The sequence below is a fragment of the Hevea brasiliensis genome, chromosome 8 (assembly GCF_030052815.1).
Source record: "Hevea brasiliensis isolate MT/VB/25A 57/8 chromosome 8, ASM3005281v1, whole genome shotgun sequence".
Lineage (NCBI taxonomy): Eukaryota > Viridiplantae > Streptophyta > Magnoliopsida > Malpighiales > Euphorbiaceae > Hevea > Hevea brasiliensis.
Window position 1 is genome coordinate 4,828,366 of NC_079500.1, and position 69,583 is coordinate 4,897,948.

General features: G+C 32.0%; 9 protein-coding genes, 1 non-coding gene and 1 pseudogene across 15 annotated transcripts; 3 read left to right on the plus strand and 8 right to left on the minus strand.

Moving 5' to 3' along the window:
• The first annotated feature begins 557 nt into the window (after window positions 1-557).
• On the plus strand, window positions 558-5,608 carry LOC110668014 (putative disease resistance protein At3g14460). Its single transcript, XM_058151020.1, has 2 exons — window positions 558-5,178; window positions 5,312-5,608. The coding sequence occupies exon 1, from the start codon at window positions 748-750 to the stop codon at window positions 5,155-5,157; it is 4,410 nt and encodes a 1,469-aa protein (XP_058007003.1). The 5' UTR covers window positions 558-747; the 3' UTR covers window positions 5,158-5,178; window positions 5,312-5,608.
• Window positions 5,609-8,334: 2,726 nt separating this feature from the next.
• LOC110668015 (WAT1-related protein At1g25270-like) lies at window positions 8,335-11,799 on the minus strand. Of its 4 annotated transcripts, XM_058152020.1 has the most exons (8): window positions 11,560-11,799; window positions 10,442-10,649; window positions 10,245-10,307; window positions 10,026-10,142; window positions 9,678-9,924; window positions 9,351-9,509; window positions 9,055-9,206; window positions 8,335-8,742 (listed from the first exon to the last, which is right to left on the minus strand). In XM_058152020.1, the coding sequence occupies exons 2-8, from the start codon at window positions 10,633-10,635 to the stop codon at window positions 8,520-8,522; spliced, it is 1,155 nt and encodes a 384-aa protein (XP_058008003.1). In that variant the 5' UTR covers window positions 10,636-10,649; window positions 11,560-11,799; the 3' UTR covers window positions 8,335-8,519. The 4 variants fall into 4 exon arrangements, with proteins under 4 accessions (XP_058008003.1, XP_058008002.1, XP_058008005.1 ...); XM_058152019.1 differs by lacking the exon at window positions 11,560-11,799 and having other exon boundaries at window positions 10,442-10,940; XM_058152021.1 differs by lacking the exon at window positions 11,560-11,799 and having other exon boundaries at window positions 8,518-8,749; window positions 10,442-10,940.
• Window positions 11,800-22,546: 10,747 nt separating this feature from the next.
• Window positions 22,547-25,588, minus strand: LOC110650752 (COP9 signalosome complex subunit 8). Its single transcript, XM_058151022.1, has 5 exons — window positions 25,431-25,588; window positions 25,187-25,266; window positions 24,731-24,912; window positions 23,705-23,812; window positions 22,547-22,824 (listed from the first exon to the last, which is right to left on the minus strand). Exons 1-5 carry the CDS (start codon window positions 25,512-25,514, stop codon window positions 22,685-22,687), a joined length of 594 nt encoding a protein of 197 aa, XP_058007005.1. The 5' UTR covers window positions 25,515-25,588; the 3' UTR covers window positions 22,547-22,684.
• Window positions 25,589-29,463: 3,875 nt separating this feature from the next.
• LOC131182218 (uncharacterized) lies at window positions 29,464-30,411 on the plus strand. The gene is made up of 2 exons (XM_058151023.1): window positions 29,464-29,708; window positions 29,783-30,411. The coding sequence occupies exon 2, from the start codon at window positions 29,839-29,841 to the stop codon at window positions 30,409-30,411; it is 573 nt and encodes a 190-aa protein (XP_058007006.1). The 5' UTR covers window positions 29,464-29,708; window positions 29,783-29,838.
• Window positions 30,412-30,644: 233 nt separating this feature from the next.
• Window positions 30,645-34,295, plus strand: LOC131181989 (uncharacterized; annotated as a pseudogene).
• Window positions 34,296-35,410: 1,115 nt separating this feature from the next.
• On the minus strand, window positions 35,411-40,005 carry LOC110650757 (uncharacterized). 2 transcript variants are annotated; one of them, XM_021805881.2, is made up of 8 exons: window positions 39,850-40,005; window positions 39,529-39,656; window positions 38,869-38,949; window positions 38,524-38,612; window positions 38,358-38,432; window positions 37,696-37,757; window positions 36,233-36,430; window positions 35,411-35,776 (listed from the first exon to the last, which is right to left on the minus strand). In XM_021805881.2, the coding sequence occupies exons 2-8, from the start codon at window positions 39,649-39,651 to the stop codon at window positions 35,697-35,699; spliced, it is 708 nt and encodes a 235-aa protein (XP_021661573.2). In that variant the 5' UTR covers window positions 39,652-39,656; window positions 39,850-40,005; the 3' UTR covers window positions 35,411-35,696. The 2 variants fall into 2 exon arrangements, with proteins under 2 accessions (XP_021661573.2, XP_021661574.2); XM_021805882.2 differs by having other exon boundaries at window positions 39,753-39,862.
• Window positions 40,006-40,665: 660 nt separating this feature from the next.
• LOC110650754 (uncharacterized) lies at window positions 40,666-44,548 on the minus strand. Its single transcript, XM_021805878.2, has 2 exons — window positions 43,666-44,548; window positions 40,666-41,143 (listed from the first exon to the last, which is right to left on the minus strand). The coding sequence occupies exons 1-2, from the start codon at window positions 44,323-44,325 to the stop codon at window positions 41,057-41,059; spliced, it is 747 nt and encodes a 248-aa protein (XP_021661570.2). The 5' UTR covers window positions 44,326-44,548; the 3' UTR covers window positions 40,666-41,056.
• LOC110650753 (uncharacterized) lies at window positions 40,666-49,370 on the minus strand. 2 transcript variants are annotated; one of them, XM_058151024.1, is made up of 11 exons: window positions 49,147-49,370; window positions 48,952-49,062; window positions 48,775-48,840; window positions 48,383-48,556; window positions 48,187-48,300; window positions 47,976-48,047; window positions 47,478-47,561; window positions 47,260-47,360; window positions 46,868-46,952; window positions 45,907-46,326; window positions 40,666-41,143 (listed from the first exon to the last, which is right to left on the minus strand). In XM_058151024.1, the coding sequence occupies exons 1-10, from the start codon at window positions 49,225-49,227 to the stop codon at window positions 45,940-45,942; spliced, it is 1,275 nt and encodes a 424-aa protein (XP_058007007.1). In that variant the 5' UTR covers window positions 49,228-49,370; the 3' UTR covers window positions 40,666-41,143; window positions 45,907-45,939. The 2 variants fall into 2 exon arrangements, with proteins under 2 accessions (XP_058007007.1, XP_021661569.2); XM_021805877.2 differs by lacking the exon at window positions 40,666-41,143 and having other exon boundaries at window positions 45,670-46,326.
• Window positions 46,543-46,696, minus strand: LOC131182756 (small nucleolar RNA snoR135). Its single transcript, XR_009151016.1, has one exon. It is a non-coding gene; the product is annotated as a small nucleolar RNA snoR135 (small nucleolar RNA).
• Window positions 49,371-51,172: 1,802 nt separating the features above from the next.
• On the minus strand, window positions 51,173-53,483 carry LOC110650756 (probable WRKY transcription factor 9). The gene is made up of 5 exons (XM_021805880.2): window positions 53,246-53,483; window positions 52,950-53,084; window positions 52,389-52,769; window positions 52,173-52,286; window positions 51,173-52,075 (listed from the first exon to the last, which is right to left on the minus strand). The coding sequence occupies exons 1-5, from the start codon at window positions 53,459-53,461 to the stop codon at window positions 51,368-51,370; spliced, it is 1,554 nt and encodes a 517-aa protein (XP_021661572.2). The 5' UTR covers window positions 53,462-53,483; the 3' UTR covers window positions 51,173-51,367.
• A 7,796-nt stretch (window positions 53,484-61,279) lies between these two features.
• On the minus strand, window positions 61,280-66,777 carry LOC110656731 (uncharacterized). Its single transcript, XM_021813640.2, has 5 exons — window positions 65,539-66,777; window positions 64,156-64,910; window positions 63,954-64,040; window positions 61,912-62,667; window positions 61,280-61,798 (listed from the first exon to the last, which is right to left on the minus strand). Exons 1-5 carry the CDS (start codon window positions 65,657-65,659, stop codon window positions 61,667-61,669), a joined length of 1,851 nt encoding a protein of 616 aa, XP_021669332.2. The 5' UTR covers window positions 65,660-66,777; the 3' UTR covers window positions 61,280-61,666.
• Window positions 66,778-69,583: the final 2,806 nt, after the last annotated feature.

Here is a 69,583-nt window from a genome sequence, read left to right on the forward strand (position 1 = left end):
TAATTTAGACTTGATTTTCAAGTTATTTAGTCTAATTTTGACTTTGGTTTGACCCTAATAACCATTAATCAATGAAATTAAACAATTAATATATATATAAGTAAATATAATTCATAAATTTCCCATAAAAATAAATCAATTTAAAAATCGATTCTGTTCGATTTGGTTCAATTTGAATAGATAAATTACTATTCGGTTCGGTTCGGTTTAACCGATTTTTTTCTCTTCAAAACCGAACTAAACCAAAATAATCGAAATTTTTATAATGTAAAATCAAACCAAATCGATTAAATTTTAAAACCGAATCGATTGAACCAAATTGACTCCGTTCGGTTCGATTTTTCAATTTGAACCGAATTCTGCTCAGCCCTAATATGAACTAATATGTGGATTTATTAAAATATTATTGATTAAATAGATGGAGTTTAAAAATGTATAAATTAATATATAAATTTCACTAGATTTTAAGGATAAACGTGTAATTTACACATATAATTTTATAAAGATCTTTTGGACTTGCTATATAATTTTATGAAGCTTTTTAGAATTAGGGAGTATTGTAGAAGATAAGTGTTTGTAACTAATTGCATCTAATTTCAGATTAGTTGAATGTATAAATTAATTTATACCTCATAAGAATTTTCCCCGTTTTATATCCCGTTGATTTCTTTCATACACTTTCCCCTGTCCTTGCCTTCTTGAAACTTCAATTTTAGTTACATCACCTTCGTTGGCGATACCTTCAACATGGCTTCACCCTTCAGCTCCATCGTGGATTGGGTAGCAGGAGAGAGATTTGCCTCTGCTTTCCTTCGACCCTTGTTGGACCGACTGGAAGAGGACTGTTGGAGATATGATCACGATGCTAGACTTGAGACGAACTTAACCGATTCATTGCGTTCAATCAAGGCTTTCCTTGAAGATGCAGACGATAAGCAATTTGCAAGTATTGAGTTCAAAAAGTGGCTTGAGAAACTCAATGATGCTGTGTACAATCTGGACGACCTCCTGGATAAGATTGCTACTGATGCTGCGCAACAAAATTCAGAAGCCAAATCCCAGAACCCAAGAAGCTGGAAACGCAAATTGTCCTTTACCAAAAAAATATCTCCCAAACCATATGGGAAGCGTATGGGGATAAAGGTAATTGCTAGAAGAATTAAAAGCCTTGAAAGAGAAGCAGAACGCCTTGGCCTGGTGGTGAGGGTGATTAAAAGGAACGAAAATGCTGGAAGTGAGCCAGTTAAAAGATTCCCTTCTACAGATTCCATTGTCTGCGGAAGACATGAGGATAAAGAAAAGATTGTAGTTAAATTGTTGCAGTCACATGATGCCAGCCATGATGGGATACCCGTAATCTTCATTGTGGGCACGGCCGGACTAGGCAAGACCACCCTTGCTCAGCTTGCATTCAACGACCAAAGATTGAAGACTCAATTCGACCTCAAAGTATGGGTCTACGTTGGAGATGACTTTGACGTTCGCAAGGTGATGAAAATAATTCTTGCCACCACAACTGGGCAATATCCTGGGGTTGACCATTTAGATCTGCTTAAGTTGAATGAGAGTTTGTTCGGGAAGAAACTTCTACTTGTCTTGGATGATATTTTGAAGTGGAATGATGATAGCTGGAATACCCTTCGGAAACTTTTAAGAGACGCAGCAAAAGGAAGTAGGATTGTCATAACCACAACTGAACCGCCGAGGGACATGGAATTTAAGACATCCATCATTTCTTCGTATAAGCTAAAGCCCTTATCCACGGACGAGTGCTTTTCGCTATTAGTAAAACAGGCATTCAGAGAAAAAAGCCCAAGTTCACATCAAGAGCTCGTGGAGATCGGCAAACAGATAGCCGCCAGGTGTGAAGGTTTGCCTTTAGCTGCAAAAGCGCTTGGCAGTATCTTGCGCTCCAAACGAGCTGTTGAAGATTGGAAGGCCATCTTGGAAAACAGCAAGGGAGGCATTCCTTCAGCTCTCAGACTCAGCTATTCTCACCTCCCTGCAAATCTGAAGCGATGCTTTGCCTACTGTTCAATATTTCCTAGGGGCTACGAATTTGAGAAAGAAAAACTAGTCCGCTTGTGGATGGCAGAAGGTTTCCTCCAGCAGCCCAAAAATAGAAGAGAGGAGGATGCAGGTGATGACTATTTCCTCGATCTATTATCGAGTTCATTTTTCCAATATTCATCCACTAATAAATCATGTTTTGTAATGCATGATCTTATTAGTGATTTTGCTCAATTGGTATCCAAAGAATTTTGCTTCAGATTAGAGGATGGTATTTCTCATATGCGTGAAAAAATTCTCCATGCCTCTTACACTAGAGGCAACAATGATCCATCCGACAAATTCAAGCTCATTCTTACAGCCAACCGCTTGAGGACATTTCTTATGATTGATTCGCCATTGGATCATAAATCTTGTCATCTAAGTAAAGAAAACTTGCACGATTTGTTTTCGGGGTTAACACACTTGCGAGTGTTCTCTTTGGCCTTCTATGGTTTCACTAAAGTGCCTGATTCGATAGGCAAGTTGAAACACCTACGCTACCTAGACCTCTCTCACACCGCACTAGAAATTTTACCTGAATCAGTAAGCTCCCTTTACAATTTGCAAACATTGGATTTGTCCTACTGCCATTCCCTCAGCAAATTGCCGCAAGGCATGGTGCAGCTTGTTAACTTGCGTCATCTTCTCATTACTAAAACTAATGTGCAGTGTATGCCATTAGGAATGAGTAGATTAACGAATCTTCAGACCCTGTCTAACTTTATTGTGGGCGAATGTGGCTCCAAAGTTAATGAGTTGTCAGGGCTTTCTGATATTCGCGGAACACTATCCATTTCTAAGTTGCACAATTTAGATCCTGATAGTGATCCTTTGGATGCCAAATTGACAGCAATGAGATATCTTGATGAGCTAGAATTGGAATGGAACTGGGAGAGTGGAGATCCAAAGAAAGACGAAAAAGTACTTGAAAACCTTGAGCCTCCCCAAAAGTTGAAAAGACTGGTCATTAAATCTTATGGTGGCACAGGATTTCCATGGTGGTTGGGAAATTCTTCTTTTGCAGACTTAGTGTTTCTATCTCTTAGCAACTGCAAAGATTGTTTGCAAATGCCCTCACTAGGGAATCTGCCATCTCTTGAAGTTCTCGAAATAGAAGGGCTTTCTAGAGTAACAAGATTGGGCGTGGAGTTCTATGGGACGCACTGTCTGAAGACTTTGAAATTTAACAGGATGCTTGCATGGGAGGAATGGGAAACTGACGAAATTGGAGATGGAAAATTTCCTTGTCTGGATGAGCTTCTAATAATCAACTGTCCTAATCTGAAGGGCCATGTACCAAAGAGCCTTCCTTCCCTGACAAAACTGGTGATTTCAAATTGTCCCAAACTTGTTGATTCACTTCGTCTGCAAAAGACTTCAGCAAAATGTGATATCTTCATAGATGATAAGAAGATACAACCTAGAAGTGAAGATGAAGATCCCTTACCAGTCTACCCTGAAAAAGGTGTGATTTCAAGCTGCGCACAAGAATTTCAGACTGCTTCAGAAAGCCCTACGCATGTTGCCTCACAATCCTCCTTACAAACGACAAGAGCCACAGACGTAGACGTTGCACATCAAGCTGATGATCAGGCCAAAGCATTCGACTCTTTCCTTTGGATTTCAAAATATTCAGATAATGGACAATTGGAGAAACAATCACATGTAACGGATATTTCAAGTCGCTCGGAAAAAGTTGGTTCTCAGACTGCCTTGGATAGTACTAAACAGACTGTTGACCTGCAATCTGCTGTCCATACTAGTGCAACTGCAACCATTACACACCAAGCTGATGATCAAGCCAAGGTATTCGACTCTTCCCCAGGGAGTTCAAAAGATGACACACGGTTAAAGAAATTGCCACAGACGACTGAGATTTCAAGCCTCCCAGAAAAATTTGCTTCTGAGACTACCCCAGGTTCTACGTCACATGATGTTGCTCTGCAGTTCTCTCCGCTAATGACTAAAATGACGGCTGACAGTAGTACATATCAAGCTGATATAGGGGTCAAGCCATTTCTCAGCCATGATGGAATGCAACACCAGTACTCTTCCCCTGGAATTTTGAAAGTTTCAGATATTGCGGAATTGAGCAAATTGCCAACTGACCTACACAGCCTCAGAATTGAAGGATGCGACACCTTGGAGTCCTTTCGTTCGGAAATTCTCAGCAGCAACCCTTTTCTTCAACATTTATATGTCATTGATTGTGGTTCTCTTATTTCCTTTGCTGAAGGTGCTCATCCTACCGCCTTGAAGACACTACATTTCCGAAACTGCAGGAAGTTAAACTTTCTTTTCACTTCAGAGATGTTGCATCAATTTGCAGATTTGGAACATTTGTGCATAGGGAGCAGCTGTGATTCTCTCGAGTCCTTCCCCTTAGACTTCTTTCCAAAGCTTAAAATTCTGTGTCTCTGGGACTGCATGAATCTCAACTCCCTTTCAATTCAGAAGGCAATCAGTCTAGAGTCACTTGACGCCTTGGAAATCAGGGATTGCCCGAATCTGGTATATTTCCCATCAGGAGGATTGCTCGCCCCCAACTTGACGTCAGCTTTCTTCTCTAATTGCAAGAATCTCAAGTCCCTACCCAGACAAATGTGCCGCCTGGAATCTCTTCAGTCGCTATTTATAAGTAATTGTCCAGAACTTGAATCACTTCCAAATGATGATTTGCCTGCCCGCCTAAATTTACTTTGCATTACATCTTGCGACAAAATCACTCTCAGGAAAGAATTGGAACTGAATAGACTTGATGCTCTAAGTCATTTAGAGATTGAAGGTGGATGTGTGAATATAGAGTCATTTCCGGAGAAGGGGCTGCTGCCTGCCAATCTTATTTCACTTCGCATCAGCAGGCTTCTGAATCTCAAATTTCTGGACCAAGAGGGGCTTCAACAACTCACTTTTCTTGAAAAGCTGGAAATTAGCTGCTGCAAAAGGCTCCGTTCCTTGCCAGAAAAGCTACCTAACTCTTTATCTTCTATAAGTATCAAAGAATGTCCTCTGCTGAAAGCAAGACTCCGGAATAAGAGGGGAACAGATTGGTCCAGAATTGCTCACATTCCTAGCATATTTATTGATGAGGAAGAATCTCATTAGCGTCTTAGAACATATGATATGGTAAGTGTATTTGCTCAAAGATTTCTTTGTTGAATTTTTGTAGAACACTCCTAACTTTAAATTATTGTTTGTTGAATTTGTGCGTTTAGGTTTGTTAAATCTAACTATGTTCTGTGCATTTCTATCATTGCAGCTGCAGTCATAAGGAGTGCAAGGGAAAGAAAATATTGCATTCAGAACATAATAGCAGCTTTCTTGTAGTTCTGTTTTTTCAATGAAGATTTCCAACTGCAAATTTCCTTTATGTAAAAGTTTTTAGATGGGTCTTGAGCATTAAAGCATGTGTTAGTACAAGGATGAGAGCTTTGTTGTACCTGTAAAAATATGTATATTTAGGCAAACTCCATAGGTGGATTAATCCACAAAAATCATCCTATTTGATTGTCCTGTTTATAATTTATCTTGAACTTCATCTTCCTTGTCTGATTTATTTTGGCCATACTGCACCTTTGCCAACGAGTCTTCTTCATGGGTAAAGGCATTAATGTTGGCTGATCACCATCAGGAAGAACCTCCACTAATCCAGATTCAAGAGATTTTTCGCTATGTAGTCATATATGAGAATTTTTATTTGATACAACCGATTTATATACAACGATTTCATTGTAATAATTGCCACAATAGTTATTGAAGATACTGTGTAAAAATTTCAAAGTTCAGATAGTTTTATATTATATTTTTAAGTTTAGAAACGATTTTGTTATAGTCCCAGAGTGATAGGTGCCAAATTAGTGCCGTCCTTAATTACCTTCAATTGTCTTATTTTTATAAAAATATAATAATAATTTATTAAATTACATTTTATTTCACCTAAAAATTTGTATAAATATTTATTATATTTAACAGAAATAAAAGATAAAATTTAAAACCTCAAAAATTATATAAATATTTATTATATTTAATAGAAATAAAAGATAAAATTTTAAAAAAAATAATTAATACTTCTTGATTTTCTAAATATGATAGATAATTTTAAATAAAAGAAAATTTTAAATGCGATAAATAAAAATAAACGGAGATAATAATTTTTAATGAAGTACCATGAATATATAAAATGTATATTAAAAAGAAAATTAAATAATATTTATTATTTTAATTTTTTAAATTATATAAAATTTATTTTTATGAGATTGATGAAATATATTATAGTGTTGATAATTTATAAAAAAAAAAATTAATGAAATTAATTTATTTTCCTTTTCTCTAAACAAATTATCTTGCATGTCTAAATAAGGACTTGATAACACGTGCTTTTCTTTTCTAGCATTTAAGAATTTTTAGACTTTAGATCATTTTGTTTCTAAGGTTCATATGGTCCTAAAATTTGATTTTCTTATAATGTTTTTTTTAAAGGAAATAAACGGGGTTTAATTTAATGGTATTCTCAAGATAAACTAAAAAAAATTAAGGTAAATTATTTATAAAATATAATAGTAATTATTTTGATTCAAAAGATCTTATCGTGTTGATAAAATAATTAATTTAGCCATTTGACGAGAAGTGCACTCCAGTTGGTAGTAATTTATTATTGTTCGACTCCATAATTTTTTTATGAGTTCGATCTAGAAATCATCAAATTTTGATATTCTCTTAAATGAAAAATTTATACTTCATATCATTACACTTCTACTCAAATTTGATTTTTTTATAATGCATTTAATTATCCCTTATCCAATTTATCAAGTTATAAATACTCTCTTCCACTTTTATTTTTTAAAAAAATAAAAAATTCGAATTCCTATAAAGATAAAATTGCATATAAATTAATGATCACTAACCTCATATCACAGACGAGGTCAAACTTATATTAAACTGGGAATTAAAGTGTTAGTTGTAACTGACCGAGTTTGCCCAAACCCGAGAAAAAACTCTTATGCATATGTCATTACAAATATTAATTCATAATAAATACAGATTAATTTGATCTGACAGCATTTTAAAATCAAGAATCCGAAGGCAAAATGCAATTTCCTGTGATCAACTTTGTTAAGGTGTTATCTTTCAAAACCTGTGCAGTAACTCTTGCAATCTGTACCACTATTTAATACGACCATCGTTTCTTTACAGCGAATGAGCTTTTATATGCAAGCCAACAGAAGATTTTACTTAGGTAGTTTCTAATTTACATATCCAGCAACTCACTCAAATCTATCTTAACATTGTTTTGTTTATATTAAAGACATATTATTCTGTTGGGAATATATAAGTGTGAAATTTTCATATTGTAAAAAGATGGGATGAGTGAGAGATATGTAAATGGGAAGAACTCGCAGACTCATAGCCTTAAGATTTTGGATTGGATGTAGTATTAAACACATGAGTGTGTTCTTTCATAAGATCCATCAAGGAGGATTCTCTCCAGGTTCTTTGCTCTCCCCAGATAACTAACAAGTTGTAGAATGAGTAAAAGACATATAAGTGGGAAACATCCACAAATTTAAAACCTTAAGGTTATGAGCGTGTTCTTTCATAAAACCATCAAAAAAAATTCTCTCCAGATACTTTGAGCTCCCCAAATAACTATCACATTCACATATTCAAGTTTCAATTCTCTCAAATCTTTCTGAAAAAATAAATTAACTCATTAAAATCTAAGCAGAAGAAGAGGAGTATCATATGCACAAGCTGAGAAGCTTTTGCTCTAGAGGCTTCCCATTTAGTAAGTTTTTTTTTTTTTTTTTTTTTCTTGTTCATCAAAACTTTTTAAAAAGAAAAGAAATATCAGGATTTAAAATTTTGATTGCCTACATCGAGAGATAAGCACTTTTAGTAATTTTTTAAAAAAAAAAGAATAATTTATATTTTATTATTGAAGTATGATAAAATTATAATTTAATTCTTTTATTATTTTCAAGAAGAAATTGATGTGTTTTTTTTTTATAAAATAATTACTCCATAAAAATTAATCACCATTTTAATATTTATTATAATTTTGTTATTAAATTTGAATGGAACGCTTTAATTTATAATTAATTAAATTTTAACTGAAAATTTATTTTATTAATAGCAACTTACTTCAGGGACTTATATAATCTTCTTAAAAATAAAGTGATTAAATAAAAAATTTTATCATATTTTAAAACTATATTGTAAATTATAATTTTATTAATAATATTACTAAAATTAGTGGTTGAATAAAAAAAAAAACACTTATGCTTTGAGGTCTAAAATTTTATATATATCATTATTATTTTTTCCTTTCTACACTTTTTGCCTTTCTGGATACTCACCAAGTAGAAATTCTCCACATTGGTCCTATATTATGCTCCTATCTCTGTGTTTTTTTTTTTTTTTTGGTCTATAATCTTGTATTTTATTACTCTGTTTTATTTTCTTTAAATTTAATTCTGTTCCTGCTGCTGCTCCTCTGGCAAAGAGGCTGCTTCATGCGTAAAAGAAGAAGCATTTAATGCTGGGAGATCACCTTGAGCAACAACCTCAACCAATTCAGTTGTTGGGGAACCTTTTGTTGTTGGAACTAATTCAGGTTTTACCTTCATCTCTTTGCTTTGACCCCATAGCACCAAGTATAATCCACACACTATCAGTCCTCCCCCTAATATGCTGTTCCCTTGCAAGCAAAAGACAGAATCAGAATCTTTAATATAACATCATCAAACCTACTTCAGCTATAACTAGCCATTTTCTTACATGGGAACTTTTGTTTAAATTCAATCTATCATGAATTCAAAATACAAAATATATATATATATATATATATATATATATATATATAAATAATGAAATTTACGTGTTAAAAATGTGAAATTCACGTATTTATATGTTTAAATTCAAAATAGACCAGGAATAGATAAGTTTTTAACATCAATTATAGGTGACTAGCGATTGATGCTAGCATTTTCCACATTTATATACCTTCCCAGGTGCAGTTTTTCTTCTAGCAGCAAAGACCCTGCAATGGCTACAAGCACAAGCGACAAAGGGTTGAAACTAGCCACGAACACTGGCCCTCTTATGCGCACACACCAAGCAATAAGGGTTACAACCAACCCAGAAGTCACAATCCCCTGCAAACCAAGAAGATTTCTCATATATTTTACCAATTTTTTATTATGTTTTTAATTAAAAAAAAAGCAATAAACGAAAATAGTTTTTAGTTATTAAAAATAGCTTCTTATTTCTCTCTCTCTCTCTCTCTCTCTCTCCCTTACCGCATAAGCAACCGTAAGGAGCCTAACATTCCATCCTAGCTTCCACTGGTTCCAATTTCTGTCCAGGCACAGGGACAAAGTAACACATTGGATTGATCCCATTAGAGACATTAGTGCTGTGCTTGAATAGTGACATGGGTATCCCTTGCTTATTTTAGTCTGCTCCCAAAACATTAAAAACGAGTATCTTAAAAGCAAATAATTACAGACATGCAAGCATTGAAGATGAGATAGGCTTGCTTGCTATCATTAAGGGAGCTATAGGAATAGGATTATATTAAGCAATTGACCCAATGGAAATTTAATTAGTATGTTTTCTGAACTTACCTGAAGTATTAACCACATTGCATAAGAAATGCAGCTGCCCAAAGCCAGGGAAGAACCCACAATATGCTTCGCAGTAAAGTGGCTTTTCCGAATCTGATGGCTGTGTTTCAGAAGGTGAACATTTGTAGACCAGATCTTAATCTCTACACCTTTGTAGAAAGTTAAAAGCATCGCCCCACCTATTCCTATTGACAATCCTAATATCTTGGCCTTCCCTACTGTTGTCTTTAATTCCAATTTCTCTAACCTGAAATCAAAATTTGGCAAATCGTTACAGAACTTTAATTGCAATATATATATTAAATAATGATTCTTCTGTGTTTCATCAAAAGGAAAAAGTAAATGCACCCAAAAGTGGTTGCCAGGATTAATGTTATAGCAGGAATAAGGTTGGTTATGGCAGCAGCAAATGTTGCAGATGTCAGGACCAGGCTTTCCACATACAAGTTCTGGGCCAGCATTCCCCTAGAAATCAACTCAGAAGACATGGAAAATTAAGGGTTTTATATAATTAAGAAAGCTCCCCTATTTTATAAATGGTGTAAAGTATATGTATATATATCTTACCCAAATAACCCACTAAGAAAAGCTTGGACAAGGATCATCCATGTGAGTTTTGGCCTCTTCCTCCTATGCATATCAAGCCAAACTTTCATAAATTAGTACAGAATTAATTGAAAACAATAGAAATTTTATTTACTTATTATTAACTATAAACTCTTAATTGTAGGGGGAATATATATAACAAATTAAAACGAATTTACCTATCGAAGAAGAGAGCAAAAGGGGCAATAAAAGCTGTGCTAAATATCCAGCGATAAGCAACAAGAACCCTCAAATTCATTCCATCATTTGCAGCCAATTTGTAGAAAATATTCATTCCAGCATATGAAAATTGGATAAAAATCATTAGGATCTCAGGCTTCAACCCATTTATAACTTCACTTACATGCCTCATTCCAATGGATCACCCTATCTCCAAAAACAAGAATTTTACAAGAATGAGAAGGGAAAAAACATATAGAAGAAGAACAACAGAGAAAAGGGTATTTGTTAAAGCTAATATTGCATAAGAATATGACTGCCTAGGTTCTCCAGTGTATATAAATAGCCTGTGGTTTCTTCCAGAGGCAAGAAAAAGTAGTAGTTAGATATTGCATTGCAGTTGTCTAGAGATCCATTAAGGCTCCCTGCAGTGGTAAGTTTATACACAGCACGTGTAAAGGTTCTTCAGGCCTTGTTTAACATATGTAAATTGATAGCTAGGCTAAGACTAAAAGTTTCAGGGTATTATATAGGTGTTGTGGCTTGTTAGTGGGAGCAGACACCTACTCATATACTTACTTTAAGCTTTCAATTCTGCTGTCATCCTCAGGTTGGCAATTGAGAAAATATAGAAAAATAGGGAAAGAAATTTATGGGTGTTATTTTTTTTTATGGGAAATTCTCTGTGTGCAAGACTCAATCTATGAAAGGTCACTTTTCATCGAGTGGTCATCATATTCCCCATATTACTAAATATTGAAACTTCTGAAAGTTAACCTCTCTTCTTTTTGCTTGCTTGCTTGCTTGCTTTTAGCTATGGATGATCAAATGTAGGTATCTTAGTGACATTATGTGACTACATAATGATACCATGATTGCTGTTTAGGCTTAATCTTTGTAAATTAAAGTGTCAAAGTAATCAAATCAATACAAGAAATGCTTTAATATCAGATGATTTGTGCTTCTAATCCTTTTTTTCTTTATTTAATTAGCTGAAAAATGCAAGCAAAGATCAACATACACATGTATGTGAATACATGAATTATCTTAAAAATAAAATATAACATGCAATACATATATAGAGATATAATTGAAAAGGAAAGGTATTGATACTTACAAATTAACTTCAATTTTCTTGAAGCACCAGGGAATTTGTACTATGGTGAAATTGAAGAAGAGAGGCTGTTTTTGTAGTTCAGTCACCAAATACTGGCTCAGAATTTGGAGGTTGTAAAGCAAGTAAAGGAATGCTAGCCACTGTTTCTAATGACAGGCACTTTTAGCACTTATCATATGCCTCGTAGCGAGTATTATAGGCAAATTCATCGTATTTGTCATAAGGTAATAAATTTATGGTATTTCATTCACATAAAAATTGATCTCTCATAAAATAAAGCAAATGGATTCTACTTTTACATGAGCAGAAGAGCATATATATCGAGTGCACTATTAATATCTTATTATTGAAACTATTTTGTTTAAAAAATTTACATTGTGAGATTTCTTTTATTTAAAAAAAAAAAAAAAAGTTATGCTGGACAACTCATATCTCATATAGTGGAACTTACGAACATGAAGTTTGTGTAAGAATGAGTGTATGATGCAAGCAACTACTTCAAAAAGCCAAAATTGTAATAAATGAAGAGTGTGCACATTGATTAGGGTTTGTTGCGATATTAGAAGAATCGTATTATTCACGAGAACAAAATGCACGTCACCCAAGCCACATTCAACCATTCAGCGCAATAGCTTGGTGGTTAACTTAGTAAGATAGCTTTATCCCACCTCGATTTGATTCCCCAAATTAACATGATAATTAATAATTATCTCTATTTATGAGTGCAATGGGAAGAGGCGATGAATTGACTAATGGCTCGTCTTATTGGATGCCACTTCAGATTCGGTGATAGATCCCTTCTTATAGGGTTAGGTTAAATCGAGAAAGTTAACTAATAATCCTAAGCCTCGAGTTTAAGTAAGGTATAACCATTGTACCCTGAGCTAAATAGTTTAATAATTTTTAAATAAAATATTTATATAAAATTAAATAAAATAAACTCATAATATTAAATAATAGATATATAAATCTTCATACAAATATTTAATTTAATAATTATTATACTATTTTTATATAAATTTAAAACGGCATCCAATATAATATTTACTATAAACACTTAACGAAACTATATATGAGATGCTCTGGAATTTATATGAGATATATTAATCTCATTTACTGAATTCAAAATCAATAATCAAAATTAATTAATTTAATTTATTACATTTATTTTTAATCAAAGTAATATCACAATTTCAGTCGCTCAATTCAAAATCATTAAGAAAATTATTTTAAAAATTATTTTTAATCAAAGCATTTTGTCAAACCATCCTTTTTTTTAATAGTCTATGAATAAGTGCCCCTACAGGGTAGTAGTAAATAAGTTAAACAAATGGATTTTATGAATGAACTAAAATAAAATAAAATAACTTGTGAATAAAAACTCCAGGCATGTGTTTTTTTTAAATTTTATAGTGGGAAAAAGCATTTCCCTTTGTCAGTTAACTTCAAATTGTTGCAATTTTATTACTTGTACTTACTTTATTTATTTATTTTAAATTATAAATCACTTTTCCTTTTGAAATAATAGTTTACGCTTTCAATCTCATTTCAAGTGATGTTTTAAAAAAATATTTTCGTCCCACTTTATTTATTTTTTAAAAAAAAAAGTATTAATTTTTTTTCAATTTTACCCTTATTATTGTTGTTCTCAATACATTTATCTATTTCTTTTTTTTAGACAATTATCTATTTTTTATTATATTTCTATATCTTAATTAAATATAAGGATTTTTTAATTAATTATTAGTATTTTTTATAAAAGTAAAATTATTCAATCATTTCCTTAATCTTTACATAAAAATTTTAAAAAGCACTTCAAATGAAATTGAGGTAGCATTTATTATTTTACCAATATACCCCTATTGACATGTATTGAAAAAGTAAAGTATATTACAACCTCCGTCCACTTTTATCTTTTATTTAAAGTTTTTGTATGTTAATTAAAAAAGTAATTAAATCAACTAAATATATCTTGAATTTATTTTTTTCTAATTTTTATAATTGTCCCTTCTATTGTGAGAGTTTGATTTTTAGTTATTATAAATGAAAGTATAATCACTAGTTTTATTTGGTTGGAGATTTAGCTCTTGATTTGCATATATATATATATGTATATATCTTCAACCAATAGAGCTTGATAGTGTAGTCTGCTACTCTATTAGTGCATAATAACTGAAATTCATCTATGTATGTTATATGCATCAAGTTCCTGAAAAAATAGTTAAGTATAAAATATTTAAAGATATTATTTTATTGTTCAAATTAAATCACTTAAATTATAATAAAATATTTTTTAATTTGATTAAATTACCTTTTATCTCACCAAGAAAGAGATTATGTTTAGTAGAGATAAGGATAAAATTAAAAAAAAAATAATTAATACTTCTTGATCTATCAAATAATTATACATCTTTTAAAAAATGATGTATAATAGTGGACGAAAGTATATTTCCAAGAATATTTGGTAGCATAAATTTTTTAACTTTGAATGGAGCAATATGAGTAAAGGATATATATTGAAAAAAGTTTTAAAAAAATTTATTATTTTAACTATGTTAACTATATTTTTCTTAATTTATGCAGAAAAAAATCATATTCTGTTTTGGGTTTTATTAAGAATCATAATTGAATTAAATACAGTCAAATTTGTTGTTTTGGTTCTTTGATTTTTTTTTTTTTATTTGGTTCGATTTTAATATTTTGATTTTATTTAATTTTAGTCCATTTGAATTTTAATTTATTCTCAATTCTTGAAAAGATTTTATGTTATTATTATCATGAAAAATATATAGATTTTGATCACATTAAATCTAGCATATTTTGAAGAAATTCTTACCTGTTTTATTCATCTAATCAATAATAAAAAAAATAATATATTATAATTTCAGCATAATTTTAGGTAAAATTTATCATAAGTTTAGATTATATATCATTTATAAATTAAGTGAAATAAATCTTTCACTGTATTATTACGATATACAGCTTGATCCCATTACTATAATGACATTTTGGGGGGATTGAGGGTTGGCACTTTGGCACTAAAATTCTTTTGCAAAAGGTGATAAAAAGAAAATAGAAAGGACGTATGGAATTTGGGGGATTGAGTGTTGGGATTATTTTCATCATGTATAGAAATTAGAAAATGAAGTTATCCACCTTAACTAATTAGGGTTTTGCTATATAACATATTTTTTAAAGGTTTTTTTTTTATAAATAAATAAAGTGGTTATACATTAAATTATAGCCAATATTATATTAATTTAATCGATAATAATAAAATAAAGTACTTCAAAAATAATTATAAAAATTTTAACTATATATAATTATACTTAATATGTAGGATTAATTTAATTAATAAAAATATTTTTTATATAGAATATTTTATTTTAATATGTATAAATTAACTCATTTGCGTTAATTTATATTTTTTCAATAAAATTTATATTTATATTTTCAGATCATTTAAATTTTATCTTTTCTTTTGAGAGGGTTTATTATCTTCTCTTCAATTTGTGAGAATTTGTTATTTTCTTCCCAGTGAGGATTTATTATTTTCTTCCTTACGACATTTTTTTTTCTTTCTTTTATAATGTAACGATGGGAGATATAGATTTTCTCTTCATAAAAATATCAAAATTTGATAATTTTCATATTAAGTTTATAAAAATATTATAAAATCGAATAATATTAAATTATCACTAAGTAGAGCATACTTTTTATTAAATGTCTAATTCAATTACTCTACCAATACGATTAGGTTTTTTTAAATTAAGATTGTATTAGTGATGTATTTTAAATTTTATTATATAAATTATTATAATATAAAATTTTGTATTTTATATTTATAATCTGTTTTATTTAATGAAAATTAAGACAAATTGCATGGGTATGGTAGCATAAAAAAATTATATAAATAAAATTCATGTATTACCTAACTGATTTATTATATAATTTTTTGTATTTCATGTCTTATTTTCTTTCTATAATTTTAAAAGTAAATTATTTTTTATTTATGCATTATATTATAATTAATATTTTATTTCTTATATTTAAAATTTTAATTATATTATATGTTTTTTATTTATTTTTATAACTTTAATTGTCAATTAAAAAATTAAGAGATAATAATAATAATAATAATAATAATAATAATAATAATAATAATAATAATGAGTATTTAGAAATAATAAAATTTAAAAAAGAAAAAATAATTTATTTTGAAAACATAAAGATATTTTCACTTTTTATAAACAATAAAAAAAATTAAAAAATGTATAATTATAACTATAAAATGATATTTTAGAATATTTTAAAAAAATAATATGCAATTATAAAATTTTTCACAATTCTAGCTCTGTAAGTAAATTATCCAAGTTTAAATAAGATAAAAAGCATAACTCGTTTAATATTATAACTATTTTGAATTATATATTTTCATAATAAATTATTTTTTTATTTTAAATGAATAATAAAATATAGAAAAAAAATTGCAAAAATATGTTTAGTATGGAGTGTGCTAAGAAAAAAATATTGCTTAATTGTCATTATCAAACATTTTTTTTAACACATTATAGATTTTAGATTTCTTTTTTAATTGTTATATCTATAAAATTAAAATATTGTTTTTATTTGAAAGGTTGAATATTAATCCTATTTTTATTATTTTTTATTTATTTTTTAATTATTAATGACGCATTATAATTTTATTTGAAATTTATATATATTAATTTTTTTTATGATATTTGTTTTACTTACACATCTATAATTTATTATTAATTCATAAATATTAATCAAAATTTAAGATATATATCGAAACTTAAATTTCATTGATGATAAATTTATTTTCATTAAAAAACAACAATTAAAACATGATTTCTGAATGCTAATGCAAAATTTCAGATTTTTAAATTTGTATTTGAATGATCGATTATTGGCAAAATAAATTCAAATTTTTATGTGTATTACTTATTTTATTTAAAATTTATAATTTTGAATAATTTGACCATAACCTCTAAAATTAAATAAATTTTATTTAAAATCCATAATTTTATTTAGAAATTTTGATTTTTACCACGTAGAATTATACCTCAATGATTGTGGAAATCATATTATAAGTCAAAATCTTCTAGTTATCTAAGTGGCAGTCAAAATTCTTAAATTATATTATAGGTTTTGAATTAAATTTATTTAATTTTAAAAATTATAATTAAATTATCTAAAATTAAAAATTTTAAATAAAATAAGTAATATATACAAAGGTTTGAATTTATTTTACTAATTGACCTTAAATGGTTAAAATATTAAAATATTAATGGAGCTTAATATTACAAGTTAATTAAAAATTTATGCTACGTTTATTTCACGTAAAATAACTTATATATGAAAAATATTTTTTATAAAAAAAATATTTTTTATAAAAATATTTTTTATTATTTGATTATAATATTAAATTAATGATATGTACTTTCATATATGTATATAAATATTTTTAAATTTTGATAAGATTATTAAAGTTTATAAAATAAAAGATGACTTTTCTTTTAAAAAGTGAAAGTATTTTTATTTAAAATGATATAATTTTTTTTTAATTAAAAAAAATATTCTTTTATTGGTTAATTTTTTTGAGTACCTTAAATATTAAAAAAATATTTTTTAATATTTTTTTTATATTTTTCAATAAAATAAATGAAGCCTTAATAATAACAATAACTTAATCTCTTATCCAGGCTCCAATTTGGGTTCAAACTCTAGCCCATCAAAAATGGGCTGCAATGGTTTAGTCAAAATCAGAAACCAAAGAAAATGGGCCGCAAATTTTAGAAAACAAAGATTATAATCTTGCCCGTTCATCTGCAAATATTTTAGCAAATAATCAAACTAAATTAATTTAATATAACTTTTTAATTCAATTTTTTAAAATTAATCTTTTTAGTTTGATTTTAGGAAATTTTGATTTTTCGTTCCATTGATTTTTTTTTTTAAACAGAAACCGACAATAAACCCAACCAATTAAAATGGGCTCTTTTCAATTAAATTTCCGGTTAAGGCCCATGTTTAGTAGTTTGTTTGCATATTATTCAAAATTGATGACTCGAATTAAATTAAATGAGTTTAATTTGATTCGATTTTTTTATTATTTTTAATTTGATTCGATTTGATATTTATTTTATATTTAGTATTTTAATTCTTATTATTCATTTTGATATGACCCAAACCAATCGATAACACACCCATACTCTTCAACCTTAACTCAATATTAGACTTGGAATCAAACCGGAATCGATCAAATCTAAAATTAACTTTATTAATCAGCTCATAATTTTAAATCAATTTGAAAATGAGACCATCGGTTCGGTTTACCTCTTTCCCAAGCCTTAAATTATGCCTGATCAAAATCTGCGATTTAGCATGTTTTAAAAAAGGAAAATATTGAAAATAAATAAATAAATGAATATTATAAGTACTAATCTTTCTTTATTTAGTATTAAAAAATAAAATAAATATAATAAACATTCTCCTCAATTTTAATTTTAATTTAACTGCAATTTATTAAATTCAACAATTACATTTTTTATTTTTAAATAAAAATTTAATTCAAAATGATACAAACAATTCTAATTTAATTATAATATGATTTTAACTAATTTTTATTAATTTTAATTTAACTTCAACATTAAGAATAAATTTTATCAGCAGTTATTTAACTTTGTTTATAGTTTCATTTTAATCATTATATTTTAATTGATTTTAATAAAATCACTTATTTTTTATTTTTTTTACTAATAATCATTCAAATTAAAATCCAATGGAATTCCAATAAAACCCATATATGATGTGCGTCTTTAAATCATAAAAAAATATTTATTTTTATAAAATCTAATTCAAATTTATTTTTTTTCAAATTCTTTTTTATCTAAAAATAGAAATTAGTAAATATAATAACAGGTATAGAGATAAAATTTATTTTTTTATTTATTTTTTATTTGATTTAAAAAAATAATTTTTTTATAATTTAAATCACGTCATATAAAAGTGAAATTCTACCAAATTTTAGTACGATTGACTGTTAATAAAAAAATAAAAAAAAAATTAATTTTATTAAAATAAATTAAAACATAATGATTAAAATAAAATAATTAATAAAATTAGTAACTGCTGGATAAATTTATCTCAATTTTAAATATCATTATTTAAAATAATCATAAAAAATAATTAAAAAATCTCAATTAATATAATAAAATAACATTAACATAGTCGGCTCCCTAAATCCAAGGTTTCTAACCGACTTGTTCTACAACTTGGCAAGTTAGGATTTCCTAATCCTCTCAGGACACGCTATTGCAAGTTCCCCTCTACAAGTATCAAACTCATCCCCCTCTCCGATTCAATTCTCTCCCTCTGTGATCTTCAAGACAATGGCAAAGCTTTCTTCGACATTCCAAAACAAGCCAACCCAGAAGAAGAAGAGAAAGAATATCTGCTTCTCAGACTGGGAATTGGACGTGGCTCACCTGCTCCTGCAACTAAGCAAAGCCTACAGCCTCCACCACCAGGGCGGTGGCGATGGAGGTGATGCTTCTTCTTATTCCCCTGTCCTGCAAGAGACTTTTGAAGAGGAAGAAGATGCGTATCCCAAGCGAAGGATAAAGAGGTTGAAGCTGGTTGATCAGATTTACAAGTCCACCAAACCCATTACTTGCTAGAAAAGGAAGATGAGGTCTTCAGGATTTTGTGCATATATGTGCCTGAAAAATTTTGTATCTTCCTGTTTTATTATCTGAATTAAGCATTGTAATCCTCTGTAAATGTGTTGGAAATCCAGTTTTCAACTTGCAATTATGATTGGGATTGAGATTGAGCTGTGGACTTCCTGCTTCTATTAGGTAATAGCTGTAGGTGGACACAACAAATTTTTGGTGAATGTATCAATGACTTATCAGAATTAGGCCTTTGATAAGATTAAATTTCTAGGAAAATTCAGTTTGAAATTTTAACGGGGTAACCATGTTAAACCTTTAAATGGAGAGTGCATATGAACTTGGCATTGACTGATTCATACTCACTTCTCAATTTGTTTATTTATTTACTTATCGAATTAAACTCGAGTTTAATTTTTAAATTTATTTAATAAATGAGATCGATTTAAATTTTTATTAATATTTAATTTATTTATAAGATTATAAATCAGTTTACTTAAAGACTCATAAATTAACTTATTTATATATATTGATATATTAATTATATATATATATATATATATATAATTGTAACTAATTATAAAATAATTCTCTCTTCTTCTCTCTCCTTTTTTATTCCTTCAAATTTTTTTTTTGACGGTTACCGATAAATTTCTCATTGTGGCTACTCCTACATCAATTTTTTTTAATAAACTCTTATATCTATATCCATTATGAACATATATAAAGTTATGTTTCTAATATTGAGATCGTGTTCTTCCTATTATTGAAGTTTTATTTTCTCCCTTAATAAACTTTTAATTTTTCTATTCTACTTAGACTATCTCTAAATCTAAAATTTTAATTGACTATATATATATATATATATTTTTTTTTTTTTTTTTTTTTTTTCAGTGTTCATCTTATCATTAATTGTCAAATTTTATAAAAAAAAGTGAATTTTTTTATTGCAAGTTTTGCGGTTCCTAGGGGAGAACTTTTCTCCGACCTGTTTGGCCCTGGGTTAGGTTGCATGTTCCTTCTATGTATTGTGTTGTTTTCTTATAGGGAGGTTGCTTCAGTTGTTGTGTTAAAAGAAGGTCACCCGAGAGTTCAAAAGTCAACCAAATGAGTACTGTCCAGAGGGGCTATAAGAAAATGAGAGGCCACTGGGCTCTGCCTTCTTCTCTTTTTTTTCTTCTCCCTTAAAGCTCTAGATCTAGGGGCATTGTTACTATCTGGAAAGATTTAGTGGTCACTAGGATGGCGGTCTCCTTCGACCTTGGTTTTGATTGAGCTTTCATCATTAGATCTAGTCGCGCTATGGCTTAGGAGATTTGGCTTTGCTTCCCCAGATGCTTCCTATCACTTTGATCTTGGTGGCAGTGCTACCATTACCCGTGCTTTTTTTTATCTTAGAGAGGTCTTCTAGCTTGCTCTTCTCGTCACCTTGGATTGCTGTTTTGGGGGGACTCTCTTTCAAGTGGGTTTAATCGTGTTTTTGTCCCTTCGGTGCTTCATTATGACTTGTCTCTCCCAGGTGAAGTCTGGCTGTTTCTTCTGCAATGCTTTCTTCTACAGCGTGTTGTGGCTCTTCTACCAACTTATGGGTCTAAATATGGGTCCTTCCTCTGTTAAGGTTTCTGTTGATGGGCTTAAACAGGGGCAGACGCACACATAGCTTGAGGATGGCCCTGCCCCCTTATACACCTATTGTTCTCTCTTGCTGCGCTGCATGCATAGGAGGTGGTGTTGTTATTTCAACAGTGACACTGATGTATGCATTATGTCTATGTAAATTTTGGTCCCTTCACATTTAATTTTGCGTCCGCTCCCCGGCTTAAACTTTCTTTTAGGCTGGGGTTGGACCTTTTTCAGCTAGACCTTGTTAAATTTCTTTTATCACCGTATCACCTTCAGAAAAAAAATATAATAATAATAATAAATAAAATAAAAAAGTAGTTTTTTTAATAATAATAACATAGTCGGCTTCCAAAATCCGCTAACCGACTTGTTCCATGACTTGCTGACTTAGGATTTCCTAATCCTCTCAGGATACGCTATTATAAGTTCCCCTATATAAATATCGAACTCATCTCCAACTCTGATTCAATTCTCTTCGTCTGTAATCTTCAAGACAATGGCAAAGCTTCCTTCAACATTTCAAAACAACACAACCCGTAAGAGGAAGATGAAGAATATCTCTTTCTCTGACTGGGAATTGGACGTGGCTCACCTGCTTCTGCAACTAAGCAACGTCTACAGCCTCCACCACCAGGGCGGTGGCGATGGACTTGATGTTTCTTCTTATTCCCCTGTTCTGCAGGAGATTTTTGGAGAGGAGGAAGATGGGTATCCTAAGCGAAGGATAAAGAGGTTGAAACCGGTTGATCAGATTTACAAGTCCACTAAACCTATTTCTTCCTAGAAAAGCAAGATGAGGTTAACAAGGATTCTGTGTATATAATTTTCCGGTTAAATTATAGTACAGAACAAAGGTCCAAGGCCTGAACAATTTGTATCTTCCTGTATTGTGATCTGACTGAAATTTTGAATCTTCCCGTTTTATAATCAGAATTAAGCATTGTAATCTTGTGTAAATTTGTTGGAAATCGAACAATAATGTTGGCAAACCAGGCACTTGAAAAAAGATGTTTACATCTTTGGAACTTTTGGTAGTGTTCTGATGAAGGGTAGGAAGATGCATGAAAAGAGCAAGACACGCGGCACCAGAAATAAAGAAGATTAGCCAGGGATGTAAGATGTCGAGTTGGGTAGCAAAGAAGAAATCCATAATTATGGCGTTAATGCCTTAATGGTGTGGAGTTTGGAGATGGTGAGGAGGGTCTGATGGGCGAAAGGGTTGCTGAGACGGATCCTTCCTCAGAGACGAGGGTTTCATGGTGTGTAGTGGCGGTGAACTGGTGATGATGGAAGGGAGTGCTATGGTGGGGAGATGGTGGAAGTACATTGAAGGAATGGTGGCAACGCCATTAGCACTTGACGAGGCAGTGGATCCCGCACTGTGAGAAGCGGAAATAATGAGTAAATGAATGCGAAGGCCTCATCCATGGCTGCCTGTTTCATCGTGCGTCTTTGTGACGAGAGTAAAGATGGAAATACATATGCGAGCAGATAGAAGTGGGCTTGTTTGGCCTTACTAATGGAGAAATTTTTTTTTCCCACTTCAGAAAGTTGTATATCATCCACTCGAAAAAAGCTCTCTTGAAATCCTACCTTGAGTGAATTACATCCATTAATTTTCAGCCCTAAAAAAGGTTAATAATGACAGCTCTAGCAAAAGCACCCAATTATGGGGAAAAACTGAATCTTTAATATACTTGCTGCACATACTTGTTCTGAACATATTCCAAGCATTTACTCATTTACTCTAGAGATCTGAATAACTCGGGTAGTCGATAACGGTTTTTACAAGTTTTTATGTATGACTAATGCTCAAGGTGGAATACATATTCTGTCAAACGCTGTAGTTTACTAGAATCCAGTTTCTGTTCTGTCACAATCAGCTGCTTCTTTACAGTTAGCATCCGGGATGCAGGATCAACAGTCCAACCTTGCTGCAGTACATCTGCATATGAGAACAGAATTTCATTTGCAACATGTAGAGCTTACTCAAATACTATATTATTTGCTAACTAAGTGTAATTAAACAATCCATCAGTTTACACACACGCGCGCGCGCATGTGTAAACCTTGCATATTAGGTCCTCAATCTAAAAGCTTCCTATCAAAGCACTTGCCACAGATTTCAGTTCAGTAAATCATTTAGAATTCCAGAAATAAAAACAATTTGTTAGTCATCCTTTTGATCTTTAAAAAGGCTACAAGTGATGTTAAAAATGTTGCTCAAGCTTTTATAAAGCCCAGAATTGAATGAAATATCTGTCAGGGTCCCTAATCAGGACAGGTTTCTTCTCCAAACATTACAACAGCCTCCCACAGTTTGCGTTCAAGTAAAACTGGAGACATCTTAATTGGTTATAGCCTTTGTAGTCAGATTGGGCATCTTGTTAGTCCCCTTAAACGTCAAGGACCAGATGCCAAGTTCTGCTTAGTGACCTTCATATGGTCAGAGAATCAGATTAGGCCATCTATGACTCCCACTAGCAGAAAAGTAAATGTAGTTGAGACTGTTGCTTCTAACAGTATCGTCTCTTGCACACTTTCTCATCTTTGTATGTCTAGTTTGCATAAACTCTCTCTCTCTCTCTCTCTCTCTCTCTCTCTCTCTTTATCTCTCTCTCTCTCCCATTTTTAAGTGTACTGTGCTCAAATGCATGTGAGCATGTTATTGGATAAGATTTCAACCTTAGAACAACATGACAGGCTCAACACATGAATTATTGGATAAAAATAGACCCATATCTGAATTAATTTTGATATTGTTCTACTGTCTGTCTTGGATGATAATTGGAGCAAATATGGCAAAAGAAGCAACAGAATCTTACAGTTTGCAGCATCATCCTCATTCATTCCCAAAAAGCGAGCAGTGTCTTCGATGCTTATTGTTGAATAAGCAGACAGCAACAACTGAAACATCCTCTTGGTGTAAACCTCTGCATATAAGAATGATCAAAACAGTTATGGAGCCAACAATCTCAGCACGAAACAGCAAAACCAACGATGGTTTCACATTTGAAAAAGTCTGAAATAAAAAAGAACATCTGTAAGCTTTTCATCACATTGACAATTAAAACGCAAATGAATACACGTTGAATTCAAAGTTGAACCAGTTCCAATGTTTTGTTGCATGCCACTCACTGATACGTGGCATTTGATTTCAGATATAATAGCTTCAAAACATCCAAGAGCTTGTTCAAACTAAGAAAACATTAAGAATATTGAATAGTTTCTTCTCTTACAGTTTCACAATTTTTTTTAATCCAAACATATGTTCTGTAATAGAACTTTTAGGAAGGTTTAGCTGGTGTCCCAGGACATGAGTTTGATTTAGCACCATGAATTCATCATACTATGCAAGTAGATAAATCTCTTATCTCTCAAAGATGATGAAATTAATGAGCTTCGTAGATCCATTTTCTGCATTTCTGTTTAACAGATACCCAAAGAATCTCCCTTCCTCAGGATGAAGGAAGAAAGGAAACTCTTTTAGTTAAGTTTGAAATAAGCTAAGGGAGAAGAGATGTTTGGGGTGACAAGGAGCAATTAGAGCTTGGGGAACTATACTTTTTTGTTTGCTCCTGAAAAACCAAACCAATGAGTAAAAAATCATTATTCTATATAGCATGAGGTTCCCAAATTGCATGATATAGGGAGAAATAGAACTACATAGCCTTTCCTTTACACAGCATGAGAGATTAGGGTGTCGCATTCCAAATTCGTGTTTCTATATAGACATCCATTCATTTTATTAACATTCATGACATTCAAAACAAAGTAATATCCGTCAATCATCAAGCAACTAAAACTATAAGAACATATTAATTGTGTTACAAGAGTTATGGAAAAGTCACCAGAAAATGCAGCAACAAGAACCCGAGTTTCTTGACTCCAATCAAAACCACGGATAGCCTCATACACGCCTGCATAGTCACGTGTCCATAATCTCTGCCCAATTCTCCAAGCAGCAGCCACTTCCGGCTGGCTTTCTTTGATAGCGGAGGGTATTGATTTCCAGAGGAATCGAGCACTGTTACTGTACGATCATCACTCAACAGATGAAAACCCCTATACTACACTAAAATCCCAGAAATACAAAATCATCTAATTTCAAAACAACAAATTCTAAGAACCAAATAACTGAATAATAAGTCCACCCAAAAAAATAAAAAATTGCAAAACACCCAATCCCTTTAAAATCTCAAATTGCAAACAATATATCAAATTTCAAATCCACCATATTACATCTCAAACTAAGAGAGAGAGAGAGAGAGAGAGAGAGAGAGAGAGAGAGGTATTAATTAACTTACATATCATTAACATAAATGTGGCCAAGAAGATGAATCTGATAAGGCCATTCGTCCTGAAAAGGAATCCCCTCAGCTGCGAACTGAAAACAGAAAAAGGGAAGTAGGGTTTCGATTAGGGATATAATTAAGAAAAAGGGTACTGAAAACTTGACCAGAATTAGAAGAAAGTAAAATGCATATATTAAAGCACACAGTAGAGCGAGAAATTGACTAATAAAAAAATAACTAAAAGAAGAAAATTTGCCTTGAGCATGAGTTCGTCGCAGATATCAGAAATCTTATCATAGGATTTGGAGGACAATGCCTCTGTGAGCGGAGTGAAATCCATGGTTGCCTGTATCGCTTACTGGCTTCTTTGCAGAGATAGAGTACAAATCTGAAAAATTCAAGCTTTATATAATTGTGTTTTTTTTTTTTTAACTGAAATTATACGACTTTAACCTTTTTTAACTTTCATTTTTTTTATTAATAGATTTCTTAGGCTGATTTGTTTTGCAGAAATAATTTTTTATATTTTTTTGTGTTTAATATTAAAAAAATAAATTAACAGATAATATTTATTTAATAAATTTAAAGGATGAAAATATTTTTATTTTTTAAATTTTAATTATTTTGTTAAAATATAAAAATATTTGTACACTAAATATTATAAAATATTTTTTTAGAAATTTTTTTTTGAAAACTTTTTTTATATAAATTATTATGCAAGAAATAAATTGAGTCATAATTTCTAAATTTTTATATATTGTATTTAAAAAAAAATAGATGGCATTTGCATTATAAATTCAGGTTTAAAAATGTGCTCTATTGAAATATTTAATGATCCTTAAATAAAATCGTTATTTATCCCTTAAAATTATGTAATAATTATTAATAAGTTTTTACTGTTTAAAAATCTAATTAATTCTAAATTTTTTAAAAAATATTTTTTTAAAATATTACTTAAGATTTTTTATTTTTATTTTTATTTTTATTTATTGAGTAAATTTTATATTCTGTTTTATTTTATTAAAAAATATCCCAATTTCAATTTTATTTTACAATTTTTTTTAACTTATTAGATTTTCAAGTTAAAAAAATTATTTTTTTTATTTCATTTCCTCTTATATTTCAATCATTATTTGAATTTATCACAAAAATATCAATGTTATCACACGACGTATTCTTTATTAAAATGTATTGAAAAAACATTTATAGATATTAACTTATAATTTAGAAAAAAATTTTAATCTGCAAAATTTATTATTATAAATTGGAGAGATAATTTTTTAATAATAAATTAAAATTAAGAAATAAAAATGAAATTCGAAATAAAGTTTAGGTAATGCTATAAAAATAACTCGGTAATTATTTGCAGTAGCAAAGAACGGGTAGTCGTTTAATTAGATCATCGGTTTAGTAGATGACCTGCCATTCTAGTTTTCATAGCGATCTCTGCCGCTAGAGACGCTGCCGGTTTGATATATATATATAGTTCCGCACTTGAACGGCGACAAGCTTCCATCGAATCTCCAGTGTCGCATGGGACTTGGCTTCACTGCGGGGTTTCGGATTGTGCAACTGGTCTTTAGATGTATCAGTCAAAGAACCTGTGTTCGTTCCTTTGAAAAAAACGACAATGGTCTTTTTATCATTATTTTTTGGTTTATTGGGCTCTAAGACTCAGCATAAGCTCATTGATTCGTTCTTGTCTCCGTTGATAGATGAAGAATTGTTAAACAAAGGCCGAGTGCCGGCCTGCCAAAAGTGGGTTTGCAGGCGAAAAGGGAAAAATCTGAAAAAAGATTAGTAGAGCATTGTAAGTTAAATCAGCCAGCTTTAATATGTCAGCATTCAGCATGCAATACAAGCACTAGCAGCAGACTATGAAGCACGGAAACTGTACTGAGTCACGTTTCCCAGTGTCGAAAACATTTCTGACGAGGAAACGAACTGACACGGCCCGTAAATGTTTCCAGGCCGTTTCCAAAAATATTAAAAATCGGAAACGCGTTTCCGGCAATGGAAACTCGTTTCTTTAAAGAAAATAAAAAAAAAAAAAAAGAAAAATGGATAGGTTAAAATCGATTACTTCACAGTTCACAACATTCACCAACAGAAAAGGAAGAAGAAGAAAAAGAAAAAGAAAAGGAGTACCTCCAAGGCTTCAACGGCAGTCGGCAGCGTCCAGTTCGTAACGCAGGTAAGAATCACAACACTATCTTTCTCTTCTTTTTTCTCTGATCTGCCATATTAACTCTTTTCTCTCTTGTCAACAGAAGAAGAAGAAGAAGATGCAGCAGCCCAACGGAGAACATCAAAAGGTAAGTGGCGTTTCCTTTTTTTTTTTTCTTCCCGATTGTGAACGAGGGTAATTAGGTTTATATTGGGGTGGTTTTATTAATTTATTATTATTTAATTTATTATTTTTTTTATTATTAATTTATTATTTTCCTTTTTTAATTTTTTTGTAAAATAATTTTATCAAGCAATTTTTATTAATTAATTACAATTTTATTCCATTAATTAATCATAAATTTATCATATTTAATATCAATTTTTTTTCTCTAAATGTATATTCCATAATTAGATTTTTCTCAAACTAAATTTGAGGAGTTATCATAAATTATTTTTTTTTTAAAAGATAAAATTTTTTTTTCCCAAATTCACTAAAAATTTTCAAGATTTGCCATATTTTTACAATCAATATTTTGAAGGAAATTAAGGACAAATGTAAATATATTTTTTAAGTTATTTTTAAAATTATAAAATTTCAAGTTTAAATTCTAATTAATGATAAATAAAAAAAGTTCCAACATTCAAAATTTGTATTTTATATTAATATATTTTATATTTTTGTAATAGTTTATATATAATGTGTTTAATATAATTTGTTTTAATGTATCGTTATATTATATATTAAAATTTTTTATAATATAGTCAATTTATTCAATTCTATTATTTAATTCTTTAATCATTTAATATATAATTTGAATTGTGCTTTAATCCTTAGTATATAATTTGTTTAAATAATTTATAAATTGTATAAAATTGCATTTTCTTCTTGTCAGTTTGATACGACAATATTTGACTGGATTCTTCGAACTCAAATTCTACCCAAGCAAATAGCACTAGTGCCACTTCTTCAAAAACTAGGGAGAAAGAATTTAATCATCTGTGGAGATATGTAACTAAACTAGAGAAAACTGGAGAAGGAGGGGGTAATTGTAAATGGATATGCAATTTTTGTGGACAAGAAAAGCAAGGAACTTATACTAGAGTGAGGGCTCATTTATTGAAAATCACTGGAAAAGGGATTAGTGTGTGCAAAAAAGTGATGAACGATAATATTTCTGAAATGAGGAAACAGAAGGATGAGGCAACAAACAAAATTACCAATTCACAATCTAGGCGAGTTTCTTTGCCTATTAGTATAACTTCTGTTCCTTCATTGAATATAACTGAACCAAGTATTTCAGCAGCTTTGAAGAAAAGAAAAGTTAATGATTCTCCTCTTGGTAGAGCTTTTGACTTGCAAACTAGAGCTCAATTAGATGCAGAGATTGCTAGAATGTTCTACACTGGGGGTCTACCTTTTAATTTTGCTAGAAATTCTTATTATGTGAGTTCTTATTCTTTTGCTGCTAATCATGTTTTGGGTGGTTATGTGCCGCCTGGTTATAACAAATTGAGAACCACATTACTTCAGCAAGAAAAAGCAAATATAGAGAGGTTGCTTGAACCAATTGTTTTGGTGAAGTGAAAGATAAGCAATTTATTGCTAATTTGCTAAAAGAAGTAATTGATGAGGTGGGTCATCAAAAAGTGGTACAAGTCATTAATGATAATGCTTCAAATTGTAAAAGTGCTGGAGAAATCATTGAGGGAATGTTTCCACATATTTATTGGACTCCTTGTGTTGTACACACTCTTAATCTTGTTTTGAAGAATATATGTGCAGCAAAAAATTTGGAAACTAATCAAGAAACTTATGATGTGTGTCACTGGATCACTGAAATCCATGGGGATGCTTTGCAAATCAAGAATTTTATAATGAATCATTCCGTGAGGCTTGCAATTTATAATCGGTTTAGCCCTTTGAAATTGCTTTCAGTTGCTGACACTCGTTTTGCTTCTATTGTTGTGATGCTTAAAAGATTTAAACTTATTAGGCGTGCTTTAGAAGCAATGGTTATGAGTGATCAATGGGCTCAATACCGAGAAGATGACCAAGGCAAAACTAGATTTGTTCGTGATAAAGTGGTAGATGAGGATTGGTGGGAAAAGGTTGATTAATCATTGCTTTTACTGGGCCCATTTATGACATGATCAGAGTTTGTGACACAGACAAACCATGCCTTCATTTGGTTTATGAGTTGTGGGATTCTATGATTGAAAAGGTGAAGCAAGTTATTTTTTATCATGAAGGAAAGCAAGCAGATAGGTTTTCTCCTTTTTATTATGTGGTTCATCGAATTCTTGTTGATCGTTGGGCAAAGAGCAACACTCCCCTTCATTGTTTAGCCCATTCATTAAATCCAAGGTAAATTTCTAACTTACATACTCATCTTGTTGTTCTAATTTTTTTTTTCTGAATTTATTTTCTTATTTTTGAAGATTTTATCGTGAAAAATGGCTTCAAGAGGGAGAAGGTAGAGTGCCTCCTCATATGGATGGAGAAGTATAAACTGAGAGAATTAAATGCTTTAGGAGGATTTTTTTCTAATGAAGATGAGCGAATTAGAGCAAATGATGAATTTGCAAATTTTTCTTTGAAAAGTGGACCTTTTGCTGATCCTGATTCTATTGGAAGTATGTATGTTATAAATCCTAGGAAATGGTGGGCATGTTTTGGTTCTAATGCACTTTTACTTCAAAGGTTGGCTTTTAAAGTGCTTAGACAACCTACTTCCTCCTCTTGTTGTGAAAGAAATTGGAGTATTTATTCCTTCATTCATTCATGCAGAAGGAATAAATTAACTCCAAAACGTGCAGAGGACTTGATTTTTATCCATAATAATCTTCGTCTTTTGTCGAGAAACTCCTCCCAATATTATGATAGGAAGACAAAATTGTGGGATGTTTGTGGTGATCAATTTGGGAGTATGGAAGATGTGGGAGTTCTTGAATTTGCCAACCTTTCATTGGATGAACCAGAGTTAGAGTCTGTTTTGTTTGATGAAAATGCAACTACAAGCATGGAGAAGGAGAATGAGAAAGACAGTGAAGTTGAGGAAATGTCATAAATTTTATTATCTTTTCTTTTAACATTTGAATATGTTGTAGTTAATATTTATTTCTTATAAGTATAAAATTTCTAAATATATATTTTTATAGTTGAATTTAAATGTTGATTTAAACTTTATTTATTATTAAACATCTTTCATTATATATATATATTTATTTATTTATAAATATACCCCTATATTTTTTATATGTACACATTTCCCCCACGTTTCCATTTTCTATGTTTTTTAAAATGCCGTTTCCCCTTGTCCGTTTCCGCGTTTCCCGGTGTCCGCGCTTCCGTTTCCGTGCTACATAGGTAGCAGACCTTTGTAGCTTCCCTGCGAGTAGAAGAGCAGAAGCACTCTTGATTCTTCTGTACTCTTTTGTTTCTGAACTCCCTGTAAAAGCTCCCAGCATTTTCTGGGATTTTAGGTTGTGTTTCAAAATCATACACAGTTTCAAGAAATCATGCTAGAAAAATTCTGCCTGTTAAATCTACAGTACAATGCATATCCTACCTTCATTTCCACTCATCTAAACCAAGCCATTTCCTCAACCTCTTCTAAAGATTCTATAACACCCCTAATTTTCAAATTTATTATTTTGTGGGTAAATATTGATATTTTATTTTAATTAAATTTGGAAAAATTATTTGAGATTTTTCGGATTTTAGAAATTGGGTTCGATTTTTCGAAAATATAAAACTTTGATAATTTTTAAAAATTAATTTAAAGACCAAATATATTTGGAGTTTACAAATTTTTCTGTGTTTTCTAAAATTTTTTCGAAATTTTTGGACCTCATTTTCGATTACAAGGCAAAGTAAAAATTCAAAATTTTGTATCATGAATCGAACCGTCCGAATCGAACCAAACCGGATTGGACCAGTCGAATCGGACCAGCCTCCCTCCTTTTCTTCTCTTACCCACGCGTCCCGACCCTCCTTTCTCTCTCTCCCGTTTTCTCTCTCCTCCCTCCTCCCCAGGCCGCGCCGCCACCACCCAGCCCTCCCCACCTCGCCGGCGCGCCGCCCCAGCCTTCCCCCATCGCCTGCCGCCGCCGCTTAGAACACTGGGAAAACGCGCGCGAAGCGCAGCGCGCCGTTTGAGCTTCACGGCCAAAATCCAGCCGATCCGGCCACCGATTGGGCCGAGTCTTGCTTCAAACACCATCTACACCTCGGGAGCTTTCCATAGACACCAAGAACACCAAAATCCATCGAGCGGTTTGTCCAATTTTTATCCGAGAAGTTTTAGCCCATTTCGACTTTTGTGCTAGATTTCTCGCAAACCGTGAACCCCACGAGAAAACCGAGAGTACCAGAGCGCTCCACTCGTCGAGAGTTGTCAAGAGTTTCGCAGTAATATAAATTTCAAAATTTTCTGACACCGTTTTTTGGTGGGTCCCATGAAACTTCGTAGTATTTTTCCGAGCATTAAATGAACTTAGAAAATTCCGTAAAAATTATATACTAACCCCCGTGTTGTGGGTTTCGTGTAGGTATTTTCAATTCGCGGAAATTCGACAGTTGCCCCAGTCTGTGAACTTCCGGCCAGACAGATTGGCTAACGAAAAAGTCTTGAAATTGGATCAAGATTTTGGCTACCCCACCATTGTCAGACGCCCCGAGCGCATTTCCGAGACCGGAATCGGCATAGGTAAACACGAACCTCACTTTTTCTTAATTTTCTAGTGCTTGAATGGGATTAAAAATCCATAAAATATTCATGGTAGCTCAAAAAATTATGATTCTTTTTGCAATAGCTTAGTAATATTGCTAAGGACCGCGGAGCAAAATTTTAAAATTTTTAGAACTTATTTGGGTAGTTTTTGCAAGAGGGTTAAATTATGAGGACTAAACTGTAATTTTACATGTTGTGATTGATGACTGTTCGGATGGGCCCAAGAGGGGCTATGTGATGTGATTGAGTTGTGGATATATAGTTTGTGGATATGGAAGTGTGTTTTAAACTTTTTTGCAGGTTGGGTAAGTCCTAGGTATAGGGGAAACTCTGTCGAATTTTCGGTACGACTTAGGACATCTTTGATCTTTTTCTTAGTTTGTATTGAGTCAAATTTATTAAATAATTATAATAAAATTGTCAGGTGAGTCGGGACAGCCTTTCTCCTCCGCCCAGCCGCCACAGTGACTTCGGTTGAGTCTGTGAGTAAAATATTAATTTTAATTATAATTTCGATATTATTATATGTTCAAGCATGCCCATGCATCACTTATATGTATATATCTATGTAGTTAAACTCTATACACGTTTTATGTTGCATTCATAACTGTTAAAGTGCCATGGATATTGTTGTAGTAATTTGGAGCGCGTGCGTTGGCGTGCATGTGATGTAGTGTTCGCTATGGACAGGACGGGTAGACACGGCTTGAGATCTTCGCTGGGACCCGGTCCTTCGGGGAAGACACGGCTTGAGATTTTCGCTGGGACCCCGATTTGGTTTATTAAGTGAAAGTCCGAGCTTGAGTTCTTCGCTAGCACAGTTTGGATTAAGAGAGCTGTATAGGAGATCAGCTCCCATATATGTATTGTTTGACATTATCGGGTGTGTGAGTGCTCCAAATTACCTTTTTACTGTTATGATGTGAAAATATTGACGATATTGCATTTCACTCCATAGGGTGCATTAGCTTTAGATAGCTATAGAGATTATGGTTAAAATTGATATTATAATCTCTGAGTTGAACGCTCACTCTTGTTCATTATTTTTCCAGGTTACAGGAGGATATTTGTTGTAATTAACCTGCTTTTCTTCTTCGCAGGTCATTTATTAATATTTGTATAATTCTATTAACTCCTAGAATTTCCACATATGTTAGAAATATTTATTTGATTTGGGTCTGTAATATAATTTATCATGTTGGACCTGTAAACTTATTATATACATATATGTTGGACTGGATGAGGGAGCTTAGCTCCCATTTGACTTTATGTTATTATGAGTATGTGGAGGGTGAGCTGAGCTCCCCAATTGATTATATATTGTGTTTACAGGTAGGGTGAGTCAAAAAGTCTCCGTTAAAAGGTCCATTTTATGGCCGAACTCTGTCCGGTTGAATTCTTGAAATTGAGCCCAAATGGGCTTTAGAGTTGGGTTGAGGAATAATTAGGCTTACTACGGGCCTCGGAGGCTTTAGGCTGACCCAAGTCCTAGTGCCGGTCCGGCCCATAGGTTGGGTTGTGACAGATTCCTTGTTTCTTCTTAATTTCTGTTATGAGGATTAGAATTTCATTCCCTTAGCTGTTCGTAACACTCCCCAAGCCGAATGTCACTTTCGAAACCCATGGCAAGCACCCTTCTAATCTTGGATTTAGCTTCGACCCCCGAACAAATGATTACAAAGTGTTGAGAATGGTGAAACTCTCCAGTAATGATGAGACCGTGGTTGAGATTTACTCTCTGAATTCGAATTCTTGGAAAATTCTTAGCAAAGCTGTGTTAAAATATGGCATTGTTACTGCTTACCCACAGGCATTTGGTTTTGGGTTTTGATTTAGGGGAAGAGGTATTTCGACATTATTTTGCCGCAAACTTTTGCAGAGGTAAGGTCTTTGTTTGTGTTTCAGGAGTCAACTATTGCTATACAATAACATGTTATGATTCTATTCAGTGCCATCTGTGGTTGATGAAGAAGTATGGTGTTGTAGGGCCATGGACTAAGCTGCTAAGTTTTGACAATCCATTGGAATCATCAAAATTACTAATGGCAATTGGAATTAGGAAAACTGGAGCATTACTTTCAGGATTCCAGGGAGGACAGCTTGCTTCATATGATGAAGAGAGCCAGAAGATCAAGCATTGGATTCATCAGAAACCAGGCACTTATTTTCTGCAGACTTGTGAGCAAAGCCTAGTGTTACTTGACAAAGAAAATCGTTAGTAATGCAACTTGTGATTAGGGAGGAAGCAAAGAGGGTCAAAAACGGTTTCTGCTAATAAGAAATATTTTCTTTCCAAATGTTTCTGATTAACAACTATTTCAATGTTTGCTACCCTGTCTGTGTTTATAGTCTGTGTTGATCTGTGAGCTGTTTTGACGTGGGTGACGAGGTTTTTCCACGCCAATCTGCTACCATAAAGTTAACACGAGAAGATTGGATCAGTGATTTTGTTTAAGGAGTCGACCATTGCTATTTTCATCTAGATTACCATTGTCATCGGTGGCTGATGAAGAGGTATGGTGACTTTGTGTCATGGACTAAGCTGTTCATTGATGAGACTCAAGAGGGATCACTACCAAGGACGTTAAGATTTAGAAGAAGTGGAGAACTACTGTTGAGCTTCAGTTAAGTGGAGATTGTTTTATATAATTTAGAGAACCAGCAGACCAAGAGCCTTGGGATTGATAAGAATCTACATGAGTTTATATTCAATGTTACTTAATAAAGCTCACCGCTAGGCATGCAGGCAAAATGCAAGACAGGTCAAGAGTATACTAATAAGATTTTTCTTTTTTTTTTTTTTTTTTTTTGCTGTTCCCTGCAAGCAGTTGCTTCAAAGTTAGCTATGGAGTCCCTATAGTTGGACAATACCACGATTTGGTTCTCCAAACAAAATTAAGTCGATTAGAATTGAATTAAAAATTATTAGAATCGACCTAATTGAAATTAACCTAATTGAAATTGACTTTGAATCACTGTTAGAATCAAATTCAGTAAACCTCAACTGGCCTAACTAAAATTATCATTGAATTGAATAGGAATCGATCAAAAGCAACAGAGCAGAATTTCAACCCTTTTTTTTTTGCGCCTATGGATAATCACACAAGCTACAAGGGAATGGCTAAACGTTTCCATAAAGGTATAAACCCTCTTTCCATCCCATCCCCTCATTAAATTGTTAATGATCGGAAAGCACAGAACATAAATGGTCAGGGAAGAAAAACCACCTTCAAATTTTTTATAAAATTATTATTTGAAAAAGTTGAATTTCTGGGCAATTGACTAGCAACCAAAGAAAATATTGGTTTGGTACAAGATCAATGCAACTACAAAATCGAATGAATGCACTGCTCTGTTATTTTTAGGGGAAAAAAATTAGGACTTGCAAATTGTACAACACTAACATGGCGAAGTAGCACTACTGTAACTAGTGACTAATGATAAATGCGAATAACTGTACCTACCTACAAAAATGCAGCTTACAAAAACAATTTCCAGTCTTAAAACTCCGAAATTTTTTTCACTTACATTTGATGAAAAGTTAAATTGCAGATCAGGCATCCAATCCATCATTTCACACTGGAAACTTATGTTTTACCTCAAATGCCTGACACTGCCAGTCATGCAGCTGCTTGAACTGGCCCACCAGTTCTAAAACCTTGACCACGACCACGAGGCCTTCCCCTCCCACGCCCACGACCTGCAAGGGAGCCCATGTAGAAACTAATTAAATGAGTCACTTTTAAACGTACTTTCAACTCATCATTACATTGAGCCTTAATAAAACTTTGGTCTCCTTCCTCCCCACCACTCCCACCCCCAAAAAAAATAAATAAATATATAAATCTTTTTCTAAAGAACTAAAAAATAATTAAACAAAAAAGTAAAAACTCATTATTAGTACTACCTATTAAAAATGGAAACCAAAAGAGAAATGAGATGTGTTTCGAGAGTTATGAAGCAAGTGTTTGAAAATTTGTCTACTTCCTAGTTCAAGAGCTCTAATGTCAAGGAAATGGAGAAACACATTGTATGTGTCCAAGAATAACAACTTTTTTCAACACAAATTGTTAATGGCATGAATAAGGCAACCATAAGCTAAGCAATAACACAAAAGATGGACTGCAAAAGAATCATCAATTGAAAAGGAACTTACCACGAGTTTGAGCAGGCAGTTCTGCTGATCCACCATAACCATTGTAATAACCTGATTTCTGCTTCATATTTCCACCACCATACCCTCTTCCACGCCCTCGGAAACTGCGCCCTCTTCCATGACCTCGACCTCTACTAACATATCCTCGACCACCATCCCAACCCCCATTGCTGTGTTCTACTACCCCATTGCTATTACCTGCATGATTAAAAAAACAAAAATCTAGGATGTTGCAACTTTGACAATATAATAATAATAGATTAAAGTTCACAAGTGATGTAATGGCATGTGTCTGATGCAGCGAGAAATTATTTCAAGCTTCAGTCAATTGAAGGAATTAAGGATGGCACTAATTTGGCACCTTCCAACCTATCACTCGGGGATAAATTTCAAGAGTTGTACTTAAACTTTAGGAACTGTAACAGAATTGTCCATGAACTTAAAAATGTAACATAAAACCGTCTGAACTTTAAAATTTTACACAGTAAAATCCTTCTAATCATCAATAGCCAATTTATGTAATTCAGAGTAACAGTAACACGAATAATTGTCTCTCCTCTATGTGACAGTGGCAAAACTAGTTATGATTTTTTTCACAGATTAACCACAAAAGAATTTTAGCTATACGAGATAATAAATCACTAAATGTATAACTGATTAGAGGGATTTTCTCTTCAAAAAACAACAAAAATCATTCACATTATCACCACTTCATATTGTCCACATCAGCGTGTTACTTCTAAACTGATTATTGAGAGCTAAAAGAATTTTACCATGCAAAATTTCAAAGTTCAAGAAGTTTTATGTTGTATCTCTAAGTTCAGGGATAACTCTACTACAACCCCTAAAGTTCAAGGATGGCCATTAAAATTAATCCTATCACTCTGTCATAGCTAAGCTAACTCAAACAGTCTCAAGTGCAATATAGGCTTATAGAGTCATTAGAGAGATGGTTCCAATTGTTGGTAATTACTATTTTAGATTGAGTTCTTTTAACTCTAATAGATTTTAGTCATCTACAAGTCCTCTTTTCCAGCAACTTAAGTTTCATTCTCCTCTTAGAAATCTGTGATTAGGTAGCATAAGTTTACCAATATTTTGTGTCTAAACATCACTTTTAATAAAAAAATTTCCCCACACCCCGGAATAAAACCTTGGCTTCACTCTAATTTCAGTCCTACCCTTTATGCTTAAGTGCAGTTGATTTATGCTATTTTTATAGAAATCACATTACAACTTCACAAAACATAATATTTTCTTGAAGACAACGAGATTTAATACAATCACGGAAATTATCTATACTCTTTCTTCCTCGACCATTATGACTTTTGCTTTGCTTGCTAATTAAATAGCACGCAAATATTAAACTTAAGCTACAGATAGTCAATGGAGAAATGCATATGTACCAATAAAGAGAGCATAAAAAGAACATGAGTAAGTACCAGTGAGAAGTGTGAGCTTACCTCGCTCATCGTCATATTCAGCTAATGGCTTTACTTGATCAGCAGGGATTGGGGGCTGATATCTATCATTTAAAGAAAAAAAAAAAGGGCAAAAGCTCAATAAAGCATGCTAATGGCTATCACTATATACTAAAAGGATTTAAAAAGACTACAAAGCATGTGGTAAAAATAATTAGTACTCCCTTTTGAATGACTTCCAAAAACAATAAATTTAAGCTTTCTAAAAGTAAGGTAAGATTAAGAGGAATGGGAATGCAATAATAAAAAGTCAGTTCAAAGAGAGAAAATGATTATGCCTTTGGGCCCCAAGCAGGAGCAGAATAGGACTGGAATAGTTCCCAGATACAAATCACTCATAGATATAAACACGGGTTAAAAAGGACTTGCAAACAGATGCCAAGGTTCGTGCAAACAAACGTTATTACAAGAACGAAAAACAGAGACTCAGTGAAGGATAAGCTATTCTCCTCTGATTGATACAAGTTATAAAATCCAGAATAATAAAACTAAGCAATACTCTCCAATCACATTGAATATAAACCTATTTATAATATTAAATTTGAAATTCATTTACTTTTATAATATAAATTGATCTCCCATATCCAAAATCTATTCAACACATAAGCATGATCTGAAGATGCATATTTATTTTTGCTATTTACCCAATAGAAGACAAGTTAAGCTCCTTCTTAGACAAGGTTATCGTGATAACTGAAACATGGCGGGTGGTTTCCAGTCTGCACAAGTAGATATTCATCCATTATAAGAATTATTGCAATAATAGTATTAGAGCATAAACATATGCATTGATAAAGTTTCAATACTTACGGAAGTAGGCCTTCTTCTAAGGGTTCCCATGTGTCAGTTATATCAATAGATCCAACTGATGTGATTTGATGAAGACCAACAATTCGTCTCTACAAGTCATGCGTTGCAACATAATTTGTGAGAGATGAAAAAAGTAATGGAACTAGATATTGTGCATAACAAAAACGTATCACCATGTAATTTCTGGTTTGCAAAATTTTAAGTAAAATATTATAAATAGCATCACTGAAACAAGATATTTTCCCATTTCAAGAAGGTTTTTCTGCACAACTATTGCCATGGGACACGAGACATCCAACGGCCAAAAAGAAAAATACTACATTTATTGTAAAATCAAATAGACACCTTCAGTAATTCAGCAATCATCACAGTTTTGTTGATAGCTCTACCCGTGGCTTTCAGGACAACCTCATCAGTGCCTTTGTCCTGTAAGAATATAAAACATGGCATTCAAAAACAACCTCATAATAGAAAAATATATTAATTTTATGCAATGCAAACCATAAATAAAAAATGGAAGGAAAATACAGTCATTGACGTGTACATATCCACCCGCAAAACACATATATATGTCTGCAAGCATATACTTATGTGTATATATGCACAAACATACCCGCACACATGTGTAAAAATGTGTGCAAAGCTAACTAAGACAACAGCCTCTTCCCCCAACTATCACCTGAAAAACTATGATGGGAATCACATATTCTAACAAAAATTAAAAATTAAAAAATAAAAATAAAAATAAAAATAAAAATAAAAATAGCAAGTATGAACTAACATATACAAGAGTAAACTCATACAAACAGAAGCATATATAATCCGAGTAGAAATGGCACAGAAATCAGGCCTATTGACCGAAAGCAGAGCTTTTAACTAAACACAACTACCAGTGTAAAGCATACTTAAAGACAGCAAAAGACAATAACAACGAAACTTTAGCTACTAGATTGTCCAAAAAGAGAGCACAAAAACTAAGTCAAGAGAGACAGTGAAAAGAAAAACCTGGAAAAGAGAAAGAGCATATGAAATGTAATTCCTCATCCTCCCTTGAGCAGTAATCCTCAATTCGTTCTCATTGATAGCTGTCTCTGCCTTAGGCTTCTCTACCCTCTGATACCGATCCATTCTATCTGCAAGAATCAACCAAACAAAAGGACATTAGCTCATCCGGCTCGGTTACCGAGAAAACAAGATAACACCTTCTAAAAAAAAACTCGACTCTGTACATTTTCCCTTAGTTTTTCTCCCGAAACAAACGGAAAATGAAGGAGAAGAAACAGATTAAAATCAGAGACGGAGGGTTTTTGAGAAAAAATTGAATACCGGCTGTGGCGGTCTTATCTGTGGAGCTTCCTGCTTTCTGCTTTGTGCTTGGCTTTTGATTTTGAGATTTTTGCAGTGGGAAAAGCACACGAGTAGCGGGTTTTTAATTTGGGTATTTATAGCCAGAGGATGGATCAGATGGCTAGGGTTTACGTGGCGGATTCCTGGGGGCCTCTTGGATTTTCTCTTTTTTTTTTTTTTTCTTAATCCTTTTATAATTTTTTTGGATTAACTTGGTTATAAAGCTCATGATGAAGTGTCAATATTGGGCCAGGCCCAGTAGGCTCACCATGGACCTCATAATAAATGCATCATTAAAAAAAATGAAATTATGAAAATTTTTAACTACTATTAATTAATTTATTTAGATCTCTTTAGTTTTTTTAAATTAAAAACTAATTATTTAATTTATAAATAATATTAAAATTTTATTAAATAATGTCTAGACTCGTAATTTTTACTTAAATTTTCTTTACTTAGATTCAATCTATCATAGACCTGAGATATAAAATATATGATAAGACTCACCTATTAAATATATAGATCTCATATAATTATGTTTGAAACCTATAATCAACCAGATTTAAACAAAAATTTCCAATTTTGCTAATCATGTTTTACACTATCTCTCTCTAAATATATATAAAGAGATAAAAGAGAGAAACACATATCATGGCTATTTTTTATAAAGATAAACTAGTGTCATCATATAAATAGTTAGTGGATAGCATGTGGTGAACAAGATCCATGCAAAAAAACTTGTTCACAAGGGGCAAAATACTGAAAATTTTGCAGAGGATCAGAAGACACACCAAATTTGAGAAAAGAAAGAAAGAAACAAACAAGCTAATTAGGTGTGGATGGCATTACATGAGAATTACACTTTACACGCAATCAGTTTTTTTTTTTCTTCCAAGTGAAGTAAACCAATATAAAAACCTGAAAAATCTTGGGAAAACTTTTTTGATTTCCCATTAGAATATCCCCATTTCTCTTTTTTTACCACCCATCTTTGCCTTCCATCCTCCATGTGAGGATATGGGTCTCCAGTCTTAACCTGCTTTCTACTTTCTAGCCTTCTCTTTTGCTTTTCTCCACTCTCACTTGCTTATCTCTAAAAAAAACTAAACAAGGGAACAGAAAAAAGAAAAAAATATATATAATCTTTTTCTTCTTTGCCTTCTGTTTTTGGCCATGTTCTGCTTAGTCAGACGTTTAATCCATCAAACCCACACTGCTTGTAAGTAAGAGATTGCTTCCTTGGACTTATCGCTATTGCACAATTCACAGATACCTGTTCATCCAAACTATAATTAGATGCTTTTGAAGAGAAAACAAGATATAAAGAAAAAGAATATTAATGCTAGCAAACATTGGTGGGAAATGGAAATAGATTTTTATTTTCTTTTATACTTGAAAGTACTTGAAAAATATCATTTTTTTATGTTTGACCATTGAATTGCTAATGTGGTGACTATTAATTAAAAAAATATGTAATTTTAATGTAAGTATTTAATCTAAAAATTATTTATTAATTAGCTTGTGGCAGTGTTCTTGTATTTTGGATGAGAATGGTTAGAAATGCCAGAGAACTAATGCTTAATGTAGCAAAAACATGGATTCTTGAGAAGATAAAAAAATAAATAAATAAATAAACACATGGATTCTTGTTTTTGCTTGTTTTGTCAAAAAAGCAAGTTGATAAACAGGCAACTTTTCAGGCGAGTATTATCCACGCGCCAATTATAGCCTGCATAATGACGTGAATGTGTTGAAAAATATGAATTCCTATCTGACATGACACATTGCAGAGACATTATTTTATTTTCTTCTTACTGTTACTGTGAACAATGACATTACTGAGAAATGATTGGCATCAGCAGAGCCTCTCTGCCTGCCTAGTCCTGAAGCTACATAAAATGCCCATTTCCAGATACCAACAATTTGAAGCAAGCAACAAAGTTGGAAATCAGCCCTAAAAAGATCCAGCAATTTTAGCATTTCCCCCAGGCTAATAGCTCCACGTTGGATTTCTCAGTTTTAACAACCGGACTGTCCCTAAACACAGTGTCTTTGCAACTAATAGATCTTCACCCCATTAATATGAAAGGCACATGCAGGCTTAAGGAAGAGTCCAGGCAATAAATGGATGATGCCCAAATGCCTAATACAAGAACCCCCACAAAAGATAACAGAAAAATTCCAACTCCTTCAAACATTGGATCCCATCATATCTCTCCCCTAGGGGGCCACAGGGGCCACAAAGGTCACCAATTCACATGCTAAGAACGGAACAAGACCCCTTTTCTTCCTTAAAGGCTAAATATGAGGAATGCAGTTTGACATTTGTTGCCACAAAAAAGAGTCCATGCCCATTTGCTATTCTATATTGCTACCAAAGCTGTGACTGTGGCAATGAAATGGTAGACTTTTAATCCCTCCTTCAAACGTAAGTACAGGGCACTGGGAGAGCACCTAATAATTGCTAGAAGTATTAGGTAGGACCACAATACATTCGCCTCTCCCAGATGAGTGTGAATCCACCATATGAAATTTACAATACATGTGAGGAGGAGGGAACTTGGCAAGTTCCTGCCTAATAATTTAAATTTCTCGCTAACATATAGCTATGCAAGAATCAAGAACAACCTTATCCTAAGTCAAAATACACACAGAAGTAGACACATTAGCCAAGAGGAATAAATGACATGTGGGTATAGGATAGGTTTCTGACAGAATGACCATCACGCGCCAACCATGGTAAAAAACTATTGCAAGAAATATCATTGCACATTGCCTCGACATTGTTGGTGCATCTCAAGAAAGCGCTTGAAAAGAAAGGAATTATGCTGGTAATTACCAATTAGCGGCAATCAACACCGAAATTAAAGCTTTAGAATTGCTCAACTTTTTTTTTGTGATGCTTTTCAAAACACTGAAAAGAGAGGTAATTTCTTGAAAGAAACGGGACAAAAGAAGAAACCCCATGAGGATCACCAATGCGAGTGCACCAAAAAGCGAAGGGCGCCATAGCAAAGAAAAGTTGTGCCCGGAGAGATTAGATATATAAATAGGCCAAACAAAGAGGGCAAATGAGCAAGAACATCCCTTCCAAGAATCCAAGAAAAAAAACATGCGCTCCGAAGGAACAACCACCCATATTCGGTGCACGTTAGCTGATACAGTAACTAATAGGGTGGCGCACGATAGCACAGAGAAATTCCTAAGCAAGAGTGCGACAGAAAGTAGTGGGTTTCGCTGATACACGGCCGACCAAACCCCCCACGACTGCGGTAACCGGAAAACTAAACAGAGTCCAAACACCCATTTCTCCAATGAAAGCTTAGCCAAAATTTGATTGCCAAAAAAATATATATGAATAGAGAATCAAAGATGAGGAGAAATTGAAGCTAAAATTAGAACCACGAGTACCGAGTAGTGTAATATCCAGATGGGGAAAGATAAAGCTAAAAACCAAGAAGACCCAAAACTTAGATACCCAAAAGAAATGTCAGTAATTGAAATGGGAAGAACTCACACCAAGGGTTACTAGGGAACTGGAAAAATTAAAACTCAGTAGGGTAATGCTCAAAATCTTATGCTGGAAAGAACCCAGAAGCCAAAAATTAGTTAGCAACTAAAAATCCTATGCCAGAAAAGAACCCACATCCAAAAGTTCAGAAACTAAGCCAAAATTAGAAATGAGCAACGTTGGATATTTAATGTAAGGCATGCCCAGATTAGATACCAAAAGTTAAAAATTATGAAGAAGAAAACAAAGAGAAAAGGAAGAGGAATTGGCTAATAATGGCTGACCTGTACTCCAGGGGAGTCGAAGTCTAGAACACGGATCTTAGCACCAACTTCACCCAGAACCCGAAGCTCCACTTTATCATTCAACGAGGCGTCCCTGATCAACTCAGCAGCATTTGCCTGCAACAAGCTATAGCGATCGACGGAGATGGTGGCCTCTACCTGTCGCTCGCTATGGGCCTCCTGGTAAAACCCAGGAACCAAAGCCTTCCCCAAAGGGATCCCATGGTACATAACAGTGAACTTGGACTCACCGTACTTGATCCCAACCTTATTGGGATTAACGGCGGTGAATAGCATGTGGATGGTTAAAGAGAGTGAAGCGGAAGTGGGCCCAGTGGCGACGGTGGTGGGGTCAAACGAACTGGGGTTGGAAGCGGAGATGCCCATGTACTGGACGCCGACTTGTTGGAGATCGAACTGGGGTTTCTTAGGCTTGACAGCAAGAATGATGATGAGGAAGATGGCGAGGACAAGGAGAGCAAGGAAGGAGAAGAGGAGGAAGAGACAGCAACAGCAGCCTTTCAAGGAGGCTGAGTTGGAAGAAGACGCTGATGGGTAGTACGGATGGTGTTGGTGGGGATGGGAGTTTGAACTCTGCGGTGGGCGTGGTGGTCTGTGGTCACCGTTCAGGCTAATGCTCGGCTGCGTTGGTGGCGGCATTTCGTGGGATTAGTTTCCGGCGGATGTGAAACTTGCGATTCCTCCTTCCTCCCCTCTTTTCTCCCTCTTCCCTCTTCCTACTTAGCTTTTCTCTCTCCCTACAGCACTTGTTCCTCTGCTTTTGAAGCGGTGGAGAGAGAGAGAGAGAGAGAGAGAAAGAGAGTGAAGGGAAAAGGAGAGCGGAAGAGCTAGTCTGAGTAAAGAGCGACTGCTTGACAGATAAATAATAATAATAATAAATAATTGCTTATATTGAGTTAAGAAAATTGATATGCAAATAGTTTTTGAATAAATTAAAAATATATATATATTGTTATGTTCGTATTTCATAATTAAATTTTATTAAATTTATTTTTTAAAATTTTTATTTAATTTTTTTTAATAATAACTTTTACAGTAATATTAAATCAGCGGTGAATTTTTTCTTTTAATCTATTATTTCATTAGATTTTATTTATTTATTTTTCTTCAGATTCTAATGAGTTTAGGGAAGAAATTGTGAGGTTACTTAGTTAAGTAGGAAAGCTTTATGGGGACACCATATATTAATATTAATGGGGTTTTCTCCCAATCCTTATTGAGAGAATCACGCAAAGCATTATTTTAATGCCACTAAGCATTACAAAAATATTTATGAATAAGATCAATATATGTTGGATCAGTGGCTTCCAAGTGAATTTTATTTGCAATATTAAATCATCATTATTAATAGAGATTTACCTGAATATTTAATTAAAACTTGTTATAAAATTATAAATTTTCTAAATATTTAATTATACGTGCAAATAAAATTTTTCATTTTAATATAATAAATATTTGAATTAGAAATTCGTAATTAATAAATAAATTTAATTATTAAATAATAATAATAATAATTTAATGATTTTTGTATTAATTTTGTAACATTTTAGGATAGGAGTTCAATACCGTTTAAAAGAACAAGTTTTAAAGATTTGCAAAATACCAAAAATTAAATTTTTTTTTTTTATTACATACTAAGACTTAATTTTAAATAACTTGAACAAAAAAAAAATTCAATTTTATTCTATTAATATACGTTGCTATTATGAACTTTCATGAATATGTATCAGCGGCGCATTAACAGAACAGAAGCACTACAGCAGCTTGGAACTGAGGCTGGCATTTCCTTTCCCTCTGATTTTTTTTAGGCCGTACAATTTGTTGCTACTCGTTCATTAACACACTAAAGTGTTAGTGCATGGCTTTCAAACAAAAATAGTAAAGGGAGAAAGTAGACTGGGCCTGGGGTGCAACCGCTTGACAGTGCGTGCCAGTGCCAACCTAATTGTACCAGTTAAAAGGGACAACAAACTTCAACACTACTGCTCCAAAAACCTCATCCTCACATGGAGGCCTACAGCTACATGACATTATCAAATAGGAATTATATATGTTTCCCTCAATATGAGTTGATCAGGAAAACCACATTTACTTAAGTCCCTCAATATAACAATTCATTATGCATCCTCAATGAATAAAAGAAACCAAAGAAGAAGGGAAGAAAACCTACATAAAGGCAGGCAAAATACAGAATGTAAAATACACTAGTAAGGGAATAACCTGAATAAAGGATTTGATTGGATGTCTTCAATATCACTGATCAATATTATCAGGATGTGGACTGGTGGTACCAGCTTCTGGCTTGGCTGCTTCATCACCCCTTCTACTGTTATCATCAACTACCAGCACATCATCCATCATGTCATCCTCCCCAACATTGATATCCTCTACATCATCTTCATCTTCATTGTTGCTTCCGCCAGGGATCTTTCTTGTCTTGGGACCATGCTCAAGCCTATGGGTGTCCAATTCTTTGTCCATCGATTCCTGTAAATTTGCATCATTGTTTGGTCTCCTTGCTTTCCTTGCATTTTGCCACCTTTCTAGTTCCTTTTCAACATTGCCAAGATACTGCTCAGCTATCTGCTTCTGATATTCAGACAGTTCCTCTCTCCTGGTAGCCTTCCATTCGGAAAATGTCTGAAATGTTATGAACAGAGGTGTGAGACATTCTACACAAATTTACTGGGAGATTACTATGTTCCAAAACCTTCCAGACCACCAACCCTCCCCATGCTTGTGAGGAGGGCCCTAAAGAAAAGTGAGGAGACAAAAGGGGGGAGGGGGGTGTTAAATAATATTAATAATAAAAATAAAGGATCTCTAACTTAAACAATAGAGAGAAGAATAAATATGTAATATGAGGAAGATGATTGCTCAAACTCCCAACAAAGCAAATGAAGCACCACTGCCCACCCAGTTAATTTTTTTTTCCCTCCTGCAGGGAACTCTTTCAGAAACAGAGTACATTTATTTGTAGCGCAACACCGATACACACAATCCCTGCCTATTCCATAAAAAATGTTGCAGACAAGGCATACAAAAATACACCACCATAGGCATTTAGCGTTTCCTTAAATGCTAGGAGAATGATGTAGGTATAGCATCCAAAATGCTTGCACGTTGACCAGTAGGCCTAAGGAAGACACCCCAATTACAACAGATATGGCAGGAAACTAACCTGTTCTTTGCAATGCTCAAGCAATGTTGCATCTTCATCCGATGCTTTGTTAGGCAAATAATAAATTGGAGGCTCTGCCTTAGTCCTGAAAAACATATCCCAGAAACAATTAAACAATGCATCAAAAGTGATGAAGAAAGTAATAAGTAATTCTACCTAGAATCCTGCAAAGCAGCAGGAACATTTACTCATCAAGTTCCTTCAACACTACTATGCACATGAACAGAAACTTATCTTTGTCTCAATAAAACTGTGAACATGGACACTTGTGGACCAAAATTAAAAATAACCTGCAACAGAATGAGTTATAGCAAAATATTAATATGATTGATTAATTGTCAAAGAGTTTAGTAAGCATGGAAGAGTTTATGTAAAAAGGAAGAGCAACATACCTTATAAAATTGCAAAGTTTTTTATGGTGCTCACTCCACCGAAGAAACAGCAATTCCAACTTCTTTTGTTCTGTTTTGGCAGCAACACGTGCTCTAAGAGTCTGTCGCAATAGAGGGAAAACAATAAAGAGAGTGAATAAAGATCATTCCCTACACTACAAGGTAAAAAGAAACTATTCAAGGTTTCGTCACACAATTATAATTTGTATAGAACAAACCAGATCTCTCCTCCTCTTTTCAACAATTTGTTCACGCTCTTGCTGCCTCAACCTTTCACTTTCTTCTCGTGCTCTTTGCTCAGCCTAAGGGGAGTTTTGAGACATTATCCAGGCACAATAACATCATAATACTTAAAATTTTCCAAAAATCTTTTCATTTGTGAGGCTACAAATGCATGTTTCATTATCAGGAACAACATGTCCATTTTGAAAACAACAAAAACTATGAATGTATTGTTCACTCTACCAACTGTAAGAAGATCTGCAAACCCCAAGACAAGCTATACAATGATAATTCTCACTCAATTACTTGTAGCTCAAAACTCTCATGCAAAATAATAGTTTTTACAGTAAGCCTTTGGGGGTGGGGGAGTCTTGACTTTCATGTCACAGAGATAAAGCCCTCGGATAGAACTACATTTATACAGCCAAGCCACTAGTTCACTACGAATGCTTTGCTACAGAAACAGCTGGATTGATATGGGATAATATACTCACTCTTAACAAAGCATTTGACCTTTGCTTATATGCCTCTGTCCCTGAAAGCTTCATATCTTCTTTTCTGAATTTCTACAACAGATTCAAATAATAACAGGAATATAAGAAATAACGAATCATATTCCCTTTAAAATAGAAGGCAGGAAATTTGCTTACAAAAACATACTTTTCCCGTAAGAAAAAAAAATTCAAATAATTAATTTACACATACCTCCAAAGTAACCAAAAGTTGCCCCAACATTCTTTTATTTCTGCTAACCAAGCTTGGATCCTCATCCTTTGGCAACACCCGTGGCACAGGCTCAGCCACTGGAAGTTCAGCCTCCTACCAACAAACTCACAATTAAAAATTATTATTTGCATCCACTGGAAAAACACTATGAAACAACAAAAGACTTGGCATTTACCCTCTTTCCTGGTCTCTGATTGCCATCCCTCCTAGACCAACCACTCTGCTGTAGAATGGCTGGTTTTCCATCACTTTGATCCTCTATGGCCGCTCCAACATCCTCCTCAGCGGACTGCTTATTCTTCAAATCCGTTGATACTGTAGGGTCCTCAACAATCTCTCCATCCTCCACCTTTATACCCAAATTGATAAAAACTCAAATAAACAGGATAATGGAAGGTAATAAACTACTCAACAGGCATCCCAATAGTTGGCAATACTCTTTCACTTATAAGACAAAAACGGCTACTCATTTAGTCATTCTGAACCGAGAACAACACAAAACATGGAATTTAAACTATAATAAACCCCTTATTTCTTCTAGTTCCTCCAAAAGCCAAATAGTTTCACCTTGACAACAGCAGACAAAAGCCGCCGTTTTGCAGGAGGTTGATCTTCTGCATCGTTCCTATCAGCCTGAAAAACACCCACAAATTCCCATTCAACAAAACTGAAAAGAACATGATAAAATTGAGCTTCAAAGAGTAACCAGGAGAGGAAAGGAAGAAAAAAAAAAAAAAAAACTACAGGTCGAACAACGCCTCGCTGGCGAACCCCATTGGCTGCAAAGTTCCGAGGACCAGCACCAGACAACCCTCCCCTTCGGAGCCCCCGAGGATCGCGTAGCCGCTCCGTAATCTGTAACAGGAAAATCCACAAACAGATTAATAATCCCCACAAAATTAGCAAACATATAATACACAACAATAATGCAAAGGCAACCTGGCGCTGTTGGTGGAGGAGTTCATCGATTTCTCGCTGGAGCTCTTCCTCAGTCTTGTCAATAGCGGTGGTACTACCCATATCTGGGATGGTTGGTTGCTTCAAGAAAATGCGACAAGCTCAAAAATACAGAAACAACAAGCTGCTGTGTCTGTGTGTCTTTGAGGGGTGTGGTCGTGTTGGAGAGAAACCCTTTCGAGGGTTTGGGAAATTTGTGATGAGTGGGAGAGGCCCACATTGTATCGCCATTGGTGAATAGACAAGCCCATAGCCACGATCAAGATTCTTTTACGCCTTGTCTGGGGCGCTTAAAATAATGAGATGTTTAAAGTGATAAGATTATGGGCTTGTGTTTAAAAAATTTGTATTTTTTTTTAAGTAAAATTTTTTTAAAAAATTCTAAAAAGTTCTTAAAAATTTTTATTTTTCAATTCATTAAATTCATTATTTATTTATTTTTTTTAAAATTTAATTATAAAACCTTTACTCTCTTGTAAATAATAAAAAATTATAAAAAATTTACTTTAAAAAGTTTATTTTAATAAAATTTATTTTATTATAATATATATATATTCTAGTTGATAAGGAACACTTCAACTTCAAAACCAAAGAAAAAAAATTTGTTTACTATAAGGAAATTATAGTTATTAAATCCAGATTGAATCGATTAATTGGACTGATGAATTGGTAAATTATATCTCAAATTAGTCCAGATTTATAATTAAATTATATAAATTCAGTGTAACCCAATCAACTTAATAGTTGAACCAATGAATCGGTGTAACCCAATTAATCTGGTTGGTTCAATTAGTCAATCGATGCATTTTTTTTTTAATAATAAGGAGAATTAAATTCAAAATCTTATAAAAAAAAGTTTTTAAATTTAAAATCAATTTAGCTAACTTAATAAGGATGTGTTTTTTTTTATTTCAGTATATAAAATAAATTTTACAAAATTATTTATTTATTTTTTAACATATACTTAATAGTTTACAAATACTAAAAAGATAATTATATATTTATAGAAATTTTAAATGTATTACATTACTTGAATACAATAATCTTAATTTATTTATTATAAAATAAATACTTAATTCTTAGATTAATAGTATTAATTTATTATAAATACAAAGTTCAAATGTCACTAAAATTAAACTCAAAACCCTTTTGTTATCCAAACACAGCATTTTTTTTTTCAAAGTTTTTGCTTTATGATAAAAAAATATAAAAAATAAAAACCTTCTTTACATACCTTTGGCTTTAAGGCTCACCCACACCCCTAATATGAATGAGTAGTATAGTTTGCTTTAATTATCAGAATCAGATTCAGATCTCAGAAAAACTTCAGTAAGACTGCATGTTGTGATCATTAGACTCATTTCTAATATTGTCTTCAAGATTTTTAATAATTAATTAATAAATATATTATATGCATTGAAGATCCTGAAATCCTGCTTGCAGTTAAGGCATAGGAGCAAAAATATAAAAGAAAAGAGAGAAGCATGGAGCATAGCTATTAATTAATTAATTTCAATTATATGTTATTGTAATTAATTATAAATCTCATTGCTTAAATCAAAAGCAGCAGAAAGTCTATGGATATTCAATTTGAGGAGGGAAACTACCCAAAGTTTGGCCATCATCTCTTCTTAGTGGGGTCAAGCTATAGCCCTCAGAAGAGAGAGAGAGAGAGAGAGGCTGAGAAGGGTTGGGAGGCTGGGGTTGGGTATTAATAAATGACAGTATAGAGGCAGCATTTGTTGCCAAAAATCCTTTTTCAGACTTCAAAAACTAGTAAATGCACTTCTTTCTTAATCTTTAATGGAGAGGTTACAGATAATTTAGTAATACAAAATTTATTTTTTATTCACTTTAAAAATTAACATAAAATAAAAGATTATTAATCATGTTTAAGCTTATTTTGTGGTGAATGGTCATGGCTTCATGCAATGTGTATTTGTTTGAGTAAAATAAGAGAAAAACTCCAAGAAAAAGAGGAAAGAAGCTCATAGTTCCTTAAATCGCATTAAATTCAGGTAATTATACAAAAGAAAAAAAAGGTAAGAAAAGCTTGGAAAAAAAAAAAAGAAAATTTATCAATCTGGTATGAATTTTATTCGGTAGTAGCCAAATCTAAACAAGTACTTAATATTACATAATTTTTGTATATTCTAATTGATGTTTTTGAAGAAATTATTGATCTTATACAGATTCTTTAATTTCAAGGTGATGAATTTCTGATTGGCTTACCACTTGCAGCTGAGAGAGATTCAAGAACCCAATTCTTGGTACTAGAGCTACCAACTTCTCCTTCCTTAATAGGAACCAAGGAAGGCCTCATGGCATGAGGGGTACCCTTTTCTTTATTGATGAGAGATGTGATAGCAGCTGCAACAGCAACCCTGAATTTTGGATCAGATGCAATAGAAGTAACATTTTCAGCTAGTGATTTGTCTTGATCTTCACCTTTCCAACCTCTTTCATCCCTAAGGCTAGCAGCACTAGTGTTATTTCCACTATTTTGGTGACTTGATGACTTGTTTTGCATCCAAGAAAACAAGGGTTGGCCTGAAAGATGTGATGATGAGCTAGGTAATGGGAATTTTTGTGGAGGATGGTCATGAGTACTGTTGTGTGTAAGATCAAGAACAATCCCTTTAGAAGGATCATTAGGGTTTATGCTTCTAAAAGGTGACGAATAAGGATAAAACATGTGATGAGAGCCGGCCCCACCCCCACGATATGGGAGTGATGATTGGGTGAAATTATGAATTCCATCAGATAGAGGATTGCTAGAATCCAATAACATGAAGGAAGCAGCTGCTGAAGCAGTTGATGCCATGGCTGTTGCACCTACAGGAAGTGGGTGATTGTGGGTTCCTTCATAGGTTGTTATGAGAATTGACATGTCCTCTAGGCATCTTTGCACCTATGAAAAACAAAACCAGAAAATAAGAATATGTGATTAATCATTAGATAGAAAATTTGAACTGTGATTATATCAAAATCTAGACTAATTAATCAACCTGTTTCCTGACTGGGCATCCTGGAGCTACTGTGCAACGATAGTAGGCTCGAGGGCAAGGATTGCCTTTGGCAATTTTCTGCCCATATTTTCTCCATTGGCAGCCATCATTCATCTATAATATAAAAGCTAAAATTATTATCTAATTATCGAATTTGCAAAAGGGTATAATTAAAATGGAAGGAATTAATCAGTTACATAAGATTATTCAACTTACTGTTGCTGCTTGACATCTAGCTCTGACTGAAACCCTAGCTTTTCTGTTGGGTAGAGAAGCTGCATGACTAGTGAGTCCAGCCAAGTGATGATCAGTTCTTTGAAGCTTATTATTATTGGGCACCGACGCATGGTTTCCATTTTCTTCCTTGTTGATTTCTTCTTTATAATCTTCCTCTATTTCTTGATGATGATCTGAGTGATCAATTTGCAGCCTCAATGACAGGCCTAAATCTTTTTCTCCAAGAATCCTATCATTATCCTTTGGTAAAGAAGCTAAACGTCCATGATTATTAGCGTCCAAAAATTCTGGAACTGATCCCTTTGGTTCTTGAAGAGCTTTCTCGTCATTAACATTAATTGGGAGAAAGATATGTGGATCCTATATATATTTAAAAAAAAAAAAAGTAAAATTCATGTAAAAAAAAATAAATATTGATCTCGAATTAAATGAAAAGAATGTATATTTCTTGCCAATCCATACCATGCATGGTAATTGGTTAATCTTTGATTTGAAAAGATCAAAGAATAATCAATTCAAGAAAGTTAATTAATCACATACCTTCTGGTTATTTTGCTGGATAACTGCAAATTTCATTTGAAGATCATAGTAATCTTTCATGGTTTGTTCTACTACTCTTCTCAAGACTTTGTTCTCCTCTTTCATTCTATTCATCTGCATCTGCAGAGCTGATAACTGGCAGACATAGATCATATAGCTTAGCTTTATTAATGCAATTATAAGCATGCACATGAGATAGAGCATAATATAGAGAAGAGGAGAATTCAACTAGCTAGCAATGGTGAGGCTAAAGAAAGTAGGGTTTCTAAGGAGTATATGTATCTACATATACATACCTCTTCTGTCTTGGTGTTATCTTGCAAGGATAATTCTACAGAAGAATCATCTGCTTCTTCTCCTCCGGTAACTGTTGTTGCTGTTGCTTCGTTATCATTTGTTTCTTGCAAATCTACCTTCTCTTCTTCACCATTTTCTTCAACTTCTTGAACTTCTTCTTCAATATCTATTTTCAGGGAAAGATCAATATCCATTTTCGTTTCTTCTCTACCCATTTGAGAGATTACAAGATGCAATATCTCTCTCTTCTTTCTTTTTATTCTCTTTCTCTGTGAATGTTGCTTTTGAGGTATACCAAAGTCAATTCTCTTGCCCCAGAGAAGTATAATTAGACACACTAGGATGCATCTAAGCTTTGACTTTAATTGGATACTTAATTAACCTCAATTAATTAAACTACAAGAATCAATAACCAGTTCAATAAACTTTACTGAATTAGGCAACTAGGCATCCAAATGTTTCATTATTGAGGTCTCCTCTCTATGCAGCAAATGAATATTAAACCTCTGTTAACTCACCCTTTTGTTTTGCCTTTATGGTAGATTAAGGGATCACATAGACTTATTTAATAGCTGAAAGTAATATTTGGTAGGGTGAGATTCAAACTTTTATTCCCCTAATTTCTCTATTAAAAAAAAGGAATATGCAAATTAATTTTAAATTTTAAAGTAAAAAAAAAAAAGATATTACATGCTATTTTTTAAGTATTATGCTCAATTTATCTCTTCAACTTAATTAAAGATAAATTATTCACATTGTAATTTATTTTAAAATTGATAGTTTAATTAATAAAATAAAATAAAAATAAGACTAATCTTGCCTATGGACAACTAATTAAAATGAGCCCCAAAACGCCCCACTTATATTGCTTGACATTAACATAAAGGTAGCCTTTGGAGTTTGAAGTGGCAACCTATACATAATTAATTAATTAAACAACATATAACAGCCTGTTTAATGCCCTAATTATAAAGCAAGCTTGCATTGCTGTAAAATTAAGGCCTCTTAAATTGGAATTTTAAAAAAAAAAAATTATCAAAGTCTTTTCCCTTTTAACCTCTTAATTATTTACATATTAGAAATTTTAAATGAATTGCATATATACTAAGTTTACTCTTCATCTCTTTAACTGAATTTCTTTGTCTTTACATAAATAATATTGATCATATAAATAGCTTAATACAATGCATAAAAATTAATTTGCAATATCACATTATCCCAATATCAAATTAAGCTTAACCAATAAGTGTTGGGTGCAGTGGTAAAATCTATTATAATCTCAAGAAATGAACTCGGGTTCAATTCTTAAAAAAAGCATTATTGAGAGAGACAGTTACAAACTCTAAAATGATTAGTTTTTTATAAATTGTAAAATAAACATTAAAAAAAATACATTGATAAATCCAAAAAATAAATATCAAGCTATGCTCATGAGACTAAAAATAGATAGAGCAACATTGTAATTTCACCATAAAGCCTCTTTCTTAGGTGTGTGGATAAAAGATAAGAGACACCCACATAAAAATATAAAAAGGTAATCAAAACCCAGATTCATTTTGATGATTTTGAGCAAAGAAATGGAAAGAAATTAATAAAAAATAGTTAAGATAAAATAAATTAGTTCTGACATCATCTTCATCCAACGAAATCCCATAACAGAAGAACCTTGGGATGAGATCTTGAAATTGTTACTCGAAGACCTCACAAGTATATGTATCTTTCTCGGCTTCTTCTCCATCGCCATGTTCAAAGCATTTACATATTTTTATATTCTAATCTCCAATGTAAATTTTTGGGTTTCTAAATTAAACCAAAGTCAATGTCTCTCTCTCCATCTACACAAGTTATACCTTAATTAAATGGTATTTTTAATTAATTAAAGTTTCTAAATTAGATTTAATTATCCTTGTATATATATTTTTCTTCTTTGATAAGAAAAAAAAAACAGCAAAATTATATATTTTGTGCATTTTAAAATTTTCAATTATCACTTTCCTTTGAAAATTTTTATCCCATTAATTGTAAAAAAAATAAATATTTAGACTAAGTTTTAATTTGTTATATTTATTTTATAAAAAATAATTTATATATAAAAAATACTTTTTATGAAAATTATTTTCTAAGAAAATATTTTCTATCAAAATATTTTTCATTATTTAGTTATAATGTTAAATTAATAATATATATTTATGTCATATATAAATATTTTCATATTTTAATAAAATTATTAAAATATAAAAATTGTCTTTCTTTAAAAAAAACGGAAGATATTTTTTAAAAAAATAAATTAATTTTTTTCTTTATCAAAAATATATTTCTCATTAATTTATTTTCCTGAATATCTACATGCTAAAAAATACAAAAAAAAAAAAATCTTTTAAAAAAGCATTTTTTACGAAAAAAAACGAAGCCTTAATTTGCAAATTCATAATAACATAATTACAAATTATTCCTTTAATTAATTTAATTAATTTCAACTACAATTACCAATCAAATTAACCTTTTGATTTTAATTTAAATCTAGATATTATTATTATTATTATTATTAGTGCAAAATTATCTAGTACATGATAAAGATTAAAAGAAATCAAAAAAATAATTGGGGAACAAATTAAATATGAATTTGACATTCTAGAATAAGTTGTACAGATCCAGAATGGTATTAGTATATTCTATCTTCTGCCATAAGTATCTACACCTAATAATATTTTTTACATTGTTTTATATATATATATATATATATATATATATATATATATATATATATATATATATATATTGATAGATAGATACTTTGATCTAGTTGACTAAATTAATTAATTAATTAATTGCATAACATAATTATCTTAATATATAGTTTATTTTCCAATTAATCACTTTCAATGTCGTAATTTTTTATTTAGATTTAATTGAGATTTTAATTTAAAATTTTATAATTTTAATTTGTAGATGATTTTAGTATTATTAAATTATAATTCATTGATTCTAAAAATTTAATTATTATGATTAGTAATTAAATAGATATAAATATTATCAAATTATGATAAAAAAATATTAAGAATTAACTTTTAATTTAATAATATTTGAGTGTTTTCAGTCGTGCGTCAATTTTGGGAGTGGACTTGAGAGGAAGCGACGCCGCAGCCATTTCTTAAGTTGGGTTTTGTTATAATTAAAGCCTAACAATAAAAAATGGAAAATGACAGACCAATCAAAAACCTTTATTAATTAAAGAAGAAGATAACCCAACATGCCATTAAGAAATTCGTGATTTTTCATTGTTTTTATAAAATAATAATAAATATAATTAAATTACTTAAATTATAATAAATTATAATTAAAAAATTATATAAATAATTATTTATTTAATAAAAATAAGCGTAAAATAAAAAAAAAATATTTTTTTAAATAATAAATAATTATAAATAAAATAATTTCTAAAATATAATAAATAAAAAATAGACGAGATAATATTATAAAATGATATGATATAAAACTATTCGAGAATTCATTGACTTTCTTTCTTTTGAAAACCTCAATTTAACTTCATTGAAAACCCCATCCCAACCTTTTGTTCAAATTCTATATGTGTTCATTCCCAATATTTAAAAAAAAAAAAATGATTATGTCACTTTTCAATATTAAAATTATTACCTTGCGTTGAAATTATTTTATAATTATTTATTTTAAACATATTAAATTAATATAAAAAAAATTACATTCCACATCATGATGTAAATATTAGTGCGACTTAATAAAATTACCATAATTTTATCAGACAGCATTTTAATTCATATATTAAATTTTTTATTAAAAAAATATTCATATGTAATTTTTTTTTCTGATAATTAATTTTTTTTTATATATTACATCATTTCTAAGTGCCTTCATATACATTTTCCATACCAATTTTCAACCCATCAAACTATTTTTTTTTTCCTTTAAATTTTAAATTTGTAAGACACGTGTTAGAATTTGACCTAGCTATTATTATATAGAAAATTAAAAAAAATAATAAAAAAAATATGTGCACGTCAAGAAGGAATTTCTTGAATAATATTAAATTAATTAAAGACCATTGTATAATGATGTTAATTAAGAGCCGACTGCCTCTTTAATTCTAGTTTTTAGGCCAACGCCAAGTCCAAGTTATACACACATGCAATTACGTTGCTAAAGGGGCAGGCTTTTGCCTTCATATATTTTCCTTTTTTTTCTATTTTGCCACGTGGCATGAGTCATAATAGATAAAATTTTTATTTTATTTTTATTTTTTAATAATTGCATTGTGGTTACTTTTATGGAATTTTTTGACTTAATTTTATTTATTATCCTTTACTTTTTAGTGTTATTTTATTATTGCCCATTAATTTTAATTTATATAAAAAATACTTAAATTTTAATTTTTTGAACATATTATATTGAATACTCTAAAAAAGACTGGTCTATATATATCTAAGTGAATTAAAAATTTTAAAAAGGAATTTTTTTTATTTTTTAATAAACTCCTAAATTTATGTCCATTTAAAATATATTTAAGTTAATCTTCTCAAATTTGTGTCAGTTAGAATGAAATTAAGGTTCTCTCCGTAATATTAAGGTCTTATTCTCTTATCATTTGGAGCCTATCTCTCTTTAGTAGAGTTTTATTTTATTTTAATTTCTTGTGGTATTTAATGGGCCTTTTTGCAGTAAAAATATAATATGAATTATTAACCATTTTTAGTTTGAGACTTTATATATTGAATTATGAGCGGTGATCTTTTATCGATAGAGTTTGATAATGTGATGTATTTCTTTATTGGAATTTATTAATTTAACTCTTTTACCAGTTACATAAATAATAAATTTTTGAAATGACAATATTATAAAAAATTTTATTTTCATTAAAAATTAAAAAGTACTAATTACTCTCTACAAAGTTATTTTCCTCTAATATATTTATATTTTGATACTTATTAATGAATTATTAAATTTTAAAAAAAAAAAACTCATATGTAATTTTTTTTATTAATTAATGTTTTTTTCATATACTTCATTTCTAAGTGCCTTCATATACATTTTTCCTATCAAATTTCAAACCATCAAAGATTTTTTTTTTTTCTTTAATTTTTTTGGTTATTTGGAAGACACATGCATGTTAGAATTTGACCTAGCTATTAAAATTATATATATAATATGTGTACGTCATGAAGGAATTTCTTGAATAATATAAATTAATTAAGACAATTTCTTTATGATTTTAATATTAGACCAATAATACCATGTTGAAGGGACGGGTTTTTGCCTTTATATATATATATATATTAGACAAGTATTTTCAAGAAGTTGATACAGGTATTAATACGAGGTATTTTTTTTTTGTATTATCACGTGATATTTTTTATTTCATGGAAGTTATAACTTATTTGATAGTTATTATTTTAATATTATAATAAATAGTCATTATTATAAGATAAATTATAATATATTAATATATATTAATTATATATATTATATTTATTTTATATATTTATATTTATATTATATAAAAAAGTAAATATTATATTATTTATATATATTAAAATTAAAAATATATATAAATTAAAATTATCAATATCCACGTAACGTACATTAATATGATTGATTCGTATTTCTTTCAAAACATTAAAGGTTTTGTTTGCACCAAGTGATCACTATATGCTCGAAATCTGGGTTATCAAATATATTTGATAAATATTAACATGATTTTCCTTTTTATTAATCAAAGAGTTCAATGTTGAAAAGAACCATGAAATTATTTATTCTGAATAAATTAAACAAATATAGGACATATGTTTTTAAAATATCTAAAAAAATTTTAATTTTAATTTATAAAATTTGACTTGATCGGAATGCTCATAAGACTTTTTTAAACTTAGGATAATAAATTTTTCAGTTATCTTTATTGATGTATCAGATTAAACATTATATATATATTTTTTTCTCACCTCTCCCCTTATTAATTTGACATCGAAAATAACTCATTTTAGCCAATAACTCCCACTATAACTAATTATGATATTTCTTTATCTTTAACATTCTGTTCGAATTGAGTACAGCATTACCTTTAACACTCCGTTCGAATTGAGTATAATATTATTTATTAATACATTGTATTTAATATATCTTATCAATTTTTTATTTAATTAAATGATATAATATGATAAAATAAATATAAAGATTATTAAACTATTTTTATTATTATTAAAATTTAAAACCATCTAAAACTACCAATTTAATGGTTTACAACTCATAATCAATAGTCTAAATAAATAAAGAGCATCATCTAATTTGTCATTCAAAAAGAGATAAAGTGCAGAAATTTGAAAAAATCTAGAGTTCAAATATTTTCATCTACTTATTTTAGGATTATTCACATTTCATAGTGATAAAAAGGAAAAGGCAAAATCCATTGCACCCCATTGAATTAAAAAGAAAGGATAGTTTTGTTAGGTAAAAAATCAAAGACAACATGAAATGAGGTCTCTCCATTTGCATAGCCTACCCTACTTATGCTAGAGTTTGGAGGTGGACCACCAATAAGAGGTTATCTAATTAATTAAGTTGCCATAAGGAAAACCCAATTTTAATTAAGACTAAGATCGTGTTTGGTTCACCTGTTGGGTGCAGCTGCAGCTGATAGTTAATAAACACCCAAACAGGTAAGCCAGAGTGTTTGATAAATTTTAAAAAATGAGCTATTCCTCATCAGCTTATAGCTGATTTGATTTGATTTTTTATTTTGATCATATTATCTTTTTTTATTTAATTTAAAAATTAATATTATTAATATTTTTATATTTTTTCATTTATAATTTTAATATTTTAATTAACACATTTCAATTTTGTTAAAATATTTTTTATTAATAACATAAAATATAAAATATTTATTTATATCTAAAAACTTAAAATTAATTATAAGTTTTTTCTTTATCAACCATAATAATGTATTTTTTAAATTATTTAATTATTTTTTTATTTTAATAATAAAATAAATAATATAATATAATAGATTAATAATTATATTTTTATTTTAATAATATAATATATTAATTTGATAATTATATATTTAATTTAATAATAAAATAAATAATATAATATAATAAATTTATAATTTTATATTTATTTAAATAATAAAATAAATTATATAATATATATCCTTATTGATCATTTCTCATATCAACAGTAACAGCTAAACATAGTTTTACCAAACATTTAACATAAATTAGCTATCATCAACTACTAGTTATCAGCTAACAGTATCTGCTATCAGCTAACAGTTTAATTATCAGTTGTATTCAACAGTTAAACCAAACAGACCCTAAATCAAAATTAAATTGAATTTTTTTTTTTTTTTATCAATTTTAGCCTTTTTCATAAAGTTGGACTCTTATCCGAATAAATAGAAGTAAATGCTAAGCTAGATCCATGCATGAAATTAAAGCTTACAAAAAAATCCATGCATGAAATTAAAGCTTACAAAAAAATCCATGCATGAAATTAAAGTTAAAAAAAAAATCCATGCATGAAACTGACAGGTAACTTGCATAATATCATCATTTTTTTTTTCTATTCATAAGTATGATGGATGGACATAAGTATCCATTGAAAAATTTCACTCCTATAATACCTGAAACCTTCTGTAAAAACAAAATTTCATTTTTAAATTAAAAATTTGTAGTGATTCTATGATCAAATAAAACATGTACATTTCCATCATCTCATCTGAAGATCAGAGCCAATAAATACAACACAATTTCTAACTAGATAAGTTACACCGACTAGCACAAAGCTGTCATTTTTCCATTAAGGCAGGATCAATTAATTAGAACTGAAATGTTAAAAAAAAAAAGAGAGAAGTGGGCACAGAAATACCTAATGTGTAATTTGCCTTCATTTCTGTAAAAGAATATGCATCTTATTCCAAATATAAACCTGGAATCTAGACCACAGAATATATATATATATATATATATATATATATATATATATATATATATAAACAGCAGAGAAAAACCAATAAGATTTAAATTTCTTGCTTCCTTTCCTTCTTCAATTGACAAAAGAAATCTATTCTTGAATTCTTCTCTTCACTTATACCCTATCTTCCCCAGTAGCATCCTACATTACAGCGTAAATAAAAACTATTCCTACCTCTTCTGTCAACCTTTACATCTCAGAAATTTCTACACTGAAAAAGCAAGCCAACCTCATCATTTATCTTCAGACTGGATCAATCATAATTCATTTTCCAACAAGATCAGACATTATTCATCCTATACCTCCCATAAGGTCAGTTTTTTATATCGATATCAGCCGAAGAAAAGAAAGAGAGAACAAAAGAAGCCACTAACAGCAATCAGTTCAAACTCCCAAGTCAGTTTCAGACATCTAGCAAATCAAGAATCTAACTCTGATTCAGACAAACTCACTGCAGATGAAGCAACTCCACAGCTATTATTCTGAGAGTCACGTGCTATTCTTGGTCGCACTTTGTGGAGAATTTGCGATGAAGGCCTTACTCTCATGTACTGCACATGGAAAATAACACAAGTATTGTCAATTAGATAAATCCAATTATATTGCACCAAACACAAAATGTAACCAAAAGCAATTGCTGGTTAGATTCTAGAACAACGTCTACCTCCTCATAGAAAGCCCTGATCTCTTCCTCCGTAAGGCCTTCATCTTCTCCAGCATTTTCATCCCAACCAAGTGATCGTAAAAAGGCAGCCTCTTCCTCATCTGGGTTGGGAGTTACATCAGAGTTTGAGTCCTCTCCATTGTCAAATTGATGAGTCCCACTGTAAGTGTCTCCATTGTGGATTATTTTACCTCTATCATCACTGGACAAGCTAATAACAGATATTTCTGATGAAGAAGAATTTCCATCACGCTCACTAACTGAAGCAGTAGTACCTTCTGCAACTGATTCACTAGACTTCTCTGAGATGGATGACAATGAAATAGGACTAGGATCCGATACCACAGGTGTGGAGTTTGTGGAGGACTTCTTCTTTAGATGGTTAAAAAAATCATTCCTGCTCTGCACTTGAAATGCTGGTCTCTTCTCTATGGTTGGCCGCAAAACAGAAGGATGGCACCCAGCGTTGGAATGGTTTGGACTGCCCAAGCATTTCAAGTGAACAGATCCAGCAGCCAATGGAGTGATTCCAAGAGAGCTATTCACCAGCTTGCTTCCATTTGTAGGACTCATGCTATCTTTAGCAGGTGAAGAGATGCCATTCAATTCTCGTGATGGTTTGAGAACTTGAAGCCTGCCTTCATTAGATGTTTTTGTACTATCAGGTCTTGCTCGACCACGAGTTTGATTAACAAAATGTAAAGAATGTTGCTGCAAACCAATCTTGGGTTTTGATTTCTCTGCAGGACTGACCACCTAGAAAGAAGATAGCAATAATTATTTACATGTCTATGACTTGGATACGTTAGAGATCAAGGGTCAACAATTGTAAATTATATGAATGGTTATTCCAAATGGTTCTTTTTTTGTCCTTTTTATTTACAAAATAGAAGAATGAGTAGGAATATAGTAGCAAATGGTGCACAACCAATATTCCCCCAAGAAATTTTAGAAGGAACAACTATCCTCCAAATAAACATCCCAACACACACACACACACACACACACACACACAAAACAAAGAACTTGTCTGAAATAATTTTCTCATAAAATCCTTTGCTAGTGCCAAATGTTTTACAAAACTATAAATGGTGATGGTCCTTCACAACAATGATTATGCGTGAAAGTGTGACATTTCTTGCACATCAATCTAAGAAGATCCTGACTATACTACAAAATGTTAGTAGTCAAACACCAAACTTCCTTAACAATAAGGATCAATTTGTAATAGCCTACATGTCGTTTGGCTAATATTTATACAAAATACACAAGAAAATACACTAGTGCATATGTGTGCAACATGCAAGCTATCCATGAGACATTTCCTAAGACATAGGAATAGGATACATCCTTTCCAATAACCATGCCAACAAGTCCTCCTTCAGTTATTGTCATTCAACTTAAGATTTGTGCTTTAGTTTGCAATTCGTTTGTTTATACACACAAACACATGCGTAAGCATGCACATTCACACACATAAGCTAAATCCAACCACAAGATATAAATGGAAGCCAAAAATAAATAAATAGAAGAAAACAGAGGATTAAACCATTGATAGGAATGGGTGAGAGCAATGGGATAAAATTTAGTTTCATAAGGGAGGAACTGCCATTCTTCACTACTAGAAGTCCAAAGGAGAAAGACAAAAAGATTGTGGCTTTCAAGTAGTTCTCAGAAAAAAACCCATACCAAGTTAATGAATACGTCATTTCCCAAACCCAAAAATAAAATCAAAATTTTGAAGCAGACTAATATTTCATCAACTAACTAATTGTAACTCATGTAAGCTGTTGGGTCCAACAAATAAAGTAGAATAGAAAGGGCCAGAGCCCCAATAACTAGTTGTGACAAAAAATTCAAAATCAAATTGTCTGTTCCTTCCTCTACATGCCCAAATTACTACAAACAACACCAATTTCACTTAATGCTGACAATTAGAAATCATCTGTTGAGGCTCCTTAATCACTCAGGCACAACTTGCCAGAATGAATAAAATCTATTAAAGAAAACAATAAAGACGAACAGGCAGCAACATCTCTTACCAGTGTTTTAGCTGTGGAAGGAGTCATGGGAATCAATTTTGACTGCCTAATAGTGAGCTCTTCAAACCGTTGTATTCCAGCAGTTGGCTAAAATTGCAAATAAGGAAAATTCATTTTTATTGCATTGAAATTCATTCTAATAATTCGACCAAAAAAATCATTCTAACAAACTCTTATGCATTCATGAAAATAATGAAGTCACCTGGGGAGGTGTACGAACACGAGGAGAGCCTTGTGCTAATGCTTCAGCCATATTGAGTCCTGTCGTAATGTTTGGCACCACAGTAGCTGAGGTTGCAGGAATGGCTTGCTGAGCTGATGTAACAACCATACTACTGCTTCCCACAACAATTGGCACCTCTGCTAGAGCTGACTTCCAGTTCTCACTGCCAACCACAGTTGAAGTGCTAGTTTGAGTAATCATATTTAAGCCAGGAGAAGAAACCCTTCCTATACCACCTTGTCTTTCTTCAGCTCCCAATGAGGGAAAATCCTGTTCAAATGCAGTATCATGCAGAGGACCAACACCAACCCTAGCAAGCAGACCATTCTCATTACCGTTGCTCTGTTTATTTTTGTTAGTTAAATCACCAGCTACTTTCTTGGACCAAGTTTCATCCTGTTTTCTTGTAATCATAGACCGAGAACTGCGTAATTTATCTTTTTCAAATTTACTTGGCAAAATGTTATCCAGAGGATCAGAATTATGATAGTGCCTATGTTCACCTAAGACCAACTTTTCCTTCTCTTGGTAATCATTTTCATCTTCCAAATCCCTATCACGGTGACTTCTACTAAAGCTATTTGTAGAACGCAATTGAGCATAACCATTGCTATTAGAACTCCGGCGAAAATAGGCAGAAGTGGTCCCTTCCAGAACTGATAATTGGCGTGCATTGCGATCACCAGTGCTTACAGATGACTTGGTCCCAGCATGCTTTGGTACAGGATGATCATCTACACGAAACAGAACATGGAAAGCAAGATTTTGTAAATCTATTGCAAAGAATGTGCACTAAATGGATATGGAAATGAGAAAAACATCACAGAAGCATTTTTAGTTTTTGGTGCCGAAAAACAGTGAAGGAATAGTAAAAGAAATATTTTTTTTGGTGCCAAAAATAGTAAAGGAATAGTAGAAGAAATATTTCTTAGAAAAATTGAAGAACTCAATTCTCATTCCTCGTCCTTAAGAAAAATTGTTATAATAATTTGGATTAGCAAGTTCAATGTTTTGACTGTGAGGAGCGTTTTTGGAAAGCATCTTCACATGGAGAATACTTGAACCTGAAACCCCTAAGACAAATAACAGATAACCCTATGCATTAACGAAATTGCATAAGAAATGTCCAACATTTTCTCCAAAAGATATATTCTGCCTATATAACTACTAGATAAGCTTCTTTTAATACATTCTCTTAGTAAATGCCTTCACTCAGTATCTCCAAACATGCCGGCAAACAGAAACAGATGCAAATGTGATTTTACAAATATATAGAATGATAGTTTCAGATTTTCTTTCTTAATTTCTATCCTTTATGTGCAATAAAAAATGAATAACAAATAACACAAAACTCAAGTATACCATGATTACCACCGGCGTGCAATGATGCTGATGCAGATACGTGCTTTGCTCTGCCACCAGTATGGACACTTCCGCCACTTTTCAACCATTCTGGCACTAAAGCAGGCTTACTCCTATCCATGACAGTAACCAAACATGATCGTATGAAAGAACCCAAAACAAAAAAGGGGAAAAAAAACAATCTGTTGTTTGTGTTAAGCTCCTCAATCCACCCACAAAAGAGGTATTGTACTATCGTTTATGCACAAAACCAACCGAATCTGACTTCAATTCACTTTCCTCATCTTGAATCCTCCCTTTAATCAGTCTCAATTGAAGTATCCAATCACGACTTTGTGTCGAACCAAAATTTCTAAAAACCAATGTGTCCAATTTCACATCAATTAACTTTTATTTTCACCTAACTATTTCATCAACCAAAATTTGCAAATCCCAATCCTTAAAACTGCTCTACACACTGCAATTAGAGTTGTGCTTGTATATGTTTCTCTCTGTACAATATAAAATTCAAGTCACCAAACACTTTTGAGTCAAAACCAATTTCACTAATCAATGAACCAATCAATAAGTTTAATGGGACTTCATCACTCTCTCAGAGAATTATCACCACGAAATTTCTATTGAAAAAGTACTTTTCATAGAGAGCAATTCAATTCAGGTTTATTTTTCCTGAAGGGGATAAAAAAGGGAGAAGGCCTTCCAGCAACAATACAATGAAATGACAAAACTACCCCATGAGCCAAGCAGCACAAAATCAGGCAATTTTGGAAAAACCCAGACCCATAATGGTAAAGTAAAACCCAACCGGAAAAAACCGAACCCTAGAAGCTTTGGACGACAAAAACTCCCCCAATAACCTGAGGTACCAACCTCTGAGAAAAAGGAATAGAAGAAGCTAGTTGATTATGAAAAGAATTTGGAGTGAACTAAAACTCAACCATTGGATTAAGAAAATGAAAATTAGCTTAAAGGGATCCTCAATTTCTACCACTATCAACGGATGGAGCTATGCAAGTGGCGATTCAGCGAATCAACGAGAGCGAAAACCAGAGTAGTAGTAGTAGAGAAAAATGAAAGCAAAACAACAACACTCAGATATTAAGGTTCTACAGAAAGAAGTGAGAATCGTACAAGAAGCAGAGAGAGAGAGAGAGAGAGAGAGAGAGAGACAGAGACAGAGGCTATGCGATTGGACCGAGAAGAGGAGGAGAAGAGGATTAGAGAGGAAGTGTTATGTGTGTTGTGTATGAAAAATGGTTTTATGAAAACAGGAAAAATAAATAAATATTAATAAACAAAAATGAAGACAGTTATTTTCTTTTATTGGTGATTCGCACGCGCGCACTCACAACCGCCACGAGGAGGAGGCAAAAATCGTACGTGTCGGGTCTTTATGAATTGGGTCATGTAGGTGGTTTATGCCGCCGGATCCATGAGGAAAGTAGTCCGATTTTCAGCTTCCAACTTTTTTTTCTTTTCAATTAACTTTGATTAAGATTTAAATTTAAAATTTTATAACTTTAAAAATTTTATAAAAATATGATGAAGCATGTGATAAATAACATAGTTACAATTTGAATAGTTTGAATTGATTTAAGTAATTCATATTATATTCTATATGATTATATGTGAACACATGAGGATATTATAAAGTATTTTTATGTTTAGAATATGTTTAGTAGGAAATTAAAAATATTATTTTTATAAGTTTTTATTTTAAATTTTTAAAAAATATAAATATTAATTTAATTTTTTAAAATTAATATTTAATTCCTAAAAAATATAAATATTAATGAGTTAAAAAATTAATAAAATCTTTTTAAAAATTTAAATAACATTAATAAGAAGTTAAAAATTATAAAAAGCAATAATCACCACTTATTAATATCTTATTAAACACCCCTAAGAGTTAAAGAATAAGTATTTAATATGATCAAGTGATATATTATATATATTATAGTAACATGCATTTTAAAAATATGTCAAAAGATAACTTTGTTTTAAAACATGAAAATTATCTGTAAATGTAAATCTCTTCTAAAAGAGGAAATGTTTATATGTTATCAGGAAATAAATGAGTATGCCAAAATTAGAATGTTAGCATGCCAATTTGTCCTCGTCGCTAGAATGGGATAAATTTTAATAACTGTCCCTGAATTTAACCTTTCCCCTCAGTGCGTAGTATTTGTACACAACATTGAGTTTCTTTTGGTTTTCATAGGTCTAAGAGTTTAAAGAAGGAGGGTTTTCATTTAAATGATAGTTTTTCCTTATTTATTATGCTATTTGTGTTGCTTGTTGTTGGTGATGGTTTTTACAGGTGGGAGTGAGAGACTCTCCTTAAGGCTGGTATTCTTGAAGACCTTTTGACATCATCAGTGAATACCAATTCCTTTAGGCGAGCCGTTGTTCTCCGAATCTTTGCCACACCTGCTTTCCCTATACCCCCTCCATGACTTTGCTATGTATGTGGTGGTTTGGCCCTTGACTCAACTTTTCGGTGCCACTGAGGTTGGTATATGGGTCCCTTTTGTCCGACAAAAGTCTTGAGAGTCCTTTGCGTTTTCCTTTATATGCATAATCTCGATGGCGGTCTTTTGGGTGGTTGGCGACACTTTTGTTGTGAGAATTTGTTCCTTGCTTAGCTAAGGTTTTCAAGTTTTTGGGTTGTGTTCCAAAGTGAGTTGGGTGCTTAGACCTTTTATTGAATATTGGACTAGGTTTATTTTTGGACTGGATCTCTAGTTATACTTGCCTGCTGGTCAAGTTTATTGTAAACTTTGTAATCAGGCTAAGCCAATGTTTTTCATTTAATCGACATCTCTATCTCTATCTTTAAATTAAAAAAAAAAGAGCTTGTAAGAGACCCAAGTAAAATGTCACGACCCAACCTATGGGCCGGACCGGCCTAAAGCCCCCAAGGCCCGTAGTAAGCCTAACCATTCCTCAACCCAACTCTAAGGCCCATTTGGGCCTAATTTCAAGAATTCAATCGGACGGAGTCCGGCCATAAAATAGACCATTTAACGGGGAGTTTTTAACTCACCCGACCTGTAAGCACAATATGTCATAAATTGGGGAGCTCAGCTCACCCTCCATATAATAAAAAGGTCATAACTCAAATGGGAGCTCAGCTCCCTCATCCAATCCTATCATGCATATAGTTAATAATCTTACAGGTCCAACATAACTTTTATAATACAGGCCCAAATAAAATAAGTGCTTCTAACACATGCGGAGTCTAAAATTTAACTCAATTGTATAAAATACATTAAATACTATTAATGGACCTGCGAAGAAGAATAGCAGGTTAGCCACAACAAATAATCCCCCTGTTGCCTGAAAAAATAAATGAACAGGAGTGAGCGTTCGACTCAGAGAGTAAAATATCAATTTTAACCATAATCTTTCTAGCTATCTAAAGCTAATGCACCCTGTGGAGTGAAATGCAACATCGTCATAATTTTCATATCATAACAGCAAAAAGGCAATTTGGAGCACTCACACACCCAACACTGTCAAACAATACATATATGGGAGCTGATCCCCTATACAGCCCTTTTAATCCAACCTCTGCTAGCGAGTGTCTCTCAAGCCGAACTTTCGCTTAATAAACCAAATGCGGGGTCCCAGCGAGTGTCTCTCAAGCCGTGTCTACCCGTCCTGTCCATATCTAATACCATATCACACGCACGCCACGCACATACACTACTCTAAATTACCACAAACAACATCCATGGCACTTCAACAATTATGAATGTAATATAAAACGTGCCTAGTGTTTAACTACATAGATACATATTTATAAGTGATGCATGGGCATGCTTGAATATATAATAATATCGAAATTACAATTAAAATTAATATTTTACTCACAGATTCAACTGAAGTCACTGTGGCAGCTGGGCGGAGGAGGAAGGCTGTCCCGGCTCACCTGACAATTTTATTATAATTATTTAATATATTTGACTCAATACAAACTAAGAAAAGACTAAAGATTTTCTAAGTCGTGCCGAAAATTCGGCAGAGTCTCCCCTATACCTAG

Excerpts from the sequence above, each read along its gene's own strand:
- LOC110668014 (XM_058151020.1), top strand. The coding sequence starts at position 748 with ATGGCTTCACCCTTCAGCTCCATCGTGGATTGGGTAGCAGGAGAGAGA.
- LOC110668015 (XM_058152020.1), bottom strand. The coding sequence starts at position 10,635 with ATGAGGCATGTAAGTGAAGTTATAAATGGGTTGAAGCCTGAGATCCTA. Across the intron at positions 10,308-10,441 it reads TTTGCTCTCTTCTTCGATAG|GAGGAAGAGGCCAAAACTCA; the intron begins GTAAATTCGTTT and ends TGATATGCATAG. Across the intron at positions 10,143-10,244 it reads TTTCTTAGTGGGTTATTTGG|GGGAATGCTGGCCCAGAACT; the intron begins GTAAGATATATA and ends GTTGATTTCTAG.
- LOC110650752 (XM_058151022.1), bottom strand. The coding sequence starts at position 25,514 with ATGGATTTCACTCCGCTCACAGAGGCATTGTCCTCCAAATCCTATGAT. Across the intron at positions 23,813-24,730 it reads TCTTGTTGCTGCATTTTCTG|AGGTTTACACCAAGAGGATG; the intron begins GTGACTTTTCCA and ends TCTTATATGCAG. Across the intron at positions 22,825-23,704 it reads TGAGGATGATGCTGCAAACT|ATGTACTGCAGCAAGGTTGG; the intron begins GTAAGATTCTGT and ends TCTCATATGCAG.
- LOC131182218 (XM_058151023.1), top strand. The coding sequence starts at position 29,839 with ATGGAGAAGTATAAACTGAGAGAATTAAATGCTTTAGGAGGATTTTTT.
- LOC110650757 (XM_021805881.2), bottom strand. The coding sequence starts at position 39,651 with ATGGATCGGTATCAGAGGGTAGAGAAGCCTAAGGCAGAGACAGCTATC. Across the intron at positions 38,950-39,528 it reads ATGCTCTTTCTCTTTTCCAG|GACAAAGGCACTGATGAGGT; the intron begins GTTTTTCTTTTC and ends ATATTCTTACAG. Across the intron at positions 37,758-38,357 it reads CTTAACTTGTCTTCTATTGG|ATATCAGCCCCCAATCCCTG; the intron begins GTAAATAGCAAA and ends TTTAAATGATAG.
- LOC110650754 (XM_021805878.2), bottom strand. The coding sequence starts at position 44,325 with ATGCCGCCACCAACGCAGCCGAGCATTAGCCTGAACGGTGACCACAGA. Across the intron at positions 41,144-43,665 it reads TCGACTCCCCTGGAGTACAG|GTATCTGTGAATTGTGCAAT; the intron begins GTCAGCCATTAT and ends TTGGATGAACAG.
- LOC110650753 (XM_058151024.1), bottom strand. The coding sequence starts at position 49,227 with ATGGGTAGTACCACCGCTATTGACAAGACTGAGGAAGAGCTCCAGCGA. Across the intron at positions 48,048-48,186 it reads AACTTTTGGTTACTTTGGAG|AAATTCAGAAAAGAAGATAT; the intron begins GTATGTGTAAAT and ends AATCTGTTGTAG. Across the intron at positions 47,562-47,975 it reads GGTCAAATGCTTTGTTAAGA|GCTGAGCAAAGAGCACGAGA; the intron begins GTGAGTATATTA and ends AACTCCCCTTAG.
- LOC110650756 (XM_021805880.2), bottom strand. The coding sequence starts at position 53,461 with ATGGGTAGAGAAGAAACGAAAATGGATATTGATCTTTCCCTGAAAATA. Across the intron at positions 52,287-52,388 it reads CTAGATGTCAAGCAGCAACA|ATGAATGATGGCTGCCAATG; the intron begins GTAAGTTGAATA and ends TTTATATTATAG. Across the intron at positions 52,076-52,172 it reads GATGCCCAGTCAGGAAACAG|GTGCAAAGATGCCTAGAGGA; the intron begins GTTGATTAATTA and ends TGTTTTTCATAG.
- LOC110656731 (XM_021813640.2), bottom strand. The coding sequence starts at position 65,659 with ATGGATAGGAGTAAGCCTGCTTTAGTGCCAGAATGGTTGAAAAGTGGC. Across the intron at positions 64,911-65,538 it reads GCACGCCGGTGGTAATCATG|ATGATCATCCTGTACCAAAG; the intron begins GTATACTTGAGT and ends TGTTTCGTGTAG. Across the intron at positions 61,799-61,911 it reads TCAGGGCTTTCTATGAGGAG|TACATGAGAGTAAGGCCTTC; the intron begins GTAGACGTTGTT and ends TTCCATGTGCAG.